Source organism: Ammospiza caudacuta, chromosome 5 (genome assembly GCF_027887145.1).
Source record: "Ammospiza caudacuta isolate bAmmCau1 chromosome 5, bAmmCau1.pri, whole genome shotgun sequence".
Classification (NCBI taxonomy): Eukaryota; Metazoa; Chordata; class Aves; order Passeriformes; family Passerellidae; genus Ammospiza; species Ammospiza caudacuta.
The window spans coordinates 14535958-14606892 of record NC_080597.1 but is presented as its reverse complement, the minus strand read 5'-3'; the positions used below and the strand labels follow the sequence as shown (position 1 = coordinate 14606892).

The 70935-nt window shown below is 45.3% G+C and overlaps 3 protein-coding genes across 3 annotated transcripts; 1 reads left to right on the top strand and 2 right to left on the bottom strand.

The window, feature by feature from the left end:
• The first annotated feature begins 7397 nt into the window (after positions 1-7397).
• Positions 7398-11047, top strand: FGF23 (fibroblast growth factor 23). Its single transcript, XM_058805419.1, has 3 exons — positions 7398-7626; positions 9885-9988; positions 10610-11047. The coding sequence occupies exons 1-3, from the start codon at positions 7398-7400 to the stop codon at positions 11045-11047; spliced, it is 771 nt and encodes a 256-aa protein (XP_058661402.1).
• A 6376-nt stretch (positions 11048-17423) lies between these two features.
• TIGAR (TP53 induced glycolysis regulatory phosphatase) lies at positions 17424-26565 on the bottom strand. Its single transcript, XM_058805418.1, has 6 exons — positions 26452-26565; positions 25087-25124; positions 23121-23242; positions 20438-20515; positions 19333-19443; positions 17424-18897 (listed from the first exon to the last, which is right to left on the bottom strand). Exons 1-6 carry the CDS (start codon positions 26481-26483, stop codon positions 18439-18441), a joined length of 840 nt encoding a protein of 279 aa, XP_058661401.1. The 5' UTR covers positions 26484-26565; the 3' UTR covers positions 17424-18438.
• Positions 26566-36164: 9599 nt separating this feature from the next.
• On the bottom strand, positions 36165-62211 carry CCND2 (cyclin D2). Its single transcript, XM_058804825.1, has 5 exons — positions 61960-62211; positions 60291-60506; positions 57641-57800; positions 46519-46649; positions 36165-36954 (listed from the first exon to the last, which is right to left on the bottom strand). Exons 1-5 carry the CDS (start codon positions 62152-62154, stop codon positions 36799-36801), a joined length of 858 nt encoding a protein of 285 aa, XP_058660808.1. The 5' UTR covers positions 62155-62211; the 3' UTR covers positions 36165-36798.
• Between the last annotated feature and the right edge of the window lie 8724 nt (positions 62212-70935).

Below are 70935 nucleotides of genomic sequence, written 5' to 3'. Positions count from 1 at the left end.
TTGATTAGGACTAATTTTTTTCCCCTCACAATTAAGTGTTTACAACTTACAATTTTATTGTGCGCTTTCATGAACCATGGCTGACAGATATGAAATAGCTTCTCCAAGGACAATGAAACTTACGTCAAACAAGAAATCATTAGGGATGATATCTAAAACAACACAGTTTATAATTATATTTGTTTCACGGCACTCTTCCTTTCCTTTTTTTTTTAAATGAAAAATGATCCATCCTGACTCATTCCTGGTGGCTGGAGCCTTGCTTTCTTCCTGGAGTTACTTTGCCTATGACCTGAGCCCAGGACTCACTGGTCCAACATAAATCTTCTAGCCTATTGAAGAAGCAATAGAACAAAATTATGCAAAAACCCAAAGAAGGCAATTATGCTAATCAGCATAGGTGTCACTCAGTGACATCAGGAGAACTTTAACTTTGTGAGGGACAAACCAGTTTACATTTAACCCAGTGTCAAAACACATGTGGAATGGCATCAAAGTCACAGAGAGTAGGTGTAGATTGGATATTGGGATGAAATTCTTCACTGTGAGGGTGCTGAGGCCCTGGCACAGGGTGCTCAAAGAAGCTGTGGCTGCCCCTTGATCCCTGGCAGTGTCCAAGGCCAGGCTGGATGGAGCTCTGAGCAAGCTGGGATAGTGGCAGGTGTCCCTGCCCATGGCAGGGGGTTGGAATGAGATGGGCTGTGAGGTCCCTTCCAATCCAAACCACTTCATGATTCTGTGATGATGATGATTTTGCAAAGGCAGTAACTACAGAAATAGAAACTGTAGGAAAGTAAATATGTATGGGGTATGTCTGCATGTCACTTTCTGTAACTCTTGAGCAAATCTGCAGATGTGTTTGCACTTTTTAAAGAGAAACTTGCAGATTTCAAAATAAAAAGCTAATTTCCAATGGATTTTTTTCCCTACACCCCTATAACAATCAACATGCAGGTCCACAGGCCCTTGTGTATGACATTTCTTATGTATGTTTGCATTCTGCACAACCTCAGTTCATGCTGAGATGGTCATCAGCTGGTCATGAAGGTGGTACCTTGAATTAATTTCCATTCTTCCACCAGAAGTGGAGACTGTGAGAGGAATGGAGCAAAGGGTCAAGAAGGGATACCAGTGTAAAAGAGACACAGCCTTGTTCAGGGTAGGCAGATGGGCTAACCAGCCTCTGGCATGTAAGAAAGTTCCTTTGGCATAATGGAAAGGATAATAAAGAAGATTTTTTTTAAAAGTATTAAGTTGTATTTTTAAGTTTTGAAAGAATTGTCAGCAAAGAAATCTCTCTACTTTTGGGGAACTGAGCAGGTTGATGAGAGTCAGAACTTCAATAAAGATGATAGTCTGACTTATTTGAAAGAGAAAGCATTTCCCAACCAGCCCTGGCATGGCACCAGCTTGTGACAGCTGTGAAAATGGCCAAAGATCAAAAGAGCCCAGGTGCAGGATCAGTGTCCCAGCAGCTGATGAACCTTTACACAATGTGACTCTCAAGTTCCTCCTCACCAGCAACGTGGCAGGCTGAGAAAGCAACATGAAGAACTATTGTGACTACACTGAAAAAAAAATAAAATGTAGCTGCACATCTATCTGAAAAGATATTTTGTGAAGGAAAACCTGAATCAGGGGTACAGTTCAAGACATATTTTTGCCAGATTTCTGTTCAGTCTCATAAATTCTCCTCAATGTGCTCCCTGTCATGGAAATAGCTCAGAAAACAGAACCCAGCTTCTGAGCAAAGATGAGCTAACAGAGTTTAGTTGAAAAAATGAAGCCACTGTTACTTTTCTTGCTCTGGCCGTTACAAACTTTGATCTCCATGTTTCTTTGAAGGACTCCAGAATCATAGACTGGTCTTCCAGTGGCTTAGGGAATCTTTCTATTTTCCTTTTATTAGAAACCCTGAGTACAAGGACAATGTTCAGTCATGACTGTGTTCATTTATTATTTCGGCTTTTGTGTTAAAAAAAATTACTCTTAAAACTTATAGAGAGCAAAGATTTCTCCAATGAAGTTTTCATTTTGAAGACATCCCACATGAAAAGAAGTCCCAGAGCCAAAGAGCAACACCTGCAATTGCACTGAGGCAGCTCTTCCCATATCAGTCACATGCTGTGTTATTACTGTCCCACAGTAAAAGTGCCCTTGGCTGATGATGTCTGCATATTTTGTCTTCTTGTTTCACTGCATTCCCCTCTCCCTCTTTTCATTTTCCATTCCTAATTTCTTTAACCTAAGCCTTTTTTATCTCTTCTTAAAGGAGACAGATCTGGGTGAAACATGTGAAGCCAAGAGGTAGGAGTAAGTTTAAAATTAAGTTACAACAAAGTTTGTTATCGATCCTTGTCTTCTGCCTAACAAGGGGAAAATGTCCATTTAGTTTATTGGAAACTGACAATGAATGCAGTGGCAGATGTTGTTGAATCCTAGAAATACTTGGATCAGAAGGGACTCCTAGATGTTCCTAGTCCAAGCCTATTTCCAATGTTGGGAAACATGAAACTTTACATAAACCAATGAGTTTTCCCAAAATAAAATCATCAGTCTGCTTTTAGGCACCTTGCAGCATATTACCATAGGAGATGGATGGCTGAAGAGACTTATTTTTGAGTGTGTGTATCTGTGTCCCCAGGATTTCTTTGCACCTGGAAGCAAGCACACCAGGAGAAAGGAGACACTTTCTCACACTGCCTGGGCAGACAGGTCAGCAGGACTGGGTGTGCACAGGGCAGATTTCAGAATCCAGACAAACTTCAGGCCTTCCAAGCCTCAGCATCAAACCAGAACATTTTTCAGCCTTCCAGACCTGAGGGGAGCCCACAGGAAAGGTGGAGAGAGACCCTTGACAAGGGCCTGGAGTGACAGGACAAGGGGGAATGGCTTCACACTGACAGAGATCAGGGTTATATGGGATATCAGGAAGAAATTGTTCCCTGTGAAGATGCTGAGGCCCTGGCACAGGTTGTCCAGAGAAGATGTGGCTGTGTCCAAGGCCAGGCTGGATGGGGCTCTGAGCAAGCTGGGATAGTAGCAGGTGTCCCTGCCCGTGGCAGAGGGTTGGAATTAAATTATCTTTAAGATCCCTTCCAAACAGGCCATTCTGTGATTCTATGATTGCTTTTGAAATTGAGGGTATCAGCAGCTCTAACCACAAATTGCACCCATTCTCTCTCCCACAACACCTAAGAAAACTCAGACCCCTTAAAATGACAGAAACACTCTCTGTTCAGAAAACAAAACCTTTTAGGGACTTCTTCTGCTTTGCCTGGGAGCTGTGCCAAGGATTTCAGCTGGAGGAGGAATGAGGCCCTTCATTTCAGTTCCTTGGAGCAGGCACACTGCAGAAACTGCTGGTACATGCTGCGGTCCCAAACCCAGTGGGCTGTGCTTACCTCATCTTGTTCACGTAGGTGAGCTGGGCCAGGATGTTTTCTTTAGTCGTGGGCAGTGTGACAAGAATGGGGCCTCCAAATAAGGTCACTCAGGATGTGTTTAACAACACTGGGTGAAGTCTGTGGCAAAGGCAACTGCTCACACACACACACACAGCATCCACGGTACATTCCCTCGGCTCAGTGCGTCAGTATTCCTAGAATAACTGCTGGAGAGGCACTCCACCCTTGTGCTTCCAATGCTGGGGGTGTGATCATCTCAGAGACACTTGTAACAGTGATTTTAAGGAAGCAGAGGCAGAGGGACAGGCCCCTGATTTCCATGACTTCTTTTGAAGAGATGCGGTGCAAAGGAAATTATTGAGAGCAGAGGTAGTTTTGAATCTATCAATCCAAACTCCTGTGTGAGCTGAGCAGCAGAGAGCAAGAGGCTTCCTGAGGCCAGCACAGGCACTCAGATGGCACAGAATGCTGCAAAAGGGCAAGCCACCCACCTGTTTACAGATAAGTCAATATGCTTTATTAGGCAAGAATGCTGCAGGTGCTCCTACGTGATGAAAAGAACTCCAGCACTGGGACGGGACGTGTAGTTTCACTCGTAGGAGAATCCTGGAAGGCAAATCCATTAGATTGAGTAGAAAACCTATTTTTTTCTGATGGTCCACAAAGCCCTTCCAAAAGATAACTGCAAGTCCCTTCTAGTAACTTCAATCTGTTGTAAAAAGCTTGCCTTTGCCTTGTGAGTCCTCTCTAGGACTGAAAGGAAAAGCAGTAAAAGAAAGCAGTACAAGGAATGACATTTAGCTGCTGAGGGTTTTACAGAGTCGAGGTGGTAAGTTTGGACTGCAAAATTACCTAAAGCTGAAACTCAAAGCAGTCAAAATGGGAGAAGCCACAGAGCTCCTGTAACCCTCAGTTCCTTCTGTGTCATTTGCAGTTAAATGATGATACCAGGGAGGTCTGAGTGTCACCCGTGTTCCAGCTGAGGCACCTGGCCCAGGTGAGTGCCCAGAATGCTGAGCTGCCTCTGGAGCAAGGAGCAGGCAGCAGGAGCAGGCCTGGGACAAAGACATGGCAGGGAGGGGGGGAGTGAGACTCACTAAGGGCTGGAGCATCAATCACAGAATCACAGAATGATCTGGGGGTTGAAAGGGACACCAAAATCATCTTGTTTCAACCTCCTGCTATGGGCCTGGACATTTCCCCCTAGACCAGGTTGTTCAATGATTATCTTGAATAAATTTCATCCTGAAAGCTGGGGTCTGTCTTACCCATATTCTCCTTTCATCTTTTGCTCTGGAGTGAGGATTTCCTCATTTTACCTTGGTTCCTGACATTGACAATAGGTGGTAGCTCCTCCAGGCTGTCTCCCAGCTCCCTTTCCAGGATACATCTAAGGAGCATCCTGCACCACTGTGGCACCTGACACTGGCAGTGTAGCACCCCTGCAGTGGGAAGTGGAAAATATGGCAATGTGAAATGGTTGTGATCTTTAAATTCAGTCCCATTTTTTTCCATTTATTTCTCCCTACAACAAGCAATTTCTGTTAATTATCAGCAATTTTTTTAGCTGAGAACTGAGAAAAGCCATCTCAATTCATCAAACACCATAGAGCAATATAAAAATATGAAAAAATCTATACCAGCTTCTGTGGTAAAAGTTGCAGAAATATTGTTATTGCTGATGCATCAGCAAAACATGCAAGACAAGAAAGTTTGTCATCGCTTCTATTATAAGAGACTTGGCTGAAGGAGTAAAGCATCTTTCATACACCTGGCTACCCCATCAACAGCTGAATGAGTAGAGGATAAGAGAAATAGCCACAGAAGGAATAATGGATCAGCCTGAAATAAAAAAGACATGGACTGTAAAAAAAACCAAAAACCCACAACAAACCATATGTAGTGGGTTTTTATAGGTTTAAAGCAACAAAGTCTATGAAAAAGCAGAATTTTTATTATCATTTTCACAAGCAGGGACTTAATAAATTCACTTTGGCTCAGCGAATTAAACAGAACTTAGTAAAGTCTGGAGTTTTCTTGACACTGTGGGAAACTTTAGAAAATGCCAAACAATTTAACTTTGTAAAAGTAATCTTTGCTTGTCTGATTATTATAAAAACATAAACAGATGCTCACAACTGGCATGCGCTTAAATGAGGTTGAATGAATTTTTCAAATATCTGAGAGTATTTTCTGTGCCACCAAGGCACTGGAGAAAGATCAGATCAGTGCATGCTGGCAAGCACAGCAAAATGTCATGGTGAATATGAACATCAAACCAGAAAAACTGCAGTCACAAAAGAATGAAAGAATATTCCAAGAGGGTACAGTGCCTCTGTGAGACACTTCTGCAACTGAGGTATCAATATTCACATTTCCATAGGAGTCTAATCAAGGGGGCAAAGAAAAAAAAAACCAGAACAACCAACTAACCAACCAAAAACATTTGTTCTAAGATCAGAGAGAAAAATATGGGGGGATAATTTCAACGGTAAATAGAGATATTTCTTTTTAAAAAATATAAGAAAAATTAACTGTCCTTCTAAGCTACCTTTTCATTTAAAGATTTCAGATGTTATAACCAGTAAAACATCTGAGGCCTGGACTGTCTTTCAGTGCAGCCAGATTTGTCAGCCTGCTCAGTTTAAGATCTGACCCTTATACACTTTGGCTAAAAAGTGCTGTCATTTACACAGGTGAATATACTCTGACGCAAGTCTCTGGATTTACACAGGTGTGGCAGCAGAATTTGGCAGGGTTTTACTCATTTTAAACAATAAAAAAACCAAAATCAGATCCACTTTTACAGTGGGTTACAGCTGTATCAATCCATTAATGTTATCAATCCACTATATGCTGATGGTATAGCTCCAGAGCTTGTTAATGAAACTAAAAATTTTTCATGCTGTGTGCAGCTAGAGAATGAAACTGAAGCTAACACTGCTACAGCTAAAATTCTCCTGGTTTCATTAGGGAAATATTCATTTATTGTTTGGCACTTTTGTCAAGTTTATATTAAATTTTGAAAGGAACCTTAACACAGTCCAGTTTTGGAATCTGTCACTCCTATCATTGACTCACCCGTATACAGCATCCCATTAGGACAGCATTTTCATGTAATAAATGGAACCATCTTTTTTGATATCAGAAAATTTGTTTGTAAAGACCCACAACACTGGCAGGACACCTGAGAAGCAGGTCTTGTATCTTGGAACATTTTTTACAAACTGCCAGCCAAATGTGCAATGCAGGAGCAAACATCCAGCTTTTAACTGTTTTACACATTATTTTCAGCTGGTTTTGACCAACTTTAGATTATTTGTGTGACTCAGAAGGAAATAGGAGAAAGAAAAGGGACAGTTTATTTGAAGTAGGCTCTGCTCATATCAAGTTCCCTTCACTTGAACTGAGTGACACAAATATCAGCCCAACAGGCTTGGTGTGGAACTTAGACCATAATGAAGGGGGAACCAGGCTCAGGACAACTTAATACTAACTTTTAGTACATTTGCAACAAAATTTTAGCTGTATTTGATGTTTCCTCTAAATCAGAATGCAGCTTGGAAACAGTGAGGGGAGGTGGGAGTCTGAATAAACACATCTGGCAAAAAAGAAAGATAATTCAGGTCCGAAGGGTCATTCCCTTCAGTTCAAGTGCAGTGGATTGCCCTTCCTGGATCCAACAGTAGAGGCGTGGGAAGCTTTCAGATGTCACAGGGTTGTAGATAACATTTGAACATATGATTAGCTTTCGTGAGCTGTCTTTAGAAACCTTACATTTTTCCCCCACACACCTTAGCCAGAGATCCTTCCCTTGAGGTTTCGGGACACTTAAAATGTTGCTTTGCCAAAAATCAAGGATGTGGAGAAGGTTTTCCTGTGTGATGTCATGTTGCTGCCCTTTATAAGCCTCTGCAGAGAAGAAGGGATCCTGTCTGAAGATTCACACTCCAGGCACGAGGGGAGGTGAGGAGCAGACGCTGACCCACCATGGAGCGGCGAGCCATTCCCCAGGGCATTCCCTGCAGCTCCCTGCTCCTGCTGCTCTGCAGTCTGAAGGCTTCCCTTGCCTTTCCCAACTCCTCTCCACTGCTGAGTCCCAGCTGGGGCAGTGGAGACCGCCTGATGCACCTCTACACCGACACCGAGAGGAGCAGCTTCCACCTCCAAATCAACGCTGATGGCTACGTCGACGGCGCTCCTCACCAAACCATCTACAGTAAGTGGCTTCCTTCAGACCTCCATGGGAGCAGGGGAGGGACAAGGAGAATTTTTACTTCCTCACCACCTACAGAAATTCCCCTCTTCTCATTAGGCAGGCAGAGGAACACAGCCATGGGATGGAAAATACACATAATCATAATTCTCCTTTTGTTTAACAAATAAAATCGCTCCAAAGAAATCTAGTGGATAGGGAATTTCATTCCTAGCCTAGGACAACTAAAGTCCTATGGTTCCTGTAATATCCTGCAAGGAAAAACCACCTGAATTATCCTTCACTTCATGATTTTACCCCCAGTTTCTGGAGGAAGCTCCTATTAGAGGTTGGTAATGATATCCCCCAAATAGCTGCTTCCCAGTGATGGTGCTACCAAAGGAACTGCACTGAGGGAACTCACCAGAGCAGGGCTGGAAAACTGATGGCATCCATAAAATCTGTATTTTGGGGTGGAAGGCTGAGAGCTACTAACAGTTAAGTTTCAGTGTGCACAGAACATGGGCATACAAAGATCAGTGAAAAAGGGGGAAACTATGGAAGACCAGACTGGCATAAAAGAAGTGTTGAGCCTTTGGGGTTCATGAGAAGAAGGTTCTGTCATGAGAAGAAACTATACCCTAGTATCACTAAAAGGTTCTCAAATTGTGTCTTCAGTGTTTATTTAATGATATATTTTATTATTCTATTTCAACACAGAATAGTTTATTCTTCTTCCTTTGCTAAAGACTTGGCCCAAACTCTTTAGTAGACAAATGTGGGAGGGCTTTAAGACTTAAGGGTTCTTTTACAGCATTTCAAAAATACTTCTCTCTTAGCAGCATTCAAATCACAAGTAGCTATGCATCATAAAATCAGGTTGTTGTTGTTATTATTATTATTACTATTATTATTACATCTATTTTATACATTCAGATAATCTAAGCCTGGGTAATGAAGCTTTCACATAAGTAAATAAGGATGGTTTTTAAAGTTATAATTTAATTAATGAGGAAAAAGGATCACATTCTGCTATTTTTTTAAGGAATTGATAATGAAACACTCACAGAAATGCTGTCACTGTCTTATTATTCTTCCTACATATTAAAAGATTTTATGAAACTCATTTTAGATATGCTGGTCAAGAACTAGTGTGGGATTTTAGAGAACAACAGACAGCAAAATATCACATTTTCCCATATATACCATGAAACAAGCATAGCAGGATTGGAATGGTGGAGCAGGAAAGATGGAAATCAGACAACAGATGGGATACCAAGAGGGAGGGTGACTGATTTGCTGCCACCAGACAATGGGAAGTGCCAAGTTCTGCACCAGGATGGCATGGCCTGGGTGTGCACAGATCTCCTGGGTGGGACAAGGCAACAGGCACTTGTCAGATGCAAGGAGCAGATCAAGCAAAGTTGTTATTCCCACTTTACCTGGTACCAGTGACATTGCTCTTAGAACACTACAGCAACCCCAGGTCATGGTGGATGAGTAGAAGGTGGAGTTGGTCGGCCACAGGGTTTCCAGTGGGCCTTGATCATGATCTGTTGTAGTTTTAGTCCAGCAAAAAGGATGTTAAGGGCAAAGTAATGACAAAATCACAGACTGGTTGAGGTTGGAAGGCACCACAGGGGGTCACCTGGTCCCACCTCCCACTCCAGCAGGGCCATCCCACAGTACAGGGCCCAGGATTGTGTCCAGATGGTTCTGGAATATCCCCAGTGAGGAGACTCAGCACCCTCTCTGGAGAATCTGTTCAGAGCTCAGTCACTGCCCAGGACAGAAGTTCTGCCTCCTGTCCAGGTGGAACTTCCACCTGAGTATCAGTTCCTGCCCATTCCACTGATGCCACTGCTGGGCACCACTGAAAAAATACCACAGGGCAGTGACAAAGATGTGTGGGACAAGCTCCCCCGGATGTGGGCAATGGCAGAACTGAGGGCAATGTCCTCAGACCACAATTTGAGACTTCAGAGGGAAATAAAAATGTCTTTGGGAGGTTAGTGCCACATTGGAACAGGACACCCAGAGAGGTGCCCTCCATCCCGGGAGTTTTCCAAAGCCACAGCAAACCTGATTTAGGGTGGGCAACAGTCCCATGGGCATGCAAAGATCAGTTAAAAAGGGAGAAACTATGGAAGACCAGACTGGCATAAAAGAAAGGTCATGTGGGAGATTGGTTTGAACTTCCAGAGGTCACTTCCATCCAGAGCATCCATGGATCTGTAAACGCATTGTTGAAATGGATCTGATATTTTTGTTGTTCTGAACAGGTGCCCTAATGATCAGGTCTGAGGGTGCTGGCTCAGTAATAATCACAGGTGTGAAGAGTGGATGTTACCTGTGCATGGACACAAAAGGAAACATATTCGGCTCGGTGAGTGACCTTTCCTAAGCCTTGGGGCTGAATGGCCAGTGCATTCTGCTGCTGTGATGCCCATTTCCCCAGCCAGGGCAAGCCTGGGTAGCTGCAGGTGGAGGGGGAAGTGTTAGAGAAGATCTGACACTTAGGTCAAACTTTGCTCTCTCCTTTGATTGTATTAAGTTGTAGAGCTGACAAAAATCATCTGAGATCCTGCCTGGGTAAATGAGGACAAAAAAAACCCCAAAAACCAAAACCACAAAACCAACCAACCAACTAAACTAAAAACCACCATCATCAACAACAAAACCCCAAAAAAACACCCAAAAAACCATCATCACCAACAAAAAAAAACCACCATCACTAACTTTCCCATATTACAGAAATTAGATCCAGTGAGGGACCAATCTGTAGCACAAAGCCATGGTTGGGGACCCTCTGGAAGAAAACAGGGTTTTTCATTAAAATTCCTTTGCTGAAAGCATGGACATGCAACTCTGATCTGCATTTGGGTCAGACACAGACCTGGGAGATTAGAAAAATACCTGCTGCAAGATCTCACCCTTCTTTCCCTCTTTAACCAGTGTTTGCAATTCACCAGATTCTGCTCACAGGTGTCCTATTTCTTCCCCTCAGCATTACTTCAGCCAAGAGGACTGTGTGTTCAACCACAGGACACTGGAAAACGGGTACGATGTGTACCAGTCCCCCAAACACCACTTCTTGGTGAGCTTGGGCAGAGTTAAACAAGCCTTCTCCCCTGGTATGAATCCACCACCATACTCCCAGTTTTTGTCCAGGAAGAATGAGATCCCTCTGTTCCGATTCAACACCCCCGAGCCCCACAGACACACCAGGAGCGCAGACGTTGATCCTGTAGACCCTCACCAGATCCTGGTCCCACAGAGGAAGACCCCAGTGTTTGGCTCCCTGCAGCAGCAGCCAGCAGACTTTCCCCACATGCCCAGAGAGCCCATGAGGATCAACCAGAACGACGTGGTGAACCCTGATGATCCCCACGCTATGATGGAGGCCAGGAGGTTCCCAAGCCCCCGCTTCTACATCACGAGATAACCGCGGCCCCCACGCTCACCAGAGGCGAAAGGAACTGTCTGTCACACTCAGTCTGAATGCCAAAGTGGCTCTTAGAAACCTGGGAGACATTGGGAAAAGTTCCTTAGCTTCAAATCTTGTTTTCTCAGTAAACTGCTGTCTGTAAGTACAAGTCAGATTTTTCCAGCTTGGGGTCTACTGGAAAGAAGATCCATTTTTGAAAACAATCACACAAACCAAACCTCTTGGGGTCTGAATCACCTTAAGTTTGCATTAATGATGAAAACAAACAAAAAAAGGAATCCCTTGTATGAAATGGGAAATTGATGTTATGTTACTGATGCAGAGACCTGAGGTATCCAAGATTCCAGCAGAAACAGGGAATCTCTTACTAGCACCATCCTGCCCAAGCACAGCAGACAAACTGCCAGGTGGTGTGTTATTTTATTATTTAAAAATTACCATGTCATGTATCCAATATCTGAAGGGGCTACCAGGAAGCTGGAGAGGGGCTCTTCATCAGAAATTGCAGGGACAGGACAAGGGAGAATGGCTTCACACTGACAGGAGTAGGTTTAGATTGGATATCAAAAAAAATTGTTCCCTGTGAGGGTGGTGAGGCCCTGGCACAGGGTGCCCAGAGAAGCTGTGGCTGCTCCATCCCTGGCAGTGTCCAAGGCCAGGCTGGATGGGGCTCTGAACAACCTGGGATAGTAGCAGGTGTCCCTGTACATGGCAAGGGGGTGGAATGGATGAACCTTAAGGTCCCTCCCAACCTGTGGTTCTTTGTTTTTAGCCTTTAAGTTGGAGCTTCATTCTCTCTTCACCCACATGAGTCAAAAAAAGGTATTCTGCTGTTATAGGAGCAGCAATCATGGAAAATTGGAGGAACTGACAGGACAACAATGGAGAGGATTAAAGGCTCCTGTGGAAAAAGAGCAATTTCTGACTGAATCTAAACTGAGGTTTGGAAAAAAAGAGGGGAGTCTCACTCTCTCTCAAGTGGTTCTCCATCATAGTTCTACATTTACTAAATTCTAGAATCCCAATATGGAAATAAAGATTATTAATTTTGCATATTTCCAACTCAGAGAGAAGTACCAGGATTAATAATAATCAGTAGTGTGTTACACAAGACAGTTTGTTTATATAATACTGAACTCTACAGGGGAAAAATAAAAAAAAATGTTTTATAAGGATCAAAGGAATAATACTTAGACTATAATGAAGACTCTCATCTAATGAGTGAAAATTAGGTTTGTATTTAGAAAAGGAATGTCCAGTTAGCATCCATGTTTGTATTCAGTTCTGAGCAGGTATCAGATGCTTTACACTTGCAGGAGTGCAATTACTATTAATCAGGAGATCTCTAATGATGACAAAACCTTTTCCCTAGTTTGGTTTATGCTTTGGGTGAGTTCACTTTGAAAAAGCTATTCTTGATAAACTCTGCAGAAGTCAGGTGCAAGGCACTGATGAGCAGCACAAAATCCAGTGTGGCAGAGATTTGAGAGTTTTATTTTGTAGGGATTTTTTGCATGTCAAAACACAGATTCTTCTGCTCTGTTTATTTAGAGTATTTATCAGCCTGACAACAATTTGAAGTGATACACTGCTCCTCAATATGCTCATAACAACATACAAAAAAAAATTAGGTTGGATGCTGTTCTTTTTTTCTTTCTCATGGAGTAGTTCACTGAAGCCACTGGCTTTACATCAGTGCAACAAAAATCAAAATAAGAACCCCTTGTGCTTCTTGCTTCCATTTAATTTTTTCTGGATTTAGCACAGCAGCAGGACTGCTGACAGCTTTTAAAATAATCTCTTTTTTTCCCCCTATATTTGTATATATACACAATATCTTTTTATCTACCACATTCAACTCATTATGTTGGAAAAGTGATAGGTCCCTGATTCTGCTCTTAGAATAGTTTTCCCAGATGGAGAGATTCCTAATTAGTATAAATACTTAGGAGCACAGGACAAGCCAAAGGATTAGTCCAAGAGTTCCATCTCCCGGAATTTGTTTTTCTAAAATTATTGGGGTTTTCAATTAATTTCTGAAGGAAAAGAGTGATTCTAAGGAATTAAGGAAATTGCAGGCAGGCAGACAGTTGTGCTTTTTCTTGCTTATTCAAAATACAGCAAGACTTTTTAACTTGCTGTCTATACAATAGAGAGGTGTGATTTTATTTATGCTCTATTTTGATCTTTTTACTTGATTCCTATACCATTATTCTTGGCTTTTGCTCCTTGAGAGCTGTGGACTTCAAGTATCCCAGCAAAGTTTGCATTATGCAATAATTGTTGGAAGTTCCTCTCTAGGACTGAGGCAACTGCCCTACAACAACTGAAACCATTAAAAGCTCTGTCCACATTAAATTTTGATGGGAAATACTGGTGGTGTTAAATCTATAGACCTAAATTCCTACACTAGAACAAAGTAAGAAGGCTTGCTCACTCTATCAATACCCGGGAGGAAAGTAAGCTAAGACTGAATACAGGGTGGATTTCCATCAAAAAACCATAAATGTAACTATAGGCAACTGTATCAAATCTTAAAAGAATTTATTCTTCAATGGAGATGCTGGCAATCACCAGCCAGTAAGAAAGCATTACTTATTTATGTCACAGTATTTATTTATTTATTTGAGTGGGTCTTAAATCCTGCAGAATATTTATAAGTATTTATAATAATGTATTATAGAGACTATTTCCTTTTTAAAAAGTACCAATAAACTTTTCCATTATCTCCAAATGGTGGATTCTGCATTGTCTGTTCAAGCTCCCTGTTCCAGAAGTAATTGAGTGAACAAATAAATGGTAGCAGCAGTGTCTGAAAATTTGTGTGCTGCTGTCCCCTGTGACTTCCAGCTTCACAGGTTTCAGCTTCCTAAGTGTTTCATGCACCCCAAATATAAAAGTTCTGTGAAAGATGATGAGAAAAACAGTGTCTTAGTAGGTCTAGACTGACCATGAAGGGATTTTAATCTCTAAAGGGAAATGTCTTATACAAGCAATGGGAAACCACAGGTCTGTCAGTTCAGTCCTGCTGGGAATTATTTGTGATCAAAGATATTGGGATAAAAGACACTTGGCAAATTAAAAGCCTCTGCAGGAGGGCTCTGAGCAGGGCCCAGGCTCTGCCCCAGGGCCCAGCAATGGCACCAGAGGAACGGGCAGGGACTGAGGCCAGGAGGTTCCACCTGGGCACGAGGCAGAACTTCTGTCCTGGGCAGTGACCGAGCACTGAACAGATTGAACAGAGAGGGTGTGGAGTCTCCTCACTGGGGATATCCCAGACCCCTCTGGACACAATCCTGTGCCCTGTGCTCTGGGATGGCCCTGCTGGAGCAGGGAGGTGGCACCATAGGAGCCACTCTGAGGGTCCAGCCTGACCCATTCTGTGAAGATTCAAGCAGTTGTAAGATTGGAAGTTCATAATTTGCTCCTCTGCACACTATTCTGCCCCACATAGTTATTGATGGTGCCTTCTCACTAATATTTCACATTCCTGTGTTTTTATTCAAAGTCATTGCAAAAAAAATTGCCCCTTAAGGGCCTTAAAAAGCAACTTTACTCCAGGTCATGCTTGACCTTGGACATTACTACTTCTATGCCCACTAATTCCTTGCATACCTTCTTCACCATGTTTTTTCTCCTGAGCAACATTTATCCATACCAGCTGAGATGATGGTTTCCATTGTGGTATTAAGCTTTCAATTAAGATTCACCTAGATCATATTTAATTTGTCCCTTGCCTATACATTAGTTACTTCATGAAAGAACGACCCATTTAGTAGAGTATGAACTACTTATGGTAAAAACTCATTTAATTAGATTCCAGGTTTCATTTACCCCTCTTGTCTACAATTACTTTCTCCTTCAGAATTTGTTGCATTAACCATTATTTAAATTTCTTTGGAGAAGTAGAATTAAGCTGTGTGATTCTTGAGACTGTCCCATGTAGGGCCAGGAGCTGGACTCAGTGATTCTTGTGGGTGCCTTTCAACTCAGGATATTTCACCATTCTAAAACTAATTTTGTGATTCCTGCCCTCTGAAATCAAAACTCCTTTCTTCATCTCAGCTTTTAAATTCAGTAATTTCACTTTTCAATGGCCAGTTGTTCCAAAACACATTCAGGACTTATTACAGTCAAGTGTGCTGCACTACCCTGCTCCCATTCAGCTCTGGCTGGATGACTGAGCTGGGTGTCAGAAGGAAAGAGTTTTTCCTGGAGCATTCCTTTGGTGACCAGGACCAGACTGCTCAAGATTCCTGGGTTTTATCCCAGTATTCTCCTGTTCCTTATGCTCAGTGCCCTCAGAGCCCTCCTGCCAGGCTCTGCCACACAGGGTCCCTGCACCCCAGGAACCCCAGAGCTGCTTGCAGGTGACAGCAGAGCTGTCTGTTACATGAGACCCTCCTGAATGGCACTGGAGCCACCACACACACACACACACACACACACACACACACAGATGCCCCACAGTGGCTCTGCCATATCCATGGACACCAGAGAAGCAGCTCACAGATCACTGCGCAGTTCATTTGTGCCACACAGCTGCCAATTGCCTGGGAATACCAAAATCTAAAAACCTCCAGCTCACAGCCAAAACCCTCCAAAGCAGGACACATCTGGGGGAAATCTGACATATTTTAAGTCCAGGCACGTGGGTTGTGGATCTGAGGCAGCCAAAAGCTTGGATATAGAATGCATCTATTTAAATTATGTTCTAATTTTTTTTTTTTAAGGAAAAAACCTCCTTTTGAAAAGGCAGGGATATGTCTGCACTACAGTCTTCAACAGAGAACTGTGGGAATAGAGAACATATCTTTGCTTTAGAGGAAGGAAACTGTGGTACTACCAGAGCTCTCTGCCTGACAGCTGCTCAAGGAGAGGCAGACCTGTGAGGAGAAGCCAGCATCCATTGCCACTACTGAGTAGTCCCTCAAATAATTTATGTTCTGTTCCTATTCCTAACAGACCCATCTATTGCTGCAGCTCTCCTTTCCCATGATCCCAATAAACTGTACAGATTTACTGTACATGTGCACAAGAGTTACTTGACCAAAAAAAGATTTAGTCTCAGTGTTGATGTAAAAGCTTAAAAAGAGGAATACTATACACGGACCTAAAGAAAACAGCTTTTAGAATTAGCTTCAGAAGCTTCCAAAATGAGTGACTTTTTAATGCAGAGAGAACCTGACATGTGACCTAACAAAGGAGAAATAACAAATGCAACTATTTTAGGGCAGGCTATAATCCTACCTAGGCTGGCATCTTGCCTCCAGCAAAGTCAAGAGCAGATACTGAGGGAAAAAGCACATCTGGGCAACTGTTGACACTCTTGACTGCTTGTACTCCCTTGGCCACTGACAGATGTGTTTGCAGCATTTTAGTGTGTTTTACAAAGTCTGAATTGGGAGATTCTGATGCATTTTCATTTCATGAAAAAATGTGACTTTATTAAGATAGGAGCTGTTCAGAAAACTAGAGTGGTTTCTTCACTCTTTGGTATTTTTCCTTGTTAGGCACCACAGTACCATCTACTTGCCCTGTGTGAGACTTAAAAGAGGAAAGAATTTGGTAACAGCAAGTTAAAGAAAACAATCACACAGGTTCATTAGGCTGGATTTAAATTTTAATGACCTATAAATACAAAAAAAGAAGGTAAAGTGTATTATAGAGGAAGAGTCAAAAATCCCTCTGGGAATAGTGTGACCAAGCAGCAGCAAACCACTTAACAAAGCGGATGTTCTCCTAAATTATGGGATCATCAACCAGAACAAAATATTAATTACCTGCTTGAGAGAAAGAAAGATAAAGGCAAGAAAGATAAAGAAACCTTTTAAAGTGAGAAGCACCCCAATCCCTAGTGTGTTTTGAATATTTGACGAAATGACAGACTTAGGGAGAAAAATGTGTCACGTCTCCACTCATCCTCTCGCATTTTCAACTCCATTAAGAATTGATGAATGGTTCCAAGAAGAATTGATGGAATGACTGGCAAAATCCAGGATGTGGCAGTTCCAGGGGAGTTTCAGCAGTTTAAAGCACTGGCAGGAGAATTTCCTGCCAGTGGCATGCCTGAAATAAACTGGCACTACCAGGGACAGGCAAATTCAGAATGAACTCCTGCCCCATTCTCCCACCATTAACTCTGTTAGAAGTCATAATTAAAGTTTTGCTATCTTCATTGGCTGTGACCACTAATTTAGTTATGAGGAGCCTTCCAGGAAGATGCATTTCATAAAGAGCTTGAGGAGTCCATGCAAAAGTCATATTCTCGTTTTAGCCAGGAAGGAAAAAGAGTTATGTGATCTGAGCAAAGCTTCACAGGGCAATATTAAGAAAGATTTTTACCTCAAAAGAAATACAGATGAAATGGGAGTTCTATTCAAGAGCCTTTAATTTATTTTTTTTTAACAGGCCAAAAATATGCAAATGAAGAAAAAATACGTGAATCTTATAAATAACATAAACCAGATAAGCTCACACTGTAACACCACAAACACCCCAGTGGGGAAAGAATGCAGTATTAACACCAACAGTCACCAAACAATCAAACTTGCCTCATTCTAGGAAAAAATATTCATAAAGTCAAGTGCATGACTGCAGCTGACAGAAGGATTCCAGTCAAGTACAACTCACTCCAGAGAGAAAGTCCCTTTTCCAGAAAAGAGACCACTACTATGTGCACACAAGGTTCCTCATCCTGCTCACAGCTAAAAATAAATACTCTGTGTTTGTGTACAGTGCTCTTCAACAGAGACCTCGAGAACCTGAACAGTTTCTTAGGAAGTACTCCTGGCGAGGTAGGTTTATCATCATTCCCACATTACAAATGGAAAGGAGATTTGCCCAGAGTCCCACAGATATTCAGTGTCAGAGTCACATCCCTTGGCTCTGCACCAAGCCTGTCCCACTGGGCAATGCTCCTTCCTAGGTTCTACTATTGCATTCAAAAATTTATTTTAAGACAACAAGTACATTTCATATTACAATATAGCATTTTGTAATAAAACAAGAATACAGTATAGCTCAGCTTTGAGTTACCACTCCTCTCCTCTCCCCAACCCTTTCACTTGGAGGTAACCAAAATAATTATGGAGTAATGCAAAGGAGTTGTTTGAAATATGTGCTGTAGGAGCAGATATGCAAGTGACTGCAAGTATTATGCTTCTGAGAACAGGGAATATTTGTTTTATTTTGCTACTTCCAACTTATTCTGGGCACTAGGACCATGCAAATTGTAGTTTTTAGGATGGCAAGCAGTTGCATGTCTCCCTTTTTGCAGTTTAGTGTCAGCAATTCCAGTCAATCCCAGTAATTACTACAGATACTTTTCCCAAGTTTAGCAAAATTGATCTAAGTGATCTAATCCCACTTTCCCCCCACAGAGACCCTTAAAACACTTTTGAAGCTACACATTCAGCTCCCACATCCACTAAGTGAGAGTCTTGGTTAAGACAGACACATGTGATATTGGGCTTCAACAAATTCCCATTTTCAAGTTTTATAATGAAATGACTGACTCCAGTATTGGGACTGACAGAAGACAGCTGGGACTTGGTTAAATTTGCTGGTAAGGTACAGTTGAGATCTGAAACCACGTAGCCAATCCAGTTCCTCATGTAGGCTCCATGACTCACCACCAAAATATTGGCATCTAATACCGTGGAAGATCCGCTGCCCGCAGAGCTCAGCTCCGCCTCACTGCAGTGGTTTGTCCAAGGGAAAACAAACTGCTCTCCAGATGTTCCTGAGCTCCTGCCTGGGGCACCGGGCTTGCCATGCTCCTTCTGCTCCAACTCAACAGCCAGCTGGCAGAGGAATTCAAAAAAATCCCTCGCACGCTCTCTCACCTGCAGGGAAAGGCCAGAAGGAAACGTTGTGAAGCACGAAGAGATCGTTGTGAAGCAAGCACAGATTTGGCTTTCAGAAATCTGACACAAAACTACTTCAGGTAAAACACAAAGATTTCTCACAGACAAGGCTCAGAAGCCAATGTAAATTACTGACTGCTGTGCAAACTCCTCTGCCCTCCAGAGAACAATTGCTCTCATCCTCCTGTGAGCCAGAGCTTCGTGAGGAGTCAGTTTCAAAATCAATATTTTAGTTATAAAGAGATTTCCAACTTGGCAGCCACTGTTATCAGACCAAGCAGTATTTTTTAGCTTAGAGAATATCTCTGGTTGGGCTGAGCTCTCAGTGGGAAGCTCCCAATACCTGCAATTGCACTGCTAAAAAAGCCCAGAAAGCAGGACAAGAATAGATAAATAAATAAATAAATACCATACTTCATCCAGTGTTTCTCCTCCAGAAGGTGTGAATGAAGGACATTGCTCTCCAGCATCCTTTGCCATAGCCTTGAGGTCAGCCAAAGGCTTTCCTTCTGCAACACCGTATTTCTGTGAGGGAAAAACAGGGTTTGGCAGGATGTGTCAGGTCACCTGTAACCCCTTCCAGAGGCTGCAAACAGCTCTTCCCTTTGTGAAGCTTCAGCTTTGTTTTCTTGGATTCCCAAGGCATAGTTACCTTTTACATTTTATCCCAATTTTGTGTGAGGAAATATCTTTATAGGTACCCTTTTAAACAGCAGATAGATAGATATAGATATAGATTATATATAGATATAGCTAGATATAGATATAGATATAGATATAGATGCTCAGTAGACAAATACTCTAACAGCAGCATCTCATTTAAAGCATGGACATTCAACACATGACCCTCAGCCTGATCTTTGTATGGAGATTTTTTTTCTTCCACTGACACTCATCCCCAGCATACAAAATTCAAGTGTCTTTGTGACTGAGGTCCCAGTGCAAATGCTTCTGTACAAAGCCCTTCACATGAAGATAAACTCAATTTTCCTTTTGCTTGCAAAAAGGCTACAGGAAGTTATTTTGCACTTGTTAGAAACCAGTATTTTCTCTAAAGAGCTGCGACCCTCTCTAAAGACCTTTCTCCTCACAACAGAGGAAGGATCCATCTTCAATTCAGAATTTTTGAAAAGGACATAAAAAAAGGAAACAAAACCGCCCAAGTACCCTTGCAATTAAAAGTAAATAATAAGGCCTTGCTGATTTCAAGTGAAGGACTGGAATTTCTGAGAGAAAATATTCAAACAGGAAATGCTACAATCACATGCTGCTCCTTAAATACTAAACTTTACCATTAAAGCATCATAGTTAAAACATTCATAACTTAATTTTGGCTCTGCTTTGCCCTTCTGCAAACAATTTATTGTCCCTGAGGTGAATTGTTCAGTTTCCAGTGATTAAAAAGACATCAAGTAGTGCTCTCCACTGCTAAATCTACCATTCAATAAGGCAAGACACCCATGAACAGGAAGCTACATTTTCAAATAGTTCAAAATTTGATAATAATTTTGGCACTTACTCTCTCTCGCAGTCTTGCATCGTACTTGATTTCCAAATCTTTGCAAAACCTGTTTTTTCCTAGAATGGCAGCAGCAGTCTAGAAAGTGAATAGACAGTCACATCAACTGGACAGAACATAGACACACCACCTTACACCGCCAGAGCCAAGGTGAATCCCATCAGCAGCATCCAACAACCCAAACCAACAAAACAGAAAGTTTTTCAGCTACCAGTCTGGCACATTGCATAGATGGCCCAGGCCAGGCCATAAAAATAGAAAAGCTGCAGTCTTCTGGCAGTTCCTTCCCAATTCAAAGTCCAGAACAACTGAAGAAACAGCACCCATGAGCAGGGTTTACTGGGATAAGAGCCACATCTTCTGTTGAACAGGACACAGAGCAACCATGTGGACATTCTTTACATGGAGTACTCACAGCTGGGCCAGACTCACAGCCATGCTCCCTGAAACTGCTCAGTTAATCCAACTGAACCAACATCTGACACTGTCTGGCTGCCACAGCCAATCCTGAGGGCTGGAAGGGACCTCTGGAGATCACCCTGCCCAGGCAGGATCACCTGGAGCAGGTGACACAGCAATGTGTCCTGGTCATGTGTCCTTGGAATGTCTCCAGGGAGGGAGATTTCAGGCCCTCCCTGGGCAGGTTGTTCCAGGGCTCTGCCACCCTCAATGTACAGAAATTCTTTCTCATGTTGGAAGGTGGAACTTTTGGTGTTTTGGTTTGCGTCCATCGCTCCTCATCCTGTCCCTGGACACCACTGGAAAGAGCCTGGCACCATCCTCTGACACTCCTTGGAGATATTTCTATGCATTAATGAGATCCCCTCTCAGTCTTCTCCAGACTAACCAGGCCCAGCTCCCTCAGTCTCCCCTCATAAGAGAGATGTTCCAGACCCCTCATCCTCTCTGTGGCCTCCACCGGGTCCTCTCCTTGTCTTTCTTGGGAACCAGAGGACAGCTGCTCCTGGTTCTTACATGCACCCAAGTGTGAAGTCTGCACTGGCTTCACAGGCAGTTTGAGCTGTGCAAACATCCACACCAAATCAATCTGACACTTAAAGAATTCATTTTGAAAAACGCTCCTTGGATTCTGACACAAGTAAGCAGCTTTCTTGTGCTACTGGCACATTTAACATATTGCTTAGGACAAATTTGGTCTTGGAACTTTAACCTTCTCTCAAAGAATAAGGCAGAAATAAAGACAGGGTTGAATCCACTTCCTTGTGTATATGCACAGTACAGTTATTTGTACGATCATATGCAGGAATTTCCTCTTTTGCAACAGAACTTGTACATTCCTCCCATACTCGAGCTGTGAAGTGACAGTGTAGTAACAGGCCCTTCACAGAAGTGCAGCTGCCAAGAAAGCTGCACATGGACCACTTGGAAACCTCAGTTTTACACATCTTTGGGAAAGCTTTCCCAACATCTGGACAACTTGTCAAACAAGTGGCAAAACACATTTCCTGTATGCAAAAGAAAATTCAGGTCTTTCCCATTAGCAGACTGCAATTCTGAAAGGGCTCTTCATGGAAAAGGCTGTCTCTAATAAAAGAAAAAATATCCCAAACCAACTCCCATAAAGCAGGCACACAGCACAGACAGCTTTATGAAAGTTAGAAAGCACTCTTAGTGTTTTAAAATATCATCACTGCCATTCACACACATAAAGGCAGCTATTCTGCATATTTAAAATATCCAACTATTGCACTCTCCCCTCCTTGTCTCTTCTGTTTTCTGCTTAAGTTGTGCTGCTACAGCAGTTTCTGGAATTGTGCTGCAAAACTGATGAGCAATGTTGATGGTGTATGTTTTGAGGGGAAAAAAAGGGAGATTTAGCCTACATTAGGTTGATCTGGTTTACAACACAGCTTCACAGACTTCTAGCAGGACAACACAGTAAAAAGCAAACAAGAATGACTTAGGAGTTTCAACCCCCTACATGTCGCTTGAAAACACAGAATCAGCAACAGAAGAGAGAATTAAAGATAGGGCCTCCACAGGAGACATGACCTTCCTAGAACAGTTGACCTCTAACTTAAAAAGTTTTGCTGTAATTCTGTAATTTTGAGTATTTCATAATTCTGCACACAAAGTCACATGTAATCTCATGTAGTAACTTTTCCTCTTTATTTAATCTGTATTGTAGATTTACTGCATCAAGGCAAGAGGTGTGAGATGCCTGACAAAGTCCAACATCTCTGCCCATTTAATGATCCTTGTACTGATTTCACAGCCAAACTCGACCTTGCCTACATTGGTCTGCACTCCTCAAAAGAACACAGCACACAGCCACAGTGCCTGGGACACCACAACAATGTCACAGCCAGTCTGGTTCACTTCTTAGAGAAAAACTCAGTCCTGTCTGTGGTGATGGGGACCACCAAGTCCCCAGTACTCCTTCAGCAAGAACAATGCCTATATATAAAACAACAGCAAATCATGGAACCATGGACTGGTTTGGGCTAGAAGAGAGCTTAGATATCACCCAGTTCCAACCCCCCGCCACAGGCAGGGACACCTTCCACTATCCCAGGCTGCTCAGAGCCCCATCCAACCTGGCCTTGGACACTTCCAGGGATCCAGGGGCAGCTTTTGGCTCTGTCATTGCATTATTTTTGCATCACCAACAGCAAATAAATGCCAGATTTGGGAGCCAGCTGTTGCCTCAAGAAGCACTTACCTGCTTTGCTCGAAGGAGGTCACTTGAAAAGACATGGGTAAACTTCACATTACTGAGAAATAAACCAGCAGCATCTGCTTGCCTGAAACCAGTTGCAGAGAGTGGCTCATCCACTCCTTGACCTACAAAATAAAACCCCACAACATTAAAACATGAAAATTTTAGACCATTTAGCAGCTGACCAGGCATGTCAGCAAAAAAGAAACTGCCCAGTCATAAGAAAATCTTTCTTCTTCAGCAAAGCCAATCATTAGGAAAAGTCACTGCTCTTCTGGTCTTCCATAAACTCAGTCACACATATTTAATGATAAAAAGGAGTAAAGCCTAGGAAGACAGGAGGATCATTATCAATGATAATTATGTTAATCTATACCTTTGACAAATTTAAACATAAAACAGAGACCTACATTTAAAAAATGTGACCATTTTTAGAAGGGTCACTAGTTCCTGCAAGAGGTATCTCACAGCTGAAACTCCATAAGCAGATTTGTTAAATGTAAATAAGAAAGAGGACAATACTGCTGAGAGAATGAGATGCAAACACAATCCATTGTGCTCTCTTCCTCTCCATCTCACACACTGACAGTAATGCTCATACAAGCTGGAGCAAACCCAGCTGCAAAGCAGCAAACCTCCCAAAAATTGTTTCCAGACAGGAAGTCTGCAAGAATAACTGGTCACAGAGCTCTAGGACAGTGCTGAGAGAAGCAGCACTTTGGAAATCCAGCCTGAGTTGGACAGGTGTGCTCCTGTCACAGCTCAGAGTCTGCAGAACCCAGAACTGTGGTGGGGAGACAAACGTGTAACAGATTGCTACATCCACACCTTTTACCCATTCTAGCTCAGCAGGAAGCCAGAGCAGAGAGAGTGAAATTCCCATCAGATTCAGAACAAAGAACACAAACTCCTTTCACCCAGAAGATGCACAATCCAACAGCAAAAAACAGGACACCAGAAGTCCAGAAGCTGAGTTCTGAGCACCTCATCTGTAATTCAGACATGTGAGACGTGTGACCCCAGTGTGCTGGTAAAGGCTTACACCTCTCAATTCAGAAGAGGCTTGCTCAAAACCAGAAGCTATGTTCTCTCCACACTGGAGAGGAGCCCTATACACATAATTTTACCCAAGGAGCTAGGAAATCAAAAGACATCATCAATATTTTTAAGCAATTAAAGGAAGGGAATATTCTTTACTCATTTTATTATGATCACAAATCCATGTTGCAAGAACTGTCAATGGCAATGCCAGAGGGAGGAAAATCTGGAAGCACAATTCTCCTTCACAACATGAAGTATTGTAGAAAGCTCATTTATGCAGAGTACAACCCCAGCCGTGATTTTCCTACAGCAGACATCCAGGCAGCTCAGTGTGCTCAGTTCTGGGCGTGCAAGCCAGCAGCCACAAAGGTGAAATCTAGTTTTAAATGTGTCTACTCAAGACTGCCTTTGTAGAAAGAGCTGGGATTGAGCAATTCACGCATTAAACAACCTCTACTTTTCATTCCCCCTTGCCCTACTGCAGGTTTTTTTCTGCAAGTAACAGATTCCCTTCTTGAGGCAACAGCCCCCTTCACATCAGGATTTTTACCCATCCTCCTGCAGCTCCTTTTCCCAGAAGCCCTTTTCCCAAACTTCCCATTACTGGGATTTAACACAGTGCTATGGAGTCCTTAGTAAAAGGTGCTGCTACCATTTTATTTGATCACATGCAACATATTTTTTCCCTGTGTGGAAAAAGGAACTCTTCTAACACTCCTGTTAAAACACAATGTGCATCAGCATCTATTGATGTTCTGTGGAGGGTGACTTAAAATCTTCTGTAACATTATGAAAGCCATGTCCTGGCTTACACAAAAAGTCTCTAAAGGTTTACACTATTATTGTTTAATGACATATGACCAGTTGGTGACAAGATTTCACCATGATTCTCCATCTCTAACCAGGTAACAGAATAACTCTTACTAACCTTGCAGTATCTTGTCTTTGTTGTATCTTGTTTCTCCACTGAAAGAGAATGTAAACAACAACAACAAAAAATTAACTTGTCATAATTTAAGTGGATTTTCAAAAACATTGTTGTATTAAATACCAACAAGAGACAGCACCACCTGAATGTAAAAGAAAAAAAAGATACAATGCAGCACAAACCAGTTTCAAAACAATGCATACAAATATTTTATAATTAAAAAAATATTTTCAGATCGATTCCAATCATGCCGCCAGCTTTTAATGAGACAAAGCCATCTGATATAAAAGTAAGAGAAGTGATTTCTTAAATTAATGCAGCACAATTTATCAGTAATAACTACACCTCCATGCTGGAGAGAACAAAGCTGCAGGAAGACTCTGGAGCCTTCTTTTGACAAGCATGTGCTGCAGCTGGTTCTCTGAACTTTACAGGAAGCAGCTCCAGAGATTATCAAGGGTAGCAGCACAGCTGCACACCTGGAAGAAACAGAGCCTAGGAAGCCAAAGCAGAAGAAATCACAGACTCATGGAATAAACTGAGTTGGAAAATATGTTAAAGATCACCCAGTGCCAAACCCCTGCCATGGGCAGGGACACCTCCCACTATCCCAGGTTGCTCAGAGCCCCAACCAGGCTGGCCTTGAACACTGCCAAGGATGGGGCAGCCACAGCTGCTCTGGGCAACCTGTGCCAGGGCCTCAGCACCCTCACAGGGAACTTTTTGTACCTGACAGCCAATCTAAGCCTCCTCTCTGTCAGTGTGAACCCATCCCCCCTTGTTCTGTCACTCCAGGCCTTTGTCAAGAGTCTCTCTCCATCTTTGAGGTCACCCCAAAGCCTTCTCCTCTCCAGGCTGAACAATCCAAATTCCCTCAGCCTTTCCTCCCAGCAGAGCTGCTCCATCCCTCTGCTCCCCTTGGTGTCCCTGCTCTGGCCTGGCTCCAGCAGCTCCCTGCCCTTGCTGTGCTGGGCCCAGGGCTGGATGCAGCACTGCAGGGAGGCTCAGCAGAGAGGGGCACAGGGGCAGAATCCCCCCTGCCCTGCTGCCCCTGGGGCTTATAGTAAAGGAGAAAAAAAGCTCAGCCTTCCTACAAATTAAGGCGTTTTCTCCTGAGAGCTGCAGGGAGCTGGAGCTACTTGGTTCAGTCAGTCACAAACCTCTGCCAACAGAGCGGGAGAAAAAAGTCACCTTAGGAATTCCAGCCGAGTCACAACCACTTTAACCTTTCACGGGAGGAAGGTTCACCACCCTTGCCCCGCCTGAGAGCTTTTGCTCAGCTCCCCCCTCCCGCTGCCCGTGACCGAGGAGGGGACGCGGCCGCCGGGGCACGGCCAGCGCCGGGGGTGCGCGGGCGGTACTCACTGCCGCACGACCGTCAGCCCGAAGCGAACCATGGCGCACGGCAGCGCAGGTGAGCCCAGGTGAGCCCAGATGCGCCCAGATGTGCGCAGGTGGATCCCAGGTGCGCGCACGTCCCACCGCCCGCACTGCGGCGCCGCGCGCCGCGCCGTGACGTCATGCCCCCGCCCCGCGTGCCGCTCTGACGTCACCGGAGGCGGCACCCGGCAGAAAAGGAGGATCCGGGAAGGGTTTATGGCTCCGCGATGGTCGGGGAGAACTGGCACTGCTCCCGCTCCACAAGCGACAGCACGAGAGGGAACGGCCTCACCGGAGGCTCGGCTTGGGTATCGGGAAGAAATTCTTCTCCCAGAGGGATCAGCAGCATCTCACAGGCTGGAAGTCACCGGCCCCGGTGGCATTTGCGCGCCCGTGGATGTGGCGCCTCCGGACGGGGTTCAGTGGTGGGCGTGGCAGGGCGAGGTTTACACCTGGACTGCCGCACCCGAAATGGTTCAGCATTCTCACTCCGCAATTGCAGTCAGGAGGCTTTCGCCTTAAAAGTCCGGGTTTGGCAGCGTCTTATGACGCTGGTGTTAAGGAAAGTTCCTGGTCTGAGCATCCCGGAGCCGCTTGGAGTGACACTCGCGGCGTCTGAGCCGGGACTGAAGCCCCTTCCCAGCGGCATCCCCCGCACTCCCAGTCGGACCGGGTTTCCTTACTGGCTCAGTTCCAGGTTTCCCTGACCAGAGTCTCGGATGTCCAGTTCCGTAACATCCTTCAGTCACGGTGCAATTCCTAAATGACAAAACAACAGCCCGAGCTGGTGGCCTTGCAGGAGGGATGCAGCACAAGAGAACCCCTGGGCTTTTACACCCTCACAGATTAAGGGTAGGAAAGTCTGAGTTTTCATCTCCTGCCGTGACTCTGAGTGTCCATCCCCTGTCCGGTGCCACAGGGCTGGCATTTCCCAGCCTCTTGTCTCAGCTGGGCTGCTCCAGATCTCAGCCTGCAGCTCCACTGCAGCTGCACCCCGAGCTCCCTGCACCGAGTGTGTTCCTCCACACAGGGACCAGGGATGGACCCAGTTTGCCCCTTTGGAGAACACAGAATGGTTGGTGATGTTCACTCTGGTTACATCAGCTCAGTTAACACTGATTGGCAGCAGCACTTTGCTCAGGGTAATATCAATACATTGATATTTAGATATAGATGGATAAAAGGCATTACTCACAAGTCAGTCAGAAGCCTGAGCAGCCAAATCACACCCTGGATTAACCATCAGCAAAGGTGAGCTGGTTCCAAGGAATAGTTTAAAGCAGCAGTTTCAAAGGCAGAGCAGTGTGAGATGTCAGCACCCACATCCAGCTGGGACCACACTGGTCTTGTCCTGCAGAACCCACAGAATCACAGAATGGCCTGGCTTGGAAGGGACCTTAAAGATTGTCCAGTTCCAGCTCCCTGACATGGGCAGGGACACCTTCCACTATCCCAGGTTGCTCCAAGCCATGTCCAACCTGGCCTTGGACATTTCCAAGGACTTGGGGCAGCCACAGCTTCTCTGGGCAGCCTAGAAATTCCTACTGGTAAAATGGACAAAGTAACACAAGAAGTAACTTGAACTTGTCGCCCTGATTTTTTAAGATTTTCTAAGCGTTCTGATATTTACATTCTTGTAGCAAACTTTTTCACATACTTTCTATAAATAACTTATTGTTTTGCATTCTTTTATGGAGGAGGAGAAATTTGATAGACTGTTGGTTTGTTGGGTGTCATTGGAGAGGTGGCACTTTCACCCTCCAATCCACTGTCACTTTTAGAAAACTATAAATGTTGGAGTCAGAAAATAAACTTCCCTTTTTTCTGCACCTTGAAAGCAGTGGTGTGTGCGCTCGTATTGTTTTGTGTCCTGTCGCGACAGGAACTCATCCTTTTCCCCTCAGAAAGCTGAAGTTTTATGGCTTACATACAGTGTGATTAACCAAAATATTAGTTGGTCAGCTGAGTGTATTTCCTTCAGGATTTTTCAACCTGATTGAATAAATGATATCTAAAAACCCAAGAAATTCTTCTGGGTTGCCAGGAGATCTGACCTCAGTTTGAAAGTGGTTTGTGCTTTAAGACCAAATAAATTCTAAATGAAGACTGAAACATAATTTGTTTCAATAGCTGTTTAAAGCAGATGCAAAAGTTAAATATTTAATGCAAGAGCTATGTCTGTTTAGTTTCCTTTTTATCTTCTTTTTGCAGCATGGCAGTAACCTCACATTTCTGCACTGCCTCTCCACAGATCTTGGAACTGACATTTTCACACCAGTGACAGTCTCACCTGTAAATGAGCCAGTGCCAACTGGATCAGCTCTGACCTATTTCTGTTGTATCACCATTAAAAACAACTGTGTTTTGCTGTGGTGATAAAACTCCAACTGTGTCTCACACGTGGTTTAGAGGATCAAATCTCAAACATGAGCCTACACTGTTAACATCTCTTTCTAAGTGCACAATGAAAGTACAGGTCCTTTTGGAAAAGCGACAGCCCTTCAGGCAAAGTTAGTGACAGACTTTGTCTGAAGTCACCCGCTTCGGGTGACACACAAGCCACTTTGGCTTTGAGAGCAAACAGCTTGGAAAGCCTGTACCTTCTGACTTAGAGCCTCATGGCTTAGCTGCTAGGTTAGGTTTCCCTTTTCAATTGTCATTTGGGATCTGATCTTGCTCCTTGTGCTTACAAATACACCCAGCAGAAACCTTTGCTGAATTTCTTCAGTTCTGTGTTGCTGCACTTCTCTGCCTGCACAATGCTCCTCTGAAGGATGTGCTGGCCTGAAGAGAGGCATAACCCTAGCGAATCCTACCCAGAGATTGTGCTGCGGGCAGGCCTCAAATTGGCTCTGCTGGAGAACACAGTTCCTAGAATTTCATTCGTGGCAGAGTGACTTCGGGGATGTTTTTAATTGTTTTTAGGCTGGTTCTCAGTGCGGTGTACGGGCTGCGAGCAGGGAGCCGGGGCAGCCCCTGGGCCAAGCACCTTCCCTTCTGCTGGAGCTATGGCAGCCCCGGGACGTTCCTTTGCCCCCGCGGGATTCCCGGGATTGTCCCGGGGCCCTGAGGGCCGTGCGCGGGGCGCGGGCGCCCCCTGGCGGCTCCCACCGCGCTCTGCAAAGGCCGCCGCGGCCCTTCCCATTGCACAGGCCTCGCCACTCCCGGATCGCGGATCCCATCCTTCCCCGGGCGCTGTCAGCGCACACCAAAAAGATCAATACTTCGTTGTGTCTAAGAAGCAGATCCAAAGTAACCAGAATAAAAAGTTTCTCTGAGAAGCAAACAAGTTGAATTTACAATCATGGAATCATAGAATATCCTGACTTGGAAGGGACTCACAAGGATCATCTAGTCCCGCTCCTGGCCCTGCACAGACGCCCCAATAATCCCACCCTGTGCATCCCTGAGAGCGCTGTCCAAACACTCCTGGAGCTCTGGCAGCCTTGGGGCCGTGACCATCCCTGGGGAGCCTGTTCAGTGCCCCAGCACCCTCTGGGGGAAGAACCTTTCCCTGATATCCACCCTGACCCTCCCTGACACAGCTCCAGCCGTTCCTGGGTCCTGTCCTTGGTCACACAGAGCAGAGATCAGGGCCTGCACCTCCTCTTCCCCTCATGAGGAGGCTGCAGATTGTGATGAGTTCTCCCCTTAGAGACAACGTGAGGAAACTGGAAAACTTGAGATAAATTTTTGTTTGAGTGTGCTGGATGACAATGCTGATTTTATCCCTCATCCTCCAGCTGATTATGTCCCACTCACAGCTTTGCTCAAGTTCTGAAAACCCTCAGAAAGGTCAATCTACTGCTCTTCAGGGATGCTTGCGAGTCCTCTGTGAGATGAACCAGAGCTTTTGCTCTAAGAAGTGTTCCTGAGTAACCTGAGGAGCCAAACACAGCCAGTCTGCCGACCTTTCCCTCTCTCCTTCACTGCTCTGGCCTAATTCTTCTTGCAGTTTCTGCATGTTGCATTTTGGAAGAGCTCAAATAACAACCCAGTTTATTTTTAGAGAAAACTCAATGGCAAGACCTAGCTAGCACCACATCATTTCCACAGAATGACAGGCATTTAAGGACACAGACATTTCCCTTTTTACTTTTCTTCTTTGCATTCAGCTCCTTTCTCTCTCTCTCTCTCTCTCCCTCTCTCTCTAACAGGTTGCAGCAAAACTCCGTGTTTTTTCTTACCTCGGTGTAAATACCTCAGCTTTACTCACCTTAATTTGTAATCCTAACAGGTCTTGATTGAATACCACTGCTGCTGAGGGATGCCCTTTGTCACAGTGCCCCTGGAGCCCAGCAGAGCACTGACCTGATGTTCTTCCTGGCCTGAGAGTCCCACAAGTTTCAGTGTTGTCTCCTGGCTACATCAGCAGGAACATCAGCAGCCCAGCTGGAATGCAAATCACCTTTGAGAACCCTTTTAAATAGAACAACAATCACAGAAGCACAGGATGGGTCAGGTTGGAAAGGACCACAGTGGAGCATCTGGTACAGTGTCCCTGCTCCAGCAGGGCCTTCCCAGAGCACAGGATTGTGTCCAGACAGCTCTGGAATATCCCCAGTGAGGGAGACTCCACATCCTCTCTGAACAATCTGTTTAGGGCTTGGTCACTGCACAGTTCCAGTCCTTCACAGGCTCCAAGCTGAGCCTAGTAAATACCAGAAATTGCTGGTCATGTTGTTCAGTGGTCAGAGAAAACCCTGGACTTGTGATGGTTTAAAATCTCTACCTCTTGGTGTAGATAAGCTGGGAAATGTGAGGCTCACAAGACATTTGGCAGGGAAGTCTTCAGAGACTTTCCCTAAAACCACAGGTCCCAAGATTGTGTGAGTATGGCTAGAAAGATCTCTGTCTCCTGACTCTTAGCTTCCTGATTTAGTCCCTCTTTCCTATTAATTTTTAATTCATTCATATTCATTCCATAATTCATAATAAATTTATATTTCCAATAATGATATTTTCTATTTGTTTCTGTTTATTTTTGCTTGTGTGTTGCTTCATTTTTGCAACATTTGTTTTTTTGAGGTTTTTTTTTTCCTTCTTCCTGTTCATTTTATCTTGAAGTTTGTCATTTGGAGTCTTTTCCTTTCATTTATCTTTGGGTTTGGCAGTATAATTCACTTAATGATGATGTTTCCCCCAGTGTGTCTGCCCAAATGCCTCTTCTTCATTCTTCAGGGTCTCTTTGCTGTCCCCAGGGGTGAAAAAGGGCTGGAAATTCAGGAGAAAACTGCTACTGGATGCCAGTGGAGGAGAGGTTAGGCCAAACACATCCCACAGGAGCTTGGTAACTTCACAGCAGGCGTCCACAAGCAGATGTGGGAGAGGGGAGAGGTTGAGCATCCTGCCCCCCCGGCCACAGACTGAGGAAGCAGACTCTGGACAATGGACTCATTTCTTCCCACTGGCCTCACCACAAATCCCACTCCTTTTACTCACGGTTTCCCCAGGTTTACAGAAAGAAAAACAATCTGATTTTTTCAGTAGCATTCCAGTGCAACAATTGAGTGAAGATTTAAACCGTATTTCAATTCACTGCAAAAATGTGCACTCTGTGTGGCTTTTTACCAGCTCAATTTGATTCCCACAAATTTTTGATCCTGTAATTTACCAATTTTTAGGACTTTGTTCTTCTTGAATCTCAGGACCAGAATTTGCCTAGCCAGTGGGAATGCAGCTACATTTTAGAGGCAGGCTCGTTCTGTGACTGCAGCCTTCATTTTATATGCCTGCTAGCACCATCTACCCAGATCAGAGGGTTTAGAATTACATCCCACCAAGGAAACACCACCATGCAGTGAGTGACACAACCAAATTCACTAAAGGAATAAAAGCAAGGCAAGTAAATTTAGGTCAAGGTGAGTTTATTGTCCATACAGCATACCTAATCCCGCCAAAACACTTTTCTTAAAACCATCTTTAAACTAGTCAAAACAATAGGTTATTAATAAAAATGACAACACTGAACAAAGACCTTTTAAAAGGCAATCAAGACTACACCGTATCAGAGTCTTATCCATCAAAAACAACCTCATGTACTTTCTAAATACTTTTGTTTACACTGTGTCTACTACCACACTTTCTAGCATCCCCTGACCACATAAACATCCACACCTCTTAAAGAGCACATTTGTGAGAGAATAACGTTGACTTGATATGGCATCACACTCAATAAAGAAAAAAAACAAAAAAAAAAACCAAAAAAACAAAAAAAAAAAAAAAAAACCTAAAACAAAACCCAAAAAAGTTTGAGAACAGAAACTGTGCAACCAAGAGTGATTTCTGAGGTACATGAGAACATGGTAATAAACATAGTGGAAAAAATCCAGTGGCCAGGTAGTTTGCTGAGTAATTAAGAGCTGTCCAATTACTCAAGCATAAATCATAGACATTGAATTAGTTGGACATGGGATTAATTGGTATTTTTCTCTTTCACAAGCATGTTAGCATGTTGGAAATACAAATAAATACATTATGAGGTGCTCCTACACTACAGTAACAGGAAGGAGAAGACCATCAAAGTACCATCAATAGGAAGCTGAGAGAGAAACGCTTTTAGCAACTGTACCAATCCTTTGGCACTTGGGAAGGCAGAATCAGCAACACATCTTCTATTCTTTTTTAATCAATCAGTTGGGAGGTTTACAATTTCTACAGTCCAGGACGGGGAAATCTCACACCTCATTTGCAGTAACAACACACTTCCTTTAACATCTGTTAAAAGAGAGTACTAGGCAGTCATTTTATTCTGAAAGCTACTGTGAAAGCACTCAAGTTGTAGGGTTTGCAGCTTTCAAACATACAGTACGCTGTAACCAGAGGGTTGGCACTTGCTGAGCACGTCACTGCAGCCAAGGTCACTCCTCACCCTGGTGGGGACACACACAGACCCACCAGGACCCTGCAGAGACTGGGAATGCTGAATGGTGCTGCCCTTTCCAGCATAGCTCACCCCCACCCTGCTGAAGAGCAGCTGACCACGGAGGTGGCCCTCAGCCCCTGTCCCTTCAGTTCTGCAGAGGGGTGACACTGTGGGATCACCCCAGTGATCCACAGCAGAGATCATTCATGTGATCCACAGCAGGGATCATCCCCGTGTTCCACAGTAGGAATCACCCCTGTGTTCCACAGCAGGGATCATCCCTGTCTTCCACAGCAGGGATCATCCTTGTGTTCCATGGCAGGGATCACCCCTGTGTTCCACAGCAGGGATCATCCCCATGATCCACAGCAGGGATCACCCCTGTGTTCCACAGCAAGGATCACCCCTGTGTTCCACAGCAGGGATCATCCCTGTGTTCCACGGCAGGAATCACCCCAGTGATCCACAGCAAGGATCACCCCTGTGTTCCACAGCAAGGATCACCCCTGTGTTCCACAGCAGGGATCATCCCTGTGATCCACAGCAGGAATCATCAGTGATCCTCTGCAGGGATCATTCCTGTGATCCCATGGCTGCTGTGGGACTGGGGTGTGAAGGAGGCTGGATGAAGAGCAGGGGCAGGCACCCTAAACACAGGTCCTGCCTACACCTGGCCTATGGCATGGAGCAAATCACGCCAACATGAGGGACACGGTGCCAGTGCTTGGAGAGGTCACCCCACCATTACGATCCTCTGGCACAGCTCCCCATGAAGCCACTGGGCAGGGCTGCCAAGGAATGATCTGATCTGACCTGACCTGACCTGATCTGATCTGCGTGTGGCTCCACAGTCTTGCTTCAATAACATCAGCTACGTTTTTCCTCCAGAACAGAGACACCGCCGCAGAATTCCGGGTGCTCCCAACGCAGAACATCGAGGCGGGAGGTGAGGCCAAGGCTGTGCCCAGCAGCAGCTTTGGGGAGAACAGACCTGCTCACCAGTGGAGAGTCAATGCATTTTTTCCACTATGAAAAAGATACCAGAGACCAAAAATGAGCCAGTGCCCCGCCTCGGCTGCTTGCAACCTCTCCCGGGCGGGCCCCGGGACAACCAAACTGTCACTGTGTGAGGTATTGTGAAAATGGGAACCATTTCTTGTCCAGCAAACCTGAGGTAAGTATACCATCTTTGCAGGATGTGATCAGGAAGGAAGGAGATTTAAAAAAAAAAAAGGAAGAAGAAAGGAGGAAAAAATAAAATAAAATAAAAAAAATAATCATGAACACGCTATTAGGGGAAAAAAAACCTGTACAGGGCATTTCCAGTAAATCAAAGAACTCATCATATCTCCACTTAACCATCTACTTCAGGATTTGAAATTTAAGCAGTAAAATAATATATTATAAAAATGTTTATAAAATAGCAGCACACTCAGTGAAACAATACAGCTAAGTACTGTTAATGTGAATAAGGATGAAACAAATCATAGCTTCTTAGCAGCGCAAAAAAAAAAAAAACCAAAACCAAAAAACCCCCCAAAACCAAAAAAACAACAAAACCTTAGAACCTTACTCCATTTTCTACCCTCATCTAGCCAAATAGGCTGAGTCCATACATATAATATTCTTCGAAGTAGCATGTTCTTTCTGGATTTTTGTGTTAAAAATGCGAACATTAACATTTCAACCAACAGCTTCATATTGGATATCTGCAAACTGTTAATACAATTGTGCAAAAAAAAAAAAAAAAAAAACCCAAAAAACAAAACCCAAAAAACAAAACTAGAACCAAAAAACCAAAAGTTGCTCCAACTCCTTTGCCATCTAAATGCCTCGTCGTTACAGGTGGAGCAGGAAAATAAATTCAAGTACACTGAATACACCTTTGTAATAAAACTCCAAGTCGCGCACCTCGATGTTTACCACCATGGCTGTTGCACCAGCAATTTTCTTTCCTTGTCCATAGATAAACATGCAGGTGGTATTAAGATCCTTCTGTGACACTGAACAATACAGATGGTCAGGCTTTTATCAGGAATGTCATGACAGGAATGTCATCTGAAGCGGGTGTTGGTATTTCCAGCAACACCACAGCTAACCAAGTACACCAGATACTGGAAAATATTGACTATAAAAAGCTATACAAAGCCTTGCTTTTGTGACTTCTTTTTTTTTCGTTTTTTTTTTTTTCCTCTTTTTTTTTGTTTTTGTTTTTGTTTTTCTTTCCTCGGCAAAATTGTCATAAACCATCTCATTTAATCCCTTAGGAACAATTTTCAAAGTGCTTTTCGAATGAAATGGTTTACAAAAACGCTCACTGTGGATCAATAAAGTTAATGAAATGCTGAAAAAGTGTGCAGGGGGAGTGGGGGGGAAGAGAGATGAGGAAGCAAAGCCTCATCTTTTTTAACACAGTGAGGGGCTATTACAAGGGAAGATGGACAGAGCATCATTTAAATGTCTTTGTGGCCAAGCTAAGAAGCTGCCAGACGTTATCATGGATGTGAAGCATTAGCACTGTAAAGGAATATAATGCTTTTCCTAGATGATCCACCACATCTTGCAATCCAAAGGTTGGAGGTGGCCTGCCCAGCCAACAGGTCGGGATTAATGCGTGCATTCCCCCCACTGACAGTGAACACTTGGGAACTTTGGCTCGGCCCACGGCTGGGTAAAAGGAATTGCCCTCATGCCAAAGATGCTGCTGTGTTTAGAATGAACCACTTCGGAAGGAAAAGTAGATAAAAAGTCAAGAGGGGCAGAGGGGAAGTTGGGAAAAAAAAAAAAAAAGAAAAATAAATCAACTGAAAAAAAAAGCCCAAAAGACACTTGCTCTTCTGGCTGGTAAAATAAAGCATCTTCTTTCTTAGGTAGCAGCTACCACAGACAGCAAGAGTAAACAAAACTAACATACAGAGATCCAACAAACACTTCTGACTAATAACAGAGGTGACAGATCAGCAAATCTCTTCTGCATTCAAAATGGTTCAATTGCTTCAGGGATCTTTTCCCACTTTGCCCTAAACCCCTTATTCTATTGCTTTGCAATCTAGTCAAGCCATAAAATCGCACACACAATTCCTTTCTTAAATCTAAAAAAGGGGTGTATGCACTAGTTCATAATACACAGACAAGTATACTCTACTTTGTTCCCACAAATGCAGGCTTACATTGATCTAGCTACTTTGTATGCTTTTATAAGCATTTAATATCACTGATACATAATCAAATAGCAATTACCAAATATATCGTGGGATTCCCTTCTGTAGAACATCACAGGCACCAAACGCTTTTTTTTTTTTCATTATTCAGTTTTTGTACTTTTTTTTTTTTTTGTTTTTCTTTATACCTAAAAGAGCTTTAAATATGTTCTATGTGGGAGCAGATTAAAAAAAAAATTCACTCTAAAAATAATAACAAAAATAAAGGGTCTGGGGGAGCAAGCGTGACTTGGCGTGCCGATGTCCTCACAGGTTGATGTCTCTCACATCTGTGGGAGTGCTGGCCTGGTCCAGTTCATCCACTGTCTTGGAGGGGTTGCTCTGCTGCTGCTGCTGCCGGACTTGCTGCAGGCTGTTCACAAGCACCGCCTCGATCTGTTCCTGACAAGCTTTAAGGCAGTCCTAGAATAAAGAAAGCAAATTGTTCTATTAGTAAAGATAAAGGTGGTTATTTTTTCATTACTGAGCTAGTAGAAGTTGGAAGAGCATCAGTCAGGTGTTTCCAAGAAGTGGCTGCTCTGACACAAATCAACCTTGAATTACTAGAGTTAATCACTGTGTACAAACCCCCTGGGTCAACCACTATTCATGCTGTATTTATTAGCCTCTAAATCTTAATATTTTATTGGTCTTTGATTGTAGAACCATTTAGGTTGGAAAAGACCTCTGAGATCATCCAGTCCAACTTTTGAGCAAATACCACCTTGACGACAGAGCACTGAGTGCCATGTCCCATAATTTTCTGAACATAAAACCAGTTCCCAGAGACCACTGCATTAAAAACTACAGAACATTCAGGGAAACAGCAGGGTACAGTACAGCAACATAAATATGGGAGCCTGTCCATTAGGAGTCCCACAATAAACATGAAATATAAATACAGAAATAAATGTGAAGGATTCACCCCATTTAAACCTGACACAATGAAGAAGATGACTATTAAAGTATTTACAGGATGTTCCACACTCTTGAAAATACACTGGAAGACCAAATAATGTGGTCATTTAACCAGAAAAAAATTGTGAGAAAACCTTGACAAACTCTGAGTTATAGGAGAAACTTAAAAATAAAACCCAAGCTGTGACTGCATGAACACAATGCCAGCCACGTTCATTGTGCTGGCACTGGGAGTATCAATCCAACACTGTGCAGGGGGACACGTGGTGCTTCAAGAAATGGCATTTTCTAAAGGCAGCCCTGAGGAGTCCTTCTGGAAAAAGCACTAATACTGTAAACTTCCTGTGGCCTCAGCCTGCCTAAGGGCTGGGTGTCTCCAAAAGTCTTCAGGGAATGGAGGAACACAAGGTTTGGCAGGAGGATTTTCACAGCACAGGGCTTTAACCAGAGCCCTCAGAGCATCTGGCTGGGGCGGTGAGACTGAGCATCACCATTCCCACTGTCAGGCAGGGGAGGTGAAGAACAGAATGCAGCACTGACCTCCATAGGGCTTCACAGGCACTTGTCATCCTACTTGGGAATACAACTGCAACAACTGAGGAGCTGGGCCCTGACCAATACACGCCTTTTTCTACACAGTACCTGGTTATTGGGGAGAATTTGAAATATTCATACATGGAGGACTGATTTGTCATCCCAGCTGGACTGGGCAAACACATCCAGTGAAGAGGATCGGCTCCGCTGGCCACGCTGACCACGTTTGTGATGGGCACAATTAGCTCCAGTGGGTAATGAACACCCATTTTTCTTGGCTACCAGCCAGCAGCTGCTAGCTGCAAAATCCTGTCCTCAGATAAAGAAAATCCCCCATTATCAGCTAGGGAGGGCTTTAGGTGCATTGTAAGCATTCACCTGTGTGTAAGAGGGCAACGACAACAAATCACTGTGTGGGTCAAGGCATTTTCAAGTGTGGGAGCACCAGTTTGGAGACTCTTGTAGCAGACAACACTCGTAATGTGCTTTTTTGGGTTGTAAGAACCTCTTCTTTTAAAGCAGTTTCAAAGTACTGTGTCCTTCTGAAAACAAGCCAGATTTTTTTTAAGCAGCTTCAGTCTGAAAAGCTTAATGAGGCAATTTCCTTGCAGGCAGGCTTGGGGAAGGAAGGGTGGTGACATGCGGAACATGTGGCTCGAGCATTTGGAGTCAGCTTTGTCTGTTCCTAAACACCCTCATATATGGTCATTTACACCATCACTGTACAAACTTCTGATGGGTAGTGTGATGATTCATTTCAGGTATGAAGAGGCTGAAATCTTCAGGTAACCCTATAGAGAAATGGGTCATTTCTGGTGTCTTTATTTTGTACATAAAATCTATAAAGTGGCCTCGACTGGAATTTTCACATGGATTTTGTTTCATATGGAAATCCCCAAGCCACTGTGTATTATTTCTCTGGTCTACACATTTTGAGCTTAAAACCACTGAATTCTTTAAAACAAAGAAAGCTACAGTAAAAATGACCAGCACACTGCATTCAGCATGAAATAGTTTTCCATAAAAGTGTTGCTATTTGCATACTAAAGCTCCTTGGATGTTAAATCTCTCAGGTAAAAGGAAAAAAACCCTAATTAAGAGTATCTTATCAGCCCAGCTGTCACAGCAGGATTAGGCCAAGTAAGTGGCTTTATTGTATAGATGATGGCATTGCTGGAACTTTCTGTCAATCCAAAGTTAAGGCACACAATATAAAAAACCTACTAAAAACCCATCAGGACAAACAACCTGGCCTTCCCATGACACATATTTTTAACCTCTCCAAGATTCATGGGGATTTGCTGCATATGTATATATTTTACTGGTGGATTTTCATTTTTCAAGTTCTAGATGGCTCTGACAACAGAGAATTAAATTTTTAGAACATATGAAAGAAAAAACCCATTAATTACATTATTTTCAACAAATCTTCCTTGAAAGAACACTGTAATGCACTGCAGTATGACCCCAGATTTTCCAATACAAGGACTAGGCTATTCCTTCAAAATACTGCAGGGCTTGCCTTTGTTGTTTTTATAAAAAACTTTTTAAAGTGTTTGTCACATGGATTAACTTCCCCATTCTTCTATATGGTCTAGTAGTTTTAATGATTAAAATAGTTCTGGTACTTTCCATTCCATAGTTTTATTTATACTTCAGCATGTAAAGAACTAAAAAGGCAATAAAAAGGCAATTAACTTTGGGGTTTCTTTTTTTTTTTTTCATTCTGAAACTCTTTCATCCCCAGGTGATTTTACTAGCACATTTGAAAAGTATTTGAAGGAGAAGAAAAGCTCTCCTGTGTCTGGTGAGGGGCAGCCTCATGGCTGTGATGGAAATGGTGGCAGTGAAAATAACTGGAAGGAGGAATCAGCAGCTCTATGGCATGAGCTACTTATTCAAGTCAATAATCATTAAAGATTTCAATTTCCATTCATGAAAATCTTGAAAGAAAGCACAAGCCCTAGGGAAGATTCTGCAGAATATTACACATAATTCACTTTCTTGAACTTTTCAACACTTCTGTGGTATATGTATGTCCTATACTGGCCCCCAGCTTTCAGCTTTAAACTGGCATTTATGGTTCATTGGCAAGCTATGAGGGAAGGCTTCCCACTCAACCCAACTCAACCAACAGGCTCTTGCTTTGCACTGCTCAAAATCCCAAAGCTGGGAATACTAAAAAAGCCTTCTGGCATTTTGTGTTAAAGGGTGGTTAGTTTTCCACATATTTATTAATTACTTCACAAATAAGTGTTAAGGCCCTCAATCTCTTCTTCTTTCTTAAAACTAACTGCAAAAAGAAAATCAGAAAAGGACATTTTTACGTGCAGGATCTGGTTTGATAAATGGAAAGGATGCTGGAGATACCCAAAATGACAGTACTGTTCATTGGTCATGTACACATTGCTTGGATAATCTAAGAAAGCAGCAATCAGACATGCATTAAAGAGTTGGATTTACATAAATTCCAGCGTGGAACATGTCATCTGTACTCCTACACACAAAAGCTGGCTGGATTCCTCCACTGGTTCACATTTAAGCCCCAATTCAGACCTCTCCAAAGCACATGCTTCATTGTTGACATAAACAGGGATTCCTTCCCAAAGTGGGGCCTTTGTGTGCTGAGTGCTGGCCTTTACCTCACTGACCTTCTCCAAAGCAAGAGCCTGGAAAGCTGCTGTGAGAATATCTTATCCATTTACTGTATTTCCAGTGATCTCACATCTCATGGATGCAGTTAAAAAACAGAACTATTTTCCCTCCTGAATGTATGTTTTTGCTACTGTAACAAAGAGCATCAATTACAGGTAAGTGTCTATGTTTCTTTTTCCAACTGGAAGTAAAGAAAATAGTAATTTGCTGTTCCAGAGGACACCTCATGTGGACAAACAAGGACATCTCATTCAAAAAACAAAACAAACAAAAAAACCCACAAGAAACTAATTAATGCCAGAGCTTCTCCACTTATTGTTGCCACATTATTGCAATAATGTAATAAATAAGGTGACTAACATTAAGAATCTGAAATATAGGGCATTTTTCTCTGCAATTTTTTGGTCTTTTCAGCAGTTTCAAGAGCGTCCTTTCTAGATTCAGTTCCACTGTTTGCTTCACCACTCAGTTTGCTGGCTTCCTGTTGCTGCTGTGGGTATTTCTCATTGCAAACAGGAGAGAACAATGCTTTCAGAACTGGGAGAAGAGAGAGTAAAGACAACACAACATTGGGCTTTACCAGCAGGGTGATGTAGGGGCAGATGCCATGATACTCCTTGCTCAGTGTGAGTTGGGATTTCTGGCAATCTCTACCACGTAATACTTTGAAGACATGAAAAGGTGAAAAGGTGTGGGATTTATGCTGTTATAACAAACACTCTTGAGTGTTTAGTGAAAAAGGGGTTTTCAAAAAGCTGGGAGGACCTGCCTGCATTACACAGAGCTGCAGGAGCTGAGCAGGGATTGATTCCCTGCCGGAGTGGCTGATCCTTGGGAGCTGTTCCTCAGGGGCCTGGCTCCCCTCAGCCACGGCTGCCAAGGGACCCGACGGAACTCCGCCATGAGCCCGCGGTGTCACTGCATCACCCCATTGTTGCTACACACGCACAGCACTCACTGGGGAACAAAAAGCTGAATGAAATGGAGCAGCTGCCAACTCAGGCAAAGACAACTTAGGAAACTATCTCATTCTTCCTTTCTCTGGGAGGCTATTTCGCCTGTTGTTTCCTTGCATACAAAATGCGGTCTGCAACAAATAAGGCAGGATAAGATACAGCAAGTCCTGTTTCTTGCTTCCAAAACCACAGGCCCTAGACACTACAAAAGAGAGGATAAATGGTGTATGTGCTCTAGGGACAACGTTCAAATGCGATCCATTCAAGATAGATTTCCAAGATTTTTTTACTGCAGCTCTGAATTCTTGAGCGTGGTGGTTCTTCACTTCCGTTTCTGTGCAGAAATCTGCAGATCTTTATGAGGGGATGTCTCTGATCTTGAGAATCAAAAAAAAAAATCCCGGCACTGACATATGTGGCACGTGTAAGTGGAGATATTTTAAATGCCATTTATTATGGATCCAGTCTTCAAAACAGCCCCACTCCACATTTTTAAGGGGTCACGGCCAGCTGCTTCGACAAGCCGTTAAAAAATGCTTGGTTCCTTCCTTTTTTTCCTACTTCAGGCCCTTAAATATGCTTTAGATTTTCCAAACCACTCAATATACACCAGTTACCATCTGGGAACAGACTTTTAGAGATGACTTCTGCCCACATACAGGCATTGGCTCTGCCTGAAAACCTCTCCCTGGCTGCTGATGCTGGAGAGACCAACTCCGCGTGTCATCCAGATGCAACCTGGATGGCTGCTCTTCCAGGAGGTGAGGGAATAAACTTACCCAAGAAAGGTCTCAAGCAAAGCACAATATTGATTGCAAGGTCTTGAAATGTGCCCTACCCATTCTGCTATCCTTCCTCACATCCCGTAATTGTGCACAGCGGGGATGCTCGTATCCTCCTCCAAAGCATCTGGCTCCACTAGGGACAGGATACTGCTCACACTGGAGTGCTGGTCTGGGATGCTATGGGAATTCCTGACTTCCTGAGTTGTTTCTTTTTCCTTTGCAATGACCCACCAAGAGATGCACAGGGAGCTCTGAGGCTTCCTGCCAGTAGGTCTGTTAACTCTTTGCTCACCAGCCTCTCCTCTGCAAGCAACCACAAAGGAAATGCTCCCAGCTCCTGGCAAGAGAACAGACTGGAAACTAAAATCCCCATCCTTCAGAGCTGTGTGAAGTTAGAGACAGAAGCACAGAACAGTTTGGGTTGAAACAGACCTTAAAAGTGACCTTGTTCCAGCCCCCTGCCATGGGCAGGGACACCTTGCTCTAGACCAGGTTGCTCAGAGTCTCATCCAACCTGGCTTTGAACACTTCCAAGGATACGCAGGACACAGCTTCTCTGGGAAACCTGTGCCAGGGCCTCAACACCCTCTCTAGTTCTAGTTCTAGTTCTAGTTCTAGTTCTAGTTCTAATTCTAATTCCAATTCCAATTCCAATTCCAATTCTAATTCCTTCCTAATATCCTATCTAAACCTGCTCCCTTTCTGTTTAAATCCATTCCCCCTTGTCCTGTTACTGCAGTTCCTAATGAGAAGTCCCTCTCCAGCTTTCCTGTAGCCCATTCAGATGCTGGAAGGTGCTCTGAGGTCTCCATACAACTTTCTCTTTTCCAAGCTGAACAACCCCAGCTCTGCCATGCTGTATCCACAGGGGAGCTGCTCCAGTTCCTTTTACCAATTCTGTGGCCTGCTCTGAACTTGCTCCAACAGTTCCATATGTTGGGGGCACCAGGACTGCATGCAATATTTTGGGTGGAGCCTCACAAGAAGAGAGGAGAGGGGGAGAAACCTCTACCTCAGCGGTGTGGGATTAGCTCTTAGTGGCTCTTAGAGGCAGCAGCAATCAGAGAAGGCAGCTCAGATGCACCACACAGAGCTACTTTCACTACCCTTTAAGCTGCAGAGCTTCTCCAAGAGCAGCTCCCTGCTCTTTATTCCGGTTGGTGGAAGGAGTAATGAAACCAGAGTTTGCCTGGCCCTGCTGTCACACTTTCTCCAGCCTGTGATTCATCCCTCACCTAACAGCCCAGGGCAGCTATTTACCAGAAATAACTGTTGTCCCTAAAATAACAGTCCAGGATGCCTTGAGCCCCATCTCAAGTCTAGGGCACTGCTCTGGATTCATGCAAGGATATCCAACACCAAGGTGTTTTTGAAAGAAACACTCGTGCTGGTTGTCTGCTTACCCAACAGCTAGGCTCTAAACTACATGCTGTTTATTAATAACGTATTTTTGGTATAATTCTTAGTGAAACATCCATTAAAAACATTAATTTTAGTTGTACATGCCAAACTCCAGTCTCAGTTACACTAATGTAAAGCTAAAATAAACCATGGATTTCAGCCTCCTGGTTAATGCTGCCATTTCCCAGCAAATAAACTGCACTCTTAAATTATCACTATAAAACAGTGAAAGTTCAGAAAAGCTCACTGCACTTTAGTTGCATCAGGGTTTCATTACCATTCTTCCTTTTCATCTGCTTGCAGCTTTGAAGCTGAGATTTTTCATGCTTCACCTCAGACAGTGACATTTTTTGAAAAGCCCACTGGAAAGTCCTATCATCTGTTTCCATGCTAAGCAATCACACGCTCCAGTACAAAAATGAAGCAGAAGCCCTGGCACCCTCTGGCTGGGAAGGACTCTGATGGTTCCTGTGGGCTACCAAGAGGCACAGGGGGCCAGAAGGATTTCCTCTGCAGAACTGTTCATTTCTGTGACTTCCCCACTTTTCTCCCACATGATGGTCCTAAAGACCAGGAACTCTCATTTCTCCTTCTTCCCTAAGCCCCCACTGGAAAACAAAATCATTCACACAGTGACAATGAATTAATTGTGCCACTGCAGGAACAGCTCTCAGGCACCAGAAATTCGGAAGTGAGAGAACTGAAGCTCTTCATTCAACTTTAATTAAGTCCCAGTGTAAAATGTATTACAATAGTCTTTACTCTTTACTAACACAGCCTTGGGCCAACTCTTACACAATCCAGACAGTAGGTTTTTTCCAACAATACATTTTACACATGAGGCTGGTATTACTACCTATTGCTAAGCCTGCCCCGTGCTTCTCTGAGACCCCATTTTCAGTTGCTTTTCTCTCTCTCAAGCTTTAGCATGTGGGATGAAATTTTCCAGTCCTGGCCCCTTTTGTAGTTTTTCAATGCAAAACCCACAGAGAAAATACCTAGCAAAATATTTCTCCCAAATTGAAACAGCAGGCTAATGAAAAATACACTATTTTGCCCAAACTAAAATATTTTGGCAACCTTTGCTTAGCCTGAGGCTTCAAAGCTTGCAGGGAGTTAAGGCTACCTCTGCCTCACAAAGGAAAACACCTTGAAAAAAATAACAGCACCTCTAATTTCTGCAAAGGCTTATATTTTTTAGCAATTAAATAATCCAGAAGCTCATTTTGTCACGAGTTTGTTCTGATTTAGGGGATGAGTGAGACCCTCCTCTATAGTTTGTGCTGCTTGGGCTGAGACCAGGAGCAAAGAGAAGGAAGCTGGTCTCTACCCAATGTTAAGAGACTCTTGAAAAGAAGACAGGAACAGTAAAATGTTAGGAGTTCTTTGTTATTTGGGAAGAGTATTAATTTTTTCTTCTGAAGGAATGTAGGCACAGTCAGATCTGGGAATATTTTCACCAAGATGGCAAAAACCACAGTTTTGACCAAAAAATCTTGCTAAACTTAAAAGAGAAGGTATGAAGGCATTTTCATTGAAAAATTAAAGCCCCATCCTCTAACCACTTAAGCAGTATTAAGATGTTTTTGTAGGTATTTTCATTCAGACTTAAACAATCTGGATAGAAAAGCACATTAGATAACATCTTTCCAAATTGCAAGATGCAGCAAAAAGGCCTTACAGGGCTTGCACACGATTCTCTCAGGCACAGAAGGTGTCCCTCCTCTCAGAGGCACCAAGGGGAGCAGAGGGATGGAGCAGCTCTGCTGGGAGGAAAGGCTGAGGGAATTGGGATTGTGCAGCCTGGAGAAGAGAAGGCTTTGGGGTGACCTCATTGTGGCCTTGCAGTGCCTGAAGGGAGCCCACAGGAAAGATGGAGAGAGACTCTGGGCAAGGGCCTGGAGTGACAGGACAAGGGGCAATGGCTTCACACTGACAGAGAGAAGGTTTAGATTGGATATGAGGAAGAAATTGTTCCCTGTGAGGGGGGTGAGGCCCTGGCACAGGGTGCCCAGAGAAGCTGTGGCTGCCCCTGGATCCCTGGCAGTGTCCAAGGCCAGGCTGGATGGGGCTCTGACCAACCTGGGATAGTGGAAGGTGTCCCTGCCTGTGGACAAATAAATTAATTAAATAGGAAACCCCAGAATTTGAAAATTAGGATCAATATGATTGTAAGAAAAAAAAAATCAAAATTCTCCCCTTTAAATTCTCCCCTTTTTAATCAAATCACAAACCCAAATCTTCATTTAACAGTGCTATCACAGATGTAATAATGCCACATATTTACTCTGTGAATCAAAAACAATAAATTAGCACATGCTACAGACAGCTTGAATTGTGCCTGTCTCACATCCTGCCTTGAAATTAGCTCATTATTCACTTCTTCCAAGCCAAGAATTTTTAGGTGATACCTGAAGAAGGGCCAAAAGAGCCATTTCAAGGTTGCAAGCACAGGACCAACAGCAGCACAACACCTCCTGATTTGCTTTATGCCCCAGGGAATGCTGCCTGCTCACCCCATCACCCAGGGCTCCTGAGGAGGCTCAGCCTGCTGAACCATCAGCCTGGGCAGGCAAAGCCTGAATAAAAACTGAATTCCAGGAAATCAATGAGCTTTGGAGACTCAACCTCCCTGCAGAAGCAACCCCCTCCTTTGCTCCACTCAGTCTTCAGGATCAGGCCCAGTTCTCCAGTTCACCCTGGGAAGTGAAAGGAGAAGAGGAATGTGGAACACTCACCACATCTGTGTTTGTGATCTTGGCCAGGAGGTCCGTGAGGCTGTCCCCATCATCGAGCTGAAGGCCACAGATGGCTGCTCCCACACTTCCAGTTGCTATCATTGATGGTGGGTACATGGCAAAGTTAAAATCTGCAAGAACAGATCTGGGAATTAGTCCAAGCTCAGACCAGAAAAGCTGCAAAACATCAGAGGCAAGCAACATAAAAAAACCACACCCAAGAATAAAACCCGGGGAAGTAGAAGAAAGGGAAAAGTGCCACTCTTTTTGGTCCCATGGAGCTCATTAGTCACACTGCTCATCACAAGCAGTCAAAGGAGGGGGAGCAGACCTGCAAATTAAAATGGAAATGCAGTTCAGTCTTTTATTTTCACTGATGCATAAAGTAAACCTGGACAATTTTTAATAGTCTTTCCTTAGTTTTAAAGAAAAGGAAAGAGAAGAAGGAGGCTTTCTGTAATTTATGTCAGAAATTTGGGTCCTGGTCACATTAGACCTCTCTGTATAACTAGAAAACTAACTGGAATAAGGTACCACAAAGGACCAAAATGAGATTTTTAGTCACGTCAATTTTTAAAGAGTTAATTAATTCCAGCATTTAAAGACCTGTCCGGGAAAGAGATTTTAATTAACGGTTCATCTTTACTACCTTAGCAATTAGGAAGTGAGAACACTTACAGCCCATAGCTATGAAATCAAAGAACAAAGATTGCATTTGTCATTACTACTATTTCTTAATAAACAAGCTGAAAATACACTTCAGAACTTCCCCTCACACATCTGTTAAATCAAAAGAGAAATTAAAATAAAATCCTGTGATCTTTATAAGACAATTTTATGGTTTATGATACTGCCACAGACACTGGTTTATCAGTACTAGTTTATCTTGCTAAATGCCAGCTCTCCCACATCTTGATATATTCCTAAAATAAAACTTGATTTGCAAGTTCTTTGGTTTAACAATAACTCATTGACAAACCTTTCTCTACCAATTTTCAGTATTAGCAAACGTTTCTCTACCAGTTTTCAGCTGGGGGAATTGGAGCAGAAGGAAGAGTAAACCAACGTAATACATAAAAAGAAATAAATTACAAGCAATACACTCCATCAATAGAAACAGATTACAGAAAACTGTCTTGCTGCAGATCCCAAATCCCCTCTGTTCACAAATTCTGTAACCCTGCTGATGTCTGTGTAACCACTGAGGTTTTAGACACATGGAGAGCTGTTCTCAGCCTCCCAAACTCAGAGCTGGCACATACTTCAATAGCTGTGGAGACAGCATGTTCTTCTCCAGGCTGCAATACATCCCTGGGATTGAAGCAGTCCAGTAAGAATGGCATTTGGGACATAGCATTCCCCCAGATGGACCAGAACGGGGCTGTTAGAAGTGGGGAGACAAAAGGAGGAGTTGAAACCCTGACACGGATTTCTCTGTCTCACAAAGCCACCAGGAGGTTCCCACCTGCAAGCTCAACACTGGATGCTGCTTCCTACCAGACATCACACTCTGACAGACACTTTTGAAGGGCAAATTCCCACTGGCTGAAGTAAGGGATATGGAATGCCATTATTATAAAAATAATAATTTATGCACTATTGTAATAGTAAGAACCCACTGTACAAAGGAAAGCTGACTCTTGGAAATTAAATTATAGTGCCCTGCATTAACAAGTGAGACAACAGGAGAACCCTGACTCCCAAATTCTCAGTGCAGGACACAGCCCTGAGTATGCTGATCTCAGCATATGGTGGGGGAACAGGAATTACACTTCCAGGATTGCACTTTCTGCCAGTCACCAGTGGTGTCCCCCAGGGCTCAGGGTTGGGCCAGTTCTCTTTGATAAATGACGTGGATGAGGGGATCAAGTGCACCCTCAGTCAGTTCTCAGGTGACACCAAGTTGGGCAGGAGTGTTGATTTCCTTGAGGACAGGAAGGCTCTGCAGAGGGATCTTGATGAGCCCAGGCCAGAGAGATGAGGTTCAACAAGGCCAAGTGCTGGGTCCTGGCCCTGGGCCACAGGAACCCCCAGCAGCTCCAGGCTGGGGAAGAGCCCAGCAGGAAAGGGCCTGGGCCTGCTGGCCCACAGTGCGTGCCCAGGTGTGCGAGAAGGCCAATGGCTGCTGGGCTTGGCCAGCAGGAGCAGGGCAGTGACTGTGCCCCTGCCACATGTGGGCACTGGGGAGGCCTCACCCCAAGGGCTGTGTCCAGTGCTGGGCCTGGCACTGCAGGATGGACACTGAGGCGCCAGAGCATGCCCAGAGGGGGGAACGGAGCTGGGCAAGGGGCTGGAGCACAAGTCTGATGAGGAGCGGCTGAGCAAGCTGGGGGTGTTTAACCTGGAGGAAAAGGAGGCTCAGGGGAGCTCTATTGCTCTTCACACCTCCCTGACAGGAGGGTGCGGCCAGCTGGGGGCCAGGCTCTGCTCCCAGGGAACAAGGGACAGGACAAGATGAAGCAGCCTCAAGTGCCAGGAGAGGTTTAGATTGGATATTAGGAAAAATCTCTTCAGGATGATCAGGCATTGGACCAGCTGCCCAAGGAAGCGGTGGAGTAACCATCCCTGGAAATGTTCAAAACACATGCATGGCACTTGGAGTCATTGTTTAGTCGTGAACACAGCAGTGCTGGGTTAGGGTTGGAGTCCATGGTCTTAGAGGTCTTTTCCAAGCTTAATAATTCTATGATCAAAACCATATTCATGTTTCCTCACATGGATTTATACAAACACACATAAGGGATAACCACACCCCTAAGTTGGGAAGCAACTTCCATTTTTGATCTTGGACATACCAAACCATCTCTCACTTATGCATAGGAACTACAGGTAGCAACTGATTTTCCATAATTTTCCTCTCCTTGTCCTGAGTTTCAGGCAGGATGTATTAAAAACATGGTGCAGGGAAGTGCTGTGTCCAGGCAGAATGGGCTGAGCAAAGGCCACAGCTCCACCTGCCCTCTGAAATTCCTTGCCTCGCATCACGACCTCCACGTTATTTGAACACTGGTGTTCTCGTGGCTGGTTTTAGATCCACTCCCAGAAACTGTCTTCCTAGGAAGCTGAATAAAGAGGCACAGTGTCCCTGCCAACTAGCACTGCTGTAGGTCTACTTCCACGTGGGGTCACATGCGAACATTTCTATGCCCAATAACCTTGTTAGCTCCCTTAATGTCATTCATAATGCAAATGAGACAGCGAGCGAATGGCCAGAGGCCCAGAGTGACTAAAGCTCAGCATCCAGAAAGTCTTACATTGCCTCTAGCTCTAAACTAACTTCCCTCCATAACAAGCACCATAAACTTGGCTATCAAAGCTACACATGCCCAGTCTTTGTTGTACAACAGGCAGCGATTTGTATCACTGGCTTCTATTTTTAGCATATTAATTAACTACTGCAACTGGTGAGGCAAGTGTCTCCAACTGGAGAGTGTGGCACCATTGTCTGAAGTCATCACCTCATCTCGAGCTATTGAAAATCATGGCAGTGACCCTCCTGCTGATATGAATTTAACCTGACATGCCCACAAAGGAATGGGGGGTGGTGCACCAATTTTGTGCACATGGTTCTCCACATCACCCTGGACCCTATTAGTGTGGAAAGAGCTCATTGAAAGAAAAGAAGCCACATTGTGCTGGGCCACCTAGAGGGTTGAATAGAAAAGGCTGAGGAAAAGAGCAGGCAGCGCAATAAAGGCCATAATTAACATATTTCCATATTCAAGCAAAGCAATAACTACGTGAAATGTTTGTCAAGGTGCAATGAAAGCATAAATATTAAGTACGTATCTGAGGGGATGCAGAACTGCCCCCCCAGTCTCTTAGATTCCATTAAGAAATTCAAAACAAGCTTTTTACGTGTTATTTTCAATTACAAACCTCTATCTCTACTTCTACTATGACAACAAGACAAGCCTCACCATCCTCACTCTGTTTTCACCCAGGTAAAACTTTCCTCCCTCCAAATTAGGTCAAAAATTTGCCCTGAGATTAAAGAAAAATTAATTAAAAAAAAAAAAAAAAAAAAAAAAAAAAAAAGTGGGGCACACAGAGAGAACCTAAAAATGTGAGCTGAAACATATGCATTTACAGCAAATTCTCGTAGGAGATGATGAAACCTGAACTACAGGGGAAATTTTATACAAAGCACTTCTTACTGGGCACATGGAATTTTATAAATAGCACTTCTCCCCGGACATCTGAAGCAAGGCTATGGGCAAAATCCTTCTGTGTGCAAACTTGACTAACACGTACCCAGAGCCTGCATCTAAAGCATGGCTCTGACTCTAACTCTGTTGTGATTTATAGGTTTATAGTTGGACTCGATGATCTCAGAGGTCTTTTCCAACCTAATTGATTCTGTGATTATGCCATTCCATGGGAAAAGTACAAAGGAGTCTCATTATAAGTTAGAGAAGCAGTGCCACAGCGCGTGTCCATGAGAATCTGAGCACATGAACACCTCAAGGGAAGACACTGTGTTGTTAGAAAGCAAAACTTGTTTTACTTTCTATTCCCAGGCAATATACACAAGAAACCATCCCATCCCCATTTTAATATCACCTATTTCCCAAACAACCTCAAAAACAAGTGACCAGCCCTGCACAACCCCACTGACTTCAGCACTGGAAATTAAAAAGGCAGTGCAAGGAACAGCACCCTTTGGAACACAGCCACCTGTGGACCAGCCAGCCAGAGTCACCAAGCAAATTCAGGGTACCCTGAATCTGCCCCCCACTTTCAGCCTGGAGCTGACACAGCCAGGGCACGAGGAGGTTTTTCTGCCAGTGGAGCACATGTAATCCACGCCGAGGTTCCAGGGCTACGAGCACCGCGGCTGAGCTGTTTTGCTGGCTCTCTCCCAATCCAGTGGTCTTCACTGCCTTCAAGCCAGGAAAATGCAAGGCTGACAGTCAGTCCAAAGCAGAAGGGAACTGCAGGAAGGAACCCAGAGAGGTCCTGCAAGGGGAAGCCTTAACTTGCAGCCAACAAATAAAACCGTCGGAAGGAGAAGAGCACTGACAAATACACAGGCTGAACATGCTCAGTGTGTCAAAGTCAGATGGGGGAACTCTATCTACTTAAAATTACCCATTTCATTGATCTGGCTGCTAGTTGGGCTTTTTTTCAGCAGCCAATATTCATCTCTGTAATTTGATAGATATTTATTTACAGATTTGGAAACTGCTGTCATAAGGAAGGTAATTCTTCCCATGATGGGGGGAAAAAAGGGAGGAAAAAAAGTTATGTTACCTCCATCAGAAAAGCAAGTACTGATACATTAAAATCATGTAGATAATAGTCACAGCCAGCCTCAGACTTCACCCAGCCAATGCCTGTACTATGAAGACAAGCATGGATCTATATTTAACCATCTAAGTTTAAAAGAAAAGTCTAAGATAAACAATGGAAGTAGTGAATTTAATTCTTGTCTGCTTTGATCCAAATGCAATTCCAGGGCCAGTGTGGTGCTATTTTTTTTTCTAACACATTTGCTTGTATCTGCAGTGACCATATTTTTCTCTTTCTCTTGCATTTCTCCAAGACACTGCAAATTTTCCTCATGTTAACTGTTTTTACTTTTAAAGGCAAAACCAGATGACTTCAGCCCTTCAAAGCAAACACAAAACTTTCAAGTAAACCTGGATGCAGAAGTGCTTCCATCCTTTGAGGAGGTGGGAGGGCAGACATCTAATTCTGTTCCTCCCTTAAAGCAAGCAGCATTTGGCCTTTATACAAATGGGTCTGAAGTATCCTAAATGTTAATGCTTTATCACATCACAAGAGAGGTAAAGGCAGGGAAACACACTGAACAACCTACGCAAAGCAGAGGAGCACTCACAACAATATGCTCATTAGTTGATGGTAAATACTATTTCTGAACAACTGTTTGCACTGGTTTTTATCTGCACTTATTTTACAGCTTCCTAACCAAGGATCAGGATGATGTTAGTGTTTGAACCACCAAAAGGTCAGATCTGCACCTGGTAGAAAGGAGGGCAGCTCTCCTGGCAGCTGCAGAGTGATGCCAGCTTGTATCAGCACATGCTCTCTTTATTTCTTTCCACCTCCTCTTGCCAGGCTTGACTGGTCACGAAACATTCCCGAGGGCCTGACCACTTGCTGATGGCACTTCCTTGGTTCTTGTGGCTCCACTGGCTGGAAAGCTCAAGATACTGATATGAGCTGGAACAAGCAAGAGCTTCTTCTTTTGTCTAGCAATAAATTAGTGCAAATTATTCTTTCTTCTGCTATGCAAGAATATCCTGCAAGCACTGCCACTTTGCAAGATGTATTTTTATTTCTTAAGACATTTACATAATGAAGTCTCTACAGGCTTCATTCTTCCCCTCTGCAAAGAACAGGTCCCAAATAAAACTTGTATCACACTTTCCAGGCTCCAGTAACTTATACTGGATGAAAAGGGGATGCAGAGCAGAATTGCCCAGCAGGAATGCTGAGGAGCAAACAGGCCTCATTCTGTGTGGTCACCCCATAGACCTCTACCAGGACTGCAGACCTCATCTTGCAGTCTTCGCTCAGACAACACTCCCATTGACTTCCACAGAACTTCTGTCTGAAGAAGGATGCAGGATTTGGCCCAGAAGTTAAAAAAAGCCTTCTCAGCTTTCAAGTGTAGATGATTAATGTCCCAGAAACAGTGGGCAGAGGTTTGGCACACTGTATGAAACTGACTTAAAGCTGACATTTTGCCGCTCTTTCTCAGCCTCTGTGCTGACACAAGCCTGAGGCCTGAGACGCTGGATCCACCATGGGCACATCCCACCTGCCACAGGACTCAGCTGAGGCATAGAAATGACCTTGCAAAGGACTGAGTCCAGGCTTTTACACAAGCTGCCTTCTATCTCTGCAAGTCTGCAAAGGCATCTGCTTCCAAGTTTTGGTTGCCACTCAGCTAAAATCCTGGGAAGCTCCTCACAGAGATGAGTGTCTCCATTACAGCTCCTCTTTCTGAAAGCCTGTCATGCACAGGCCACCCTCCCTCAAAAACCATTCCCTTACAGGCTCTCACATAAAAAGGGGTACCCTGCACCAAAACTGTGGCATGTACAGGCTCTGAGGAGAATGCAACACAAGGAAGCAGTTGTGCATCTGAGATTCTGAAGAGGATACAAGAAAAGAAATGATGAGCACACCCAAGGGTAAGGAAATAATGCCCAGGTCTCTCTCCAGCAGCCGCGTGGCAGGCTCTGCACACACCTCTGCAACACTGCCTTCTCCCACTCCTTCCAGCAGTGATTCCCTGGCTTGGAGCTCAGCACAGGCGACTGGCCAACCCCTGAGAGAACACTTCCAAGCTGTGCAGCACTGTGCAAAGAGACAGAGGAACAAAGGATGCAGAGCAGTAAAGAGATGGAGGTGTGGGCAGGGTGGAAAAGCAACACAATCCCAGTAAGCAAAACAAGGATGATCTCCATTGGGCTCACAGCTGAACAGGAACATCCCATGCTGAAGAATCCCAGAATCATTAGGGCTGGAAGGGACCTCTGGAGATCACCCAGTCCACACCCCTGCCAAGGCAGGGTCCCCTGGAGCAGGTGACACAGGAGCACATCCAGGTGGGTTTGGAATCTCTCAAGAGAGGGAGGCTCCAGGCCCTCCCTGGGCAGCTGCCACCCTCAATGTATAGAAATTCTTCCTCACACTGAGGTGGAACTTTTGTTTTAGTTTATGGCCACTGCTCCTCATCCTGTCGCTAAAAAAGAGCCTGGCACCATCCTCTGACAACCTCTTTGAGATATTTATAAACATTAATGCAATCCCCTCTCAGCCTTCTCTTCTCCAGACTAACCAAGCCCAGCTCCCTCAGTCCTCCCTCATAAGAGAGAAGCCATAAGCACCACTTAGAGGCCCCCCAAATGCATCCTCTCAGTGCCTTGAAAATCCAGAAGCGATCTGAAGATTTTGGCTTGCACAGGGAGCCACCAGTGGGATGAGAAAACAATGACATGGTGACAGATCAGGCCATGCCAGTGCATAGTGCCCATCTGTGCACTCTTACTGCACAGTGAACAAGGCAGCTGGAGGAAAATGCCACTTCCATGCCCTCCTAATGGAAGAGAAGACTCCTGAAACCTTTGTGAGTGCAGAGCAATGAAAGAGAGAACTTTATTCAGGAGGACACACAAACTTCTGTCCTGCTCAGCAGCCGTATGCTCCGATGGGACCAAGGGCAAAGAGGGAAACATTCCAGTTCCAGTCATGCTCATGTGAATCATTAATCACTGCAAGGACTGGGGAGAGGCCGTGGGTTTATATCCATGCAGCTTGGTTCAGGAACTGGGCTCAAAATAATGGCACAGAAACAGAGAGAGTACCAAAGTGACCAAACATGACTGAAAGGAATATGCAGAAGAATGGAATATCACCTCCTTTTGGGGAATGTTCAGATGGAAAGGAGAACAGTGATGAGTATCACTGTGATCCTACACATCCAGTAACTGTTCATGGCTGCTTCCCTCTTCATTTGCTGACACTAAGTGCTGCAGGACTGAGATCAAAGCCAGCTCTGTACACGCAGGGAACACCTGGGAATTTCTGGTAAAATGTTGTTGCTGGGAAATTAAATGGAGCAGTTGCTGAAGAAGATCTAAGGCTGGGGGAGAAAAGTTCAAAATACGCCAGATTTTGTATGATACTTTAAAGTAAAGCTGAGAAAGCTGTGCTGAGATGAATCAGGAAATAGAAAGAGATTCACTGCTGTGCTCCAGACCAGAGCTGTTAGCCAGGCAGCCAGGTCAGCTCTGGGAATAGTAAAGAGTCAAACTCAGCCTAAAAACACACATGGGGAGCAAGGGAAGAGGGAGCCACATGTCAGAGGAGGTCCTATTGCTGAAAGGAGGCAAATGGGGAAATGAAACACCAGGCTTAGCCTGAGCTGGCAGAGAGCAGCAGCTCTGAGGGAAAAAAAGAAGAAACAGAGTGGCTGATGAGAGCTCTGCAACAAACAGGACAAGGAAAGGAAATGACAACTGAATATGGAAGGGAAGTCTGACAAAAAGGGGCTTTTCTTCAAAGAGTGGCAGTGAAAGGGAAATTTTGTAGTAAGAACAACATTTCCACAATGGAAATTGAGGTAGCAGTTCCCAGGTAATGTGGGAATGTGGTACTGAGTGCCTGAGTAAGATCTCTGCTTTCAAAATGAAAAAGTGTTGTGGGTCCTCCTCAAAACTACACAGTGGTCTGTGGACAATGGCATGAGAAGAAAAGAAAATCTCCAGCCAGCACCACAGTGCCCTCACTTTTGGGAAGCCCTGTACTCAAAAATTATGTCTTCCACTTTTAAGGGAAGAAACTTTAATTTCTTGTCTCTTTAAACTCTACACAAAGGACCTCATTTCATGCATTGGAGACATATAACATGACAGGCAGATCACATGGGGGACACACACGAGGGAACTGCATGACTGGGCTGAAGGCTGGGGGGCACTGCTCTGGATCTCAGTAAAAGGACTTCTAGAGCATGGAGCTAACCACCAAATAATTCATGGAGTGGAAAGAAGCCATGGACTTTGGAGACTCTTTCAGGGACCACAGTCTTGCAATGGTTTGGTTATATGGAAAACTTTAAGGGCAAAGGATTAATGGACCAGAATTTGAGATATTAAATCATAAAGAAATTCCAGGGCTCTCAAGAAAATGATGTGCTGGATAAAAAAGCAAACAAACCAAAACACTACTGGAGGAAGTGAAAGCAACAAAAGAGTGGGAAGATTGTCTGGTTTGGAAGGCAACATGGAGCTGTATTGGAGTTTGATAGCAGAGGGCATGAAGATCCAGGGAAATGTCCACGGGAAAGACCATCTTTTTCATATCACACAAGGCAGAACAGTGAATGCATCCTAAGTAAGGGGAGAAGGCAAAGAAATCACCAAGAGTGATCCTGCAGAATTTGAGCAATATTTCTATTAAGTCCTGTGGTCTTTGGTCTGAAAAGGATCATGGAGCAGTGGGAAAAGAAGGGAAGGTCTGAGCATCATGGCAACCAAAAAGTCAATTACCGTAACACAGTCCACATACAAATCTCTAAAACAGATGAACTGAGGTAGGAAGAATTGGCCAAGATTGTAAAAGCAGTCACTACACCTTATATACAAGAAGCAGACATTCAAACCCAAAAGTTGCACCCCGTTTTCCCTTCCCCTCTGCAAATGCACAGGCAGAACAGTTCCTATCACAAAGGACTAGGTACATCAAACTGGTGAATTCAGACACTGAGCCATCCACTACTTGATAATGACTCTGGAAAACATTGCATGCTGTTTATCTAGTTCAGGTCCAGCTTCTAAAATGTAGTCTTACCATTAACCCTTCAGATGAAAATTCAGAGTACACTAATTTTGTAAAAGTAACTGAGGGAAGAAAAACCCAAACACCAAAATAACACACAAACAAAAACCAGTGTTTTGCAGACAGATCAAAATTAAAAAGCCTCTCTTCCACAGAGGCAATTATTCTCACAGAAATCTTTAGAAACTGTGCTCAGCCTTGTGACAAAAAGGGAGTGCAATGCTTCCCTACAAAGCATGGTAGTTTCACTGCTTTCTTGGGGTGAAGATAGGAAAGAATCCCAATTTTTTTTTAAAAAATAATTACCTTTTAAACTGTCATTCCCTGTGCTTCAGGGATGTGGCAGTACCACATAAATGGTAAAATACACAATTTTGCCTTTCATCTAGACAGAGTCCAGTTAATGAAAAGTTTATGAACACATTCATGCAATGCATTAGCTCAAGACATTTTGGGCAAATGTGCCATAACAGCTTCTGTATTTGGAGCTCTCCTTACAAAGGATCTGTGGCTCTCTAAAAGAAGCAGTAAATGGGCAAAATAAAACCCAGGATGCTCTAATCCAGCCTTACAAGACTTCACTGCAAAAGCACCACACATGTCAGCTGCACTATGGGTCACTACTACAAGAATTTTGCCCAATGCACAGTTTTGGGGCCTGATTCACAACACCCTTTGCAAACAGTCCCATGGGATTTAGCTCCTCTTCTCACATCATGTAAGGATGGAAGGGATGAAGCACCATCAGGAACCAATCTGCCCTTCCAACCACACCATGGGCAGCAGCAGCAGCCAGAGCAGCTGAGCCTACCTGTGGCACAAAGGGCGATGAAGGTTTGTGCATGCTTCCGGATCAAAAGCAACTTGTCTTTAGGGAGAGGCACCTTCCTTAGGATGTGTTCAATGAAATCGTGTGGGGTGACGGCTGCAAGGTTCCACTTCAACTTCCCCAGCACCACCAGCTCCCACTCCTGCAGAGGGTGGACAGGGAGAGCACAAGAGAAGAAAAGCCATTAGCAAGCCTGTGAAAAACCTCTGCTTATTTCTTATTATAACTTTATCACTGCTAAATTTGTTTTGCTCAAACCCTTTTTTCCATATGCCTCTACTGCTTTGAAGTTGTTGACTTTATATTCTTTTTTTTTTTGAACACCAGAAATGTCAGGCTCTACTGAAAATAATGAGACCTGGCAGCTCCTGCCAAGGGTTTTTTTTGTTTGTTTGTTTGTTGTTTTGTTTTGTTTTGTTTTATCCAGTGCTGAATGCCCACCCAGAAAGTTTAGACTGCAATTAGATATTGCCAAGGTCACTGTGGTCCTTTCCTAGTAACTTCTTTTAAATGGCTATAGTCCTTACTTTATAGCCATTTAAAGCCCTAGGGACAGCCATGCACAAAAATAACCTAGATATACATTCCTTTTCTCAAAACTGGAGAAGTTGGCTTGATGGCATTGCCTCCCAAAACTGTACTCCAAAGGTCCTGCAGATAAATCTGATGGTGCTTAAACTACTCCAGGAGAGGCTCTGCAGAAAGGAAACACACACAACACAGCCAAGAAGTAGCCTGTGTAAATTATCTGCCAGTAAATCATGTAGGAGCCATTCCCAGATTCTTTGCACGCCCAAAACTCCCACTGCAATCAAAGGAAAGCTTGGGCGTGTACGTAACTACCGGCCATTCCCTGAAATGGGATTCCATGTGCAAACAGCACCCAGATCCAGCCATGGGGTGCATGACCTGCATGTTTCAACATTTAAACTGAGTTCTGAACACCTCACAGTGCCCCACAGAGTGAGCAAAGCTCAGGCCTCCAGCTCACATTTGTCTCATCCGTCAACTATTAGCTATTAACTAAATTCCACGCACTGATTCCCGAGTCCTGATGATGCCTGATGCTGATGGAGCCCAGCGTGGTGGGGAGCCCCAGCTGAGCTGACAGAGCTGGCAAGTCAGGAACAAAAAAAAGTCCTTTAATTTTGCAGCCGCGGAGACGTCAACCAGTGTTGCTGAGAAACCATAAACATGGACCCCACAATGCCATTTCTGCAGTCCTTTCCCTGAATAGATGCCCACTTTAACAGCAAGTTACTTTCCTACGGACATTCCTGCTGGATTATGACAGAGCCCTCCATGCTCTGAGAAATCTCACGGATATGCAAAAGGCCGCAGAAACCAGACGGGATTTTTGAATTTCTCAAGAAAACCTGAAAAATGTTGGAACGTAACGATGATTGTGTGAACTCAAGGCCAGCTCTTCCCAGCATTACTGATGTGACAGGTTTTGAGAGAGAACAGTCAACCCAGAGGACCAAATACAAGGAAGCACTTTAAACACATGCTTAAATCCACGTGGCACAAGAAGGTTAGGGATGTTGCTCTGCATAATTGCACGTGGGGACCACGGCACTTCCCCCGCCCCTCTGTGCCACCAAGGGGACTGACACCTCGTGGCCCTGACAGCCAGGCAGGATTTGAGGGCAAGGCTCTTTAACTCTGTGGAAGCACGAGCTATCAACCCCAGCCCCACCCCGGGGGGAATTCCCAGTGATTCATAGGAAAAATTCTTTAACAACTCAGATGGCCATTTCTCTGACCTAGCATCCATATCACCAAGAGGCCCTGGTGCACATCCAGTGCTCCACATCATGATGTATACGTCACTTATTTCATTCAGTAATTATCAAATTGTTTCACTTCCTTTGCATCTGAACTGAGAGGAGCAGCAGACGTTAGGTGATTTGACTGAGCCTTATCACACAGGATGGCTCAGGCTGGAAGGGACCACAGTGGTGCATCTGGTGCCACCTCCCTGCTCCGGCAGGGCCATCCCAGAGCACAGGACACAAGACTTTGGCCAGACAATTCTGGAATATCCCCAGTGAGGGAGACTCCACACCCTCTCTGGACAATCTGTTCAGGGCTCGGTCACTGCCCAGGGAAGAAGTTCTTCCTCGTGTTTAGCTGGAACTCCCTGGGCATCAGGGGGTGCCGCTGCCTCTCGGGCACGGCCGAGCATCCCGGGCCCCCCTCGAGCATCCCGGGCCCCCCGGCCCGGCCCCGGCCCCGCACCGCCGCGTGTCTGCCGCCAGGTGGCGCCGCCGCGCCGCCCGCCCGCGCACGTGCGCCCGGCGAGGTCCCCCGTGGGGACACCGTGGGGACACGGCGGGGACACAACCGGGACACGGCAGGGACGGACCCACCCCCGGCACCGCCAGCCCCAGAACCCCCGGCAGCGGCCGGAGCGCCGCACGGCACTGCCAGGCGGCTTCGGAGGACAGCGATGTCCCCGCGGGTGTCCCCCGCCCTCAGCGCTGGCCCCCGAGAGTTTGTGACCGTTCAGAAAGGCGGGAAAAGCGTGGGTTTTTCTAAAAGGCAGGGGCTGGGTGGCGAAGTGCTGGGTGCTGTGCCAGAGGGAGAAAGGTGCTGTGCCGGAGAGGAGGGAGGAATTGGGGCTGCTTACCAGCAGCTCTTGGGGTTTGATGGAATTGTCCGTGTATATGCACAGCTTCTCGGCTGTGAGGGGGATTGTCTCTTTCAGCTTGGAGGCCAGGAACATGCACACCGCCCCCAGCAGCTGCAGATGGCACTTCCGAGTGGGCACCACAGCTAAGAATCTGTCCAAGTAATTCATGGCCAGAGGGAAAACTTCTTCTTCGCACTTCTGCTCTTCGCAGACCTGCAAGTGAGGAGCGTGGGGAAGGAACGATGGGGCAGTCCAGGGGGACACGGGAGTGGGAAGCAAGAAAGAGACAAGAAGGAAAAGATAAATAAATGAGTGAACCCACCAAACAGACCACTACTTCCCTTGCTTTTGCTCCTATTTTTGTTTCCCGGGGAGCTAAATTTTGGGGGAGGGGGAGATCTGTGGAGAGGCTGGGAAGGCTGTCAATCGGCTTTCACATTCCTTTAGTTCATTCAGTAAGAAATGAATTCAAGACACTGTGTGGGAGAGCCGAAAAGCCCCATCCAGCAGCAAGAGAGCAGCCTCAGATTTTTTTTTTTTTTTTTTCCTTTGCGACCCAATTTTTCTTTTTTATTTCGTCATATTTTCAAAAAATCGATAAAAAATATCAAAACTTCCCCGGCGGTCCCGGTTTTGGGGCTGGTGGCATCCCGGGACGATCCCCTATCGTTTCCGACAATTGTAAAAATTCCCCCGCCGGGTGTCCCCCAGCCCTGCGCCCCCAATCCCGCGTTGTGGGGGAAGGACGGGAGACATAGCAAGGGCGAGGTGGGGTGGAGAGAGCCCGAGCCGCCTGGATCCTTTTAGCAGGCAGCAAGGAGCAAAATTCTTTTAAAAATTTACAAAAAATCGGAGCCGCGGAGAAAAAGCACAAATCGCACATGAAAACTAAGCGGGGAGTCTGGGCTTTCCAGCCCACGGAGTTTAACTCCCGAAAGGTCCCCCCCAAAGGAGATCCGAAGGGGCAAAGGATGGCTGGTGGGGCCAGCGCAAGGCAGCGAGTCTGCGGGGCTGCGGGCCCGCTGCCGCTGCGCCTGAAGCCTCGGGGCGAACGGGGGGCTCAGCGCCGGCCCCACGGCCCCGACACACCGGGAGTCCCGTTCCGCGGGGCCGGGGGGCACCCCCGAGCCCCCTGGGAAGCAGCGGGGGCAGCCGCGCTCGGCGCCTGCGAGCAGAGTCCGCATGCAGCGCAACATGGCGAGAAGAAGGCACGTCCTCCCCACTGCATACGTGGGCACGGAACCCTCGCCGGGCACAACGCGGGGCACACGGGGCACCCCCCGACCCTCGCCCTGCCCCGCGTGCTGCTCCTTTTTCCCAGGAATGCCTCAATCACAAGCGTTCCCGGAGGCGGATTTTCTTTGCTTTTAATTGCAAATGACTTTTCCAACTCTCCCCCCCCACCACCACCACGCCGCGTTTCCTCCCCTCCTGCACCCCGCTCCCGGAGCCCCCCGGAAGGGGCGACGTCCCCCCCGGGCTGTCGGTGTCCCCCGCGCCCCTTTCCGCACCGGCTGGGCTCCGGACGGGGACAAGGAGCAGAGGGGATCGACAAGAAGAAGGCACCCGGTGACCAGAAGAGCGAGGGGCTGCAAGGGGAGAGGGGCCGGGGTGCTGCCCGCGGCCGCTCTGCCTCACCCCCTCCGAGGGGCCGGGGTGTACGAACCTCCAGCATCCAAGTGGCCACCATCCTCCTCATGAAGGGCTGGATGTCCTTCTGGACGCACTTGAAGTAGGAGCATTGAGGCAGATACCTTTCCTCTATGGTTAGTAAGTTGTGCAAAACGCGGTCATCGTAGAGCAAGTTCGGGTCAGGCAGAGCTCTCCTCATGGGATCCACCTCGCAGCACAGCAGCTCCATGTTTCCAAAGAGATCTCCCTCTTTCTCTGATGGGAAAGGTTTTTTCCTTTTTTTTTTCTTTTTTTTTTTTTTTTTTTTTTTTTTTGAGGGGGGGAAGGGGGTGGGGATAGGAGAGGGGTAAAGGAGGAGGGGTAGGTGGGTGGGAGGAAGACGGCAGGGCTTTCCAGCTCGCTCCTGCCTCCCTTGAAACTTGTCCCTGCCTCTCTTGATTTCTAGCCTAAAGTTGAAGCGAAGTGACGCAACTCGCCAGGGCAGGCAGTTCTCTCTCTTGTTATTATGGAGAACAGCAGCTGGTCAGACGTAACATCAAACGCTCTCTTTTTTTTTTTTTTCCCCTCTCTATAAGCTAACAAGGAACCAGGAGGCCCTCGTATAGGGACACACAGACACAAATGACAGCTTCTCTTTTGCTTCCTTCCAGCAACCAAATTAAACCCGTTCCACACTTGCCTTCTGAGGGACCCCGTCCCGATCAATTTCCCTCTCCTTCTCTTATTGCAAGGAACTGTGGGCGCCCCTCGGTACCCACCCAGACGATGGGGGCGAAGTATGAAATGCCCTGGCATAGCAGGGTGCCAGATCCATGTCTCGCTCTCCCTGCTCCGGCACCTCCTTAAACCTGCAGCCGGAGGGGGACGGAGCTCCCCGCTAACAGCAAACCCCCCAAAAAGCACTTGAGGGGTGGGGGTTCCGCGGCGTCTTCGGGGCGAAATCTCACAACCACCCCGCTACTTCCTCCGGCACACATTCGTGGTTCGAGCAGGCGAACCGTCTTAGCGTTGCATGGCCACACTGATATAACTTTCTAGGAAACGCAGCGGAGGGAGGGAGGGAGGGAGGAGGGAGAAAGGTTGGCTGGGGAGGAGGGGGGAGGTGAGAGCAGTTATGTCCCACACAGGGTGACTTCCACCCGGCTCGCACTTCGCCGGTAGTCGCTCCCCGCCTGCAAAATGTGACAACTCTGCGAAGTCTCTGCCGGCTGCGGCAGAGCGGAGGCTCCCGAAGGGGAAGGCGGTACCGGGGCGGGCGCGGAGCGGCCGCAGCCCCGCGGGGAGCGGGGTCCCCGCAGCGGCCGCCCCTCAGCCCCCCGGCGGCGGCCGGCGCGGAGGGTGGGCCGGGGGCGGCGGGCACAAAAATTCCGCCTTAAAACTGCGAGCGGGGACTTTGGGGCGCCGCTTCCCCTCCCGCTATTTGCATAGCCAATAGCTCTGGGGCTCTCGCCGCTGCGCGCTGATTGTTACCGGGCAGATTATATTTTAAGGGCGCATGATGCCCGGGCATCGAGAGCACTCCGGGAGGGATGGGGCGAGAGGGAGCCCTCTCATCTGACCGCACCGCCGGAGCCGGCAGCCGCACGGGGTCCGCCGGTACCGGGGCACGGCGGGCGAGCGGCCGTCCTTGCCCGCGGTTAGGCACCGGCGCCCCCTCCCACGGCAGCGCTCTCCCTTGTGCATCAGAGCGGATGGGAGGGGTGGGAACAGCTGTGCCGACTCTGCCGGAGTCCCGCGGCAAGGCTGCCCCGGCAAAAGTTGGCTGGGACTCGGCCCCGCAGCGAACCCGCCCGTCGGAGCAAGGGGTACTCGGGCAGCAAAAAGCCCAAAAGCGGGAGTGTCGCCCGCCCCCATCCCCCTGTAGCGGGGGACAGCCGAGAGCAGGTTCTCCCCACAAACTCATCCCCGCGCACCCCTCGTCCCGTTCGCGCAGCCCCCGGGCGCAGAGATTGTCTCTCCCTCCCGAGACGTGGGGAGCCGCCGGGCATCGTGTGTGGCCCCGGCGGCCGAGCCGCGGGGTACCGGGACCCGGGCAGAGCCGTGCCAGGCAAGGCTCGCGTTTGAGGGGCGGCGAGGACGGGGCACCCCCGGCACACGGCGAGGGCGGCGAGCGGGACCCGCTGTGGCGCGCTCCGCAATGAAAGGCTCTTTAACTTCCACCATTCATTTCCCCTTCCTGGCTGCTCCTGCGAACAGGGAGCGTGTTGTGTCAGCGCACGTTTTCCTTCTCCAAACTTAAATTCATAAGCGCTCCCGTCTGGCTTTGTAGCCCGACAATGCAGCGATTGTGATTTATGTGGGTTTCGGGGGGGAGGACAACGGGTGTCCCGATTGTCCGGCAGCGACTTTCCGAAGTGGGGTGATGTCTGGGGCACGGCGGGGAAGGGATGCGGGGGCCCCGCGCCCCGCGATGGGGCGGCATCCGGGAGAGCAGCCGAGGGCACCGCGGGCGGGCCACGGTGCTGGCGTGTGGTGGGGATGTCCCGTTAGGGAAAAAAACCCCTCCCTAAATCAATAATGAATGGAAGCGTGCCAGCTCTGCACGCAGAGGTGCCACTGATCTGTAGCAACGTCGTGCAAAAAAAAAAAAAAAAAAAAAGAACCCTACCAAAACAACCAAAACACTTCCTCCCGGTGCGACGGCTTCTATGCGCTGGGTGCCCGTTTCCAGCGGGAGAACACCGTTCCTGGGAAGCTCGGCCGGCAGGCAGGGAGCCAGGGGCCCGCGGCCGCGGAAGCCAGAGTGCCCGCGCTGCCCCTTCGCCTTGTCCCCGTGCCCACGGGCGCTGCCGCATGCGTTTGGAGGCAGCAGATGTTTTAACAGCCTCCGTGTAGAGATTACCGAGTGCCATATGTTAAATACCACCCTTCCTCCGGAAAAAAACCAAAACAAAACAGAAAAAAAAAAACAAAAAACAAAAAACAAAAAACAAAAAACAAAAAAAAAACAAAAAAAAAAACCCACCAAAAACAAAAAAACCAAAACAAAAACAAAACCACCAAAAAAAAAAAAAAAAAAAAAAACCAGCCCCCCAAAAAGGGAAAAAAAATAATAACAAAAAATAATGCAACAGTACAGCAGCAAAACCCATCCTTTTCGCACTCCCTCCCCTTCTTTTGCTGATCTGCCTGGCCCATTTAAAAGCATAAATGATTGAATCAAACGTCGCGGGGATGTGCGCCCAGCCCGCCGGGGGAGCCGCGCTCCGGGACAGCCGCTCCTCCTTGCCATCCCTGCAGCCCCGAGGGAAGGGGGCTGCGCTGCTCCCAACCCCACCGCAGCCGCCGGGTGGCAACACCGCCGGCATCATTTGCGTCTTGGGACACTTCTGCGGGGCACCGAGTCCGGTGTCACCGCTCCTCATCAGCAACCCGACGCGCGGTTATCGTGTAATCGATAATATGCAGTGATATTTTATTGGCCTCTGTTGGAGAGTGCTGCAGAGCTCTTGGGGTTTTTAAATTAATCCTAAATTCGTCATCACTCCTATTTATTTTATTTATTTTCCTCAGAGAACCATCAGGAAGATGCTTCAGGGGACAGGATGGGCTCAAGCTTTGCAGAGCAATAGACACGGTGTGAGTGCGCCCGGCGGCCGCGGGGTTTTTGTTTGTTTAAATGGAATAAGTATTCCTTTGCAGTGCTTGAAACCTGAAGGCTGGAGTGTGAAACATGAGAATCTGAAAGTGAAACCGACTGGAAGCCAAAAAAGAAACAGATGAACGTGTTTCCCCTGTCCAAGCTGAGGAAAGCCCCAAAAGCAAACAAACACCATGAATAAGAAAATGCGCAATAGATTTGAAATAAAGTTATTCCAGCTTCAGTCACTGGAAGGAGTCTAGTTTGGTGATTTGGGTTTGTTTGGGTTTTTTGTTAATTTATCTGGGTTTTAGCCATTCAAAGGTAAATCTCATAATTCCATGCTGTGCATTCAACAGGAAAAACATGATAAAAATTATCTTTTATTTCCTCTGGTTTTTGATGAAAGACTGGGAAAGAATGTGAATAGCACAGGATCTTCTGGGTATCATCCACGTATTTTCAAGGAGTTTTAAATTATACAGGGTAGTTTTCAATTCTAAATAACTGTGTGCTGGCAACTTTATGATTAACAGCTGCATTAGACAACACAAGGTATTGAGCAGGTGAAACATACCCTGTAATAAAACTATTCTCACCTTTACAGGGTGATTTTATGCAGGCTCAATAGTTAACAGCATTAACTAATGAATTCCGTGTGATTGGTTAATATATTTTTAATTAATTGCTCCTTTCTGTTTTGTGCAAAGTTTCTTCTTTAACCTTTCTCATTCCCCAGTTTAAACTTTTTCAGAGCAGTAATTAGAAACTGTGTTTGTGCAAAGAGTGCACAGCTCCAGTCAGATTCCTTTATTAGGCGAGATGGGAAAGGAGTCTGAAAAAAAGCTACAAGGATGGTCATGTACCTGGGATTGATGTTTTATGCTGGAAGACTCGATAAATTCATCACATTTAGCCCAAAGAATTCCCAGGCTGACATTACTGCCTTATCCTTCGCAGCCGCCGCGCTCCTCTCCGGGGGGGCAGGGTGATAAGGCTGCGCTCGTTTGCTCGGACAGGGAACAGGGAACAGGTGCCTCCCACGCGCCAGGAAGTCCATGGAAAGTTACATTTTTTACCCTGGCATGCAGAACTGTACAGAGACGCTGCCATTCTTTTCTTGGGTTTGGGTTTTTTGTTTTTCTGCTTTTGGTGTAGATGTTTGAAAGAGCAAGCAAGGTTCTGCTAAATTACAGGTATGAACTGCTCATATCTATTTCATCATTAATAATATGATAGAATCACAAGGTGACAATCCCCCTCCCCCCTTTTTTGTCTTCTCACTGCCTATGAATCAGCTTCCTTTTCTGCTTAAAATGGCTTTGCTGTTAACCTCTTGCATTCCCTACCTGCTGGCATGTTTGTATCAATCCTTAGTTCAAGAATGGCTTCAGCATTAAATGTGCAAGTTTTTTTTTTTTTTTCTTTTCAGACTGTTGAGATTTATCAATAAAAGATTTACTGTCCCCAAAACTGCAGCTGATCTCCAATTTTTAGAGCATCTTGCTGTGACATAGCTTCCTTCCTTCCTTCCTTCCTTCCTTCCTTCCTTCCTTCCTTCCTTCCTTCCTTCCGACACTTCCTTCCTTCCTTCCTTCCTTCCGACACTTCCTTCCTTCCTTCCTTCCTTCCTTCCTTCCTTCCTTCCTTCCTTCCTTCCTTCCTTCCTTCCTTCCTTCCTTCCTTCCTTCCTTCCGACACTTCCTTCCTTCCGACACTTCCTTCCTTCCTTCCTTCCTTCCTTCCGACACTTCCTTCCTTCCTTCCGACACTTCCTTCCTTCCGACACTTCCTTCCTTCCTTCCTTCCGACACTTCCTTCCGACACTTCCTTCCGACACTTCCTTCCTTCCTTCCTTCCTTCCTTCCTCCCTCCCTCCCTCCCTCCCTCCCTCCCTCCCTCTGCTCAGTCTTTTCTCTGTGGTCTCTCAGGTGGTTCTGCTCTTACTGAAACAAATGTGGAGCTTCAATTCCATTTTATTTGGTTTCTGTCTACACTGAGTAAAAGATTTTACATTTCATACACATGTGTAGCATGCCCAGGTCTATGCAAACAAGGAATAGGAAAGCAAGGTGTTAAGAGAAAATTGCTCATTTTATGGAGATTTAGGAAGGGCATATTTTATTTGTTTTAACAGTGCAGTGGATTGCTAAATAATCACAGTATTTACTCCCAGGAGAGCAGCTGTATTTGAAAGGTAAGTGCAATGATTCTGTTAATCTGCAGTGACAGAATTATCCTGACACTGGGTCCCACATTGAATAGTTTGCTGAAACATATGAGGCATATATTGTCTGCCAAGGAGTGAGATATCTTATATGGAGCTTCATCAGGGTGGGATTTTGGTTTGGAAGCCTTGTGAATGACTGTGGGATGGGGATGAGCTGGACCTCTCATTGTGTGCAGATGTGTAATGTACATCCAAATTCTGAAAAAAGGTGTATTTTTTGAAGGAACAACAGTTTATCTTGTCACCTCTGTGAAAGTGTCAAAAATTTTCCATGAAGAAATATAAGGCTCTCAACCAGTATTTTGGATGTCCTCTTTGTATTCCAGGGACACTGAAATACTCCATAGATCTGCTGATTTTTGTCTTCTTAACATGATCAGACAAAGAAATAGAATAAACTTTTATTGCCTGACAAAGAGACAAACACATAAACCCCTCAAAACAATAGTATCACAAAATAAAACTGTGTAAATAAATTCTCTCTACTGAGGTAAACTATTTTACTTGTAATTTCCTCCTCCAAAACTACTGAATTAAAAGCTATTCCCATGGATAAACAATCAGGATATTTTACTACTCAACTCTGAGTCGATTACATCTACACAGGGGAAAATAATTTGCTTTTAAAATATTAATAGCCTAAAATACTACATTGCATATAATATTAATGACCACCTGAACACAGTGCTATCATTTGCTTCTTTTTTCTCTGCTTCTCTTTAGGGAATGTTCCAGCCCCAGTATGCCCCAAAACTATGCATTTTATAGTGGTCAAATTGAAGCATTTTGGAAGGTGTTGCCCCTTTTCACAGTGGCACTTATAGCCAGAGCCCTCAGTCACTGGCCAGGTGCCACATGGCTTTTGAATAAATGGCTTTATTGAGAATTCAGACAGTGTGGACAGTGAGAAAACCCTGTCACCTATGAGCTCCTCAGCATCCCTGGCTTCCCCAAATCCTTCTGCTCAGTGCTCCTGCCCGTGGTGAGGCTTTGCTGGGCATTTCAGTGAGCAGTGGGCAACCAGGAGCTCAGACACTGTCCCTCTGTGCAGGAGGGTGACAAACATCCTTGTTCCAAGCTCAGCCCTCAGCTATTTCAGATCTCAGCTCCCAGCATTTACACACAGTCAGGTTTTGGCTGACTGAGGTGTCTTGTTAGGCATGGTCAAAGTCATGTGTGCTTTGTCTGAGTTCCATCCAAAGTCTGAGGAGGTTCTTGTTTGGTCTGGGCACAGCTCCTGATGTGGGTGAGAAGGTCATTTGGGCAGAGTCAGGAGGGCTGGTGAAGTGATAGCTGCCCTCCTGGTGAAGTGGACAGAAATTCTCATAGGTGTCTGTGAAATCCACTGCTGCTGCTGCCCCTGGAGAGCTCCCAAGCTCCTCCATCACTCCACAGGGGCAGAACACTTCAGCAGCAGCTGGGCAATGGTGAGTGCTTTCTCAAGGGGTGCATCTCCCCAGGGGTGTCCAAGGAAAATGTCCTCCCCTCTCTGCAGCTCTGCTACCCCACCCCAGCAGCATTTGGCTTTTTACTCTCAGCTAAGACACCCTCTTGCTCCACTGCTGCTTTCCCTGAATCTGGAGCTGGAGCTGGAGTTAACAGGGAGGCACAACTTCCTAGGCACAACCTATGCTGCCTTCCAGATGTTTTACTGCACCTAAATAGACACAGGTCTGAGGGAAACACTGCTCTTATTAAGAGCAAGGTTGGAATTAATCTAGTCCAGTCCACTGCTCACAGCAGGGCCACCTCCCAAGCTGGATTGGACTGCTCAGGGCCTTGTGCAGCCAAGACATCCAAGGATGGAGATCCCAGTCCCTCTGGGTAATGCCTCAGTGCTACACCAGCATCAGGTGGAAGAACCTTGTAAAGAACCTTTGTTAAGAAAGTTTAAGAAGTTAATTTTTGTTTCTTTGTTAAGAATCCTTGTGCTTGGTCAGAGTTTGCCTCGCTGTAATTCTTGCTCATCCTCTTGAAGTGTCCTGAGTATCTGAAAAGCAGAAGGAAGCAGTGTGGGTGCTTGCTGGCCACTGGCATAATTGCATATACATAGCTCAGGGTGTAGCATACAGGATCTGTAATGTGGCTTTTGTTGACTGGAACTAAACTGCCTTAGTAACTAAAAAAATCACTAACACATGTCCTACACTGCTCTCCTTCACTGAAACATCCAGATCTTCTGCACTGTCTCCTCTTCCCTTGGCTCCATTCTTGGTCCTTCTCCATCCCTCGTGGTGCAAATCTGTACCCTAAGCAAAACTCTGTTGTGCTTTTGTTTTATTTCTCTGTGTGCTGAAACTCTCCCCTGGGCTTTGACCTCATCCTGACATTGCAATAACCTCTTGGAGCAGGTTCCTGGAGTGATGTTGGTAGCTCCTCATCCTGTCCTGTAGCTCTTCCCAAGGTACTCTCTGCTGGCTGGCCTGGGAGCCCTTTTGCCTGAGTGGGTTCTCATGCCCAGACATGAATTGTTTCTTTTTTGGGTTTCAAATTTTTATTAATAAGGCTCATTGGTGCCAATCACCATCCTCAGAAGGGAAGCTTCCCACAGGTCGGGAAAGCGCCATTTCTGTTTTACAAATATCTGAGGTTCTGTGCTGCAGAGAAACATCTTACATGAGTTCCATAGCACATCGTGGAGTGGCACTGCCTTTCCAGGGTCCCAGCAGTTCCTCGACAGAAACACCTCCCTCACCAGAGAGGAAGGTTCGTTTTACAGATCATTTCCACACTTGTGTTCTAACACCACCTTCTCTTCTGCCCCTATCTCACAAATGTTGCACTGGAAAGAAGAGAGGGAAACTGGTTTCTCTGTCTGTGAATAGATGGACTATTCGAGACTGTTGGCACCTGAATGGGCTTGTTATCGTCAGATAACAAAGGAATTGCTCCATCCTGGAGAAGGTCAGGTTATGCAGATTCTCTGGGAACTGAGGGACAAGAATTCCCTTAGAGGAAGGGCTAAGAAGCTCTTTGCAAAGAAAGCTTGGGAAGGTAAAAAATCAAGAAGGGAACACACCTCTGCAGAAGAAAACCCTTTTTAATGAGTCAAGTAGCTGTGAAGGGGAGCTACAGAAGAAAGGATAAATTTGATGTTGCAACACCCTCTCCGGGGTGAGAAAGTGAAAAAGGGTTGTCCTAAGAGGATTTGGAAAGGTCTGACAAAGGACAGTGAAGAACCAGAAGCAGTACAAATAGGC

Bases quoted from the DNA above. Each gene is read 5' to 3' on its own strand.
- CCND2 (XM_058804825.1), bottom strand. From the start codon at position 62,154: ATGGAGCTGCTGTGCTGCGAGGTGGATCCCATGAGGAGAGCTCTGCCT. The intron at 60,507-61,959 runs GTTCGTACACCC...CCTCACTTGCAG, and splicing joins TGGCCACTTGGATGCTGGAG to GTCTGCGAAGAGCAGAAGTG. The intron at 57,801-60,290 runs GTAAGCAGCCCC...CACCCTCTGCAG, and splicing joins TCAAACCCCAAGAGCTGCTG to GAGTGGGAGCTGGTGGTGCT.
- FGF23 (XM_058805419.1), top strand. From the start codon at position 7,398: ATGGAGCGGCGAGCCATTCCCCAGGGCATTCCCTGCAGCTCCCTGCTC. The intron at 7,627-9,884 runs GTAAGTGGCTTC...TGTTCTGAACAG, and splicing joins TCCTCACCAAACCATCTACA to GTGCCCTAATGATCAGGTCT. The intron at 9,989-10,609 runs GTGAGTGACCTT...TCTTCCCCTCAG, and splicing joins AAGGAAACATATTCGGCTCG to CATTACTTCAGCCAAGAGGA.
- TIGAR (XM_058805418.1), bottom strand. From the start codon at position 26,483: ATGGTTCGCTTCGGGCTGACGGTCGTGCGGCA. The intron at 25,125-26,451 runs GTGAGTACCGCC...ATTCTCTTTCAG, and splicing joins GGGCTGACGGTCGTGCGGCA to TGGAGAAACAAGATACAACA. The intron at 23,243-25,086 runs GTTAGTAAGAGT...TTTATTTTGTAG, and splicing joins CAAAGACAAGATACTGCAAG to GTCAAGGAGTGGATGAGCCA.